The sequence below is a fragment of the Primulina tabacum genome, chromosome 18 (assembly GCF_025594145.1).
Source record: "Primulina tabacum isolate GXHZ01 chromosome 18, ASM2559414v2, whole genome shotgun sequence".
Taxonomy (NCBI): Eukaryota; Viridiplantae; Streptophyta; class Magnoliopsida; order Lamiales; family Gesneriaceae; genus Primulina; species Primulina tabacum.
This window is the reverse complement of record NC_134567.1, coordinates 19,158,747-19,230,835: the sequence shown is the minus strand read 5'-3', so window position 1 is coordinate 19,230,835 and position 72,089 is coordinate 19,158,747. Positions and strand designations below refer to the sequence as shown.

General features: G+C 39.3%; 1 protein-coding gene and 1 long non-coding RNA gene across 2 annotated transcripts; both read left to right on the top strand.

The window, feature by feature from the left end:
- Positions 1-4,056: 4,056 nt before the first annotated feature.
- On the top strand, positions 4,057-5,730 carry LOC142533069 (peroxidase 5-like). Its single transcript, XM_075639683.1, has 4 exons — positions 4,057-4,375; positions 4,592-4,786; positions 4,909-5,074; positions 5,151-5,730. Exons 1-4 carry the CDS (start codon positions 4,097-4,099, stop codon positions 5,564-5,566), a joined length of 1,056 nt encoding a protein of 351 aa, XP_075495798.1. The 5' UTR covers positions 4,057-4,096; the 3' UTR covers positions 5,567-5,730.
- Positions 5,731-45,464: 39,734 nt separating this feature from the next.
- On the top strand, positions 45,465-47,979 carry LOC142533279 (uncharacterized). The gene is made up of 2 exons (XR_012816710.1): positions 45,465-45,634; positions 47,725-47,979. It is a non-coding gene; the product is annotated as an uncharacterized LOC142533279 (long non-coding RNA).
- The last annotated feature ends 24,110 nt before the right edge of the window (positions 47,980-72,089 follow it).

The following is a 72,089-nucleotide window of genomic DNA, read 5'->3' as shown; positions in this document are numbered from 1 at the left end:
CGGATTCATGCAACTATATTATTTAATAATTACATACATGCATACTATTATATATCGCATATATCATAATATAACATTCAACAATAAATAAGGATGATCGATCGCCAACACTGTTAGATCCATGTGAGCCATACATGGATCCATGTCCAAAACCTAGGTGAAAGCAGGGATGCAAATGCAACTATTACAAGGGCTTCCAATATTTTACATGTCTTCATCTCGTTCATCGGGCCCACCATCTTCCAGTTTTGATCTCCCACTATTATTAATGATTATATTTAAATAGCTGCGGGCCTGCGTGCACGGGCTGTCCGGAACAGCTCCGGGCAGAAACAAATTTTTTTTCTGGAAAAATAAAATTTTTATAGTGCATCAATTTTATGAAAAATTTTCTTGTGTGGTTATAAACAAATTATTCAATATATCATACGATTTAGAAAAACCTTGGCTCTGATACCACTGTTGGATCTCGGTTTTCTACGTGCCCAAACGCAGCGGAAGTTTTAAAATTTTTTGAAAATCAAAATATATTTGTTTTGGACACTCGTATGGTTTATTGAATCAAACATTCATAGAGCGTTTGAGTTTTATACCTTTGGTAAATTTAATCATTTGGCTCCAACTAATCCGGTGTAGGCGGATATATAGCTCTTGATGAATCCCTACGAACTTTCTTCAAGGACTCCTTTCTTCTAATCAGGTCCACGACTAGATGATTTGTTCCTCTTCTAATTCGCACTAGAAAATTAGAAGAAGTTTTTACGTTGGAGATTGAAAACGAGAGACGACTCAAAGTTTTCCTTCAAAAGGAAGTGGCCGAATTTTTCAAGCTTTGGAAGAGAAGTTTTTCGAAATTTGTGAAGATGGTGACTAGAGTTTTCAAAAATTGTGAATGAATTAAATTAAACTCTAAGCCTAATACATATATATATAAGCTTATGGCCCATTAATTAAATTAAATAATCAATGGGCTTAATCAATTAATTATTCTAGTCCAACTAGTTTAATTAATTAATTATAAGTCCAATTAAGAACCTTAATAATATGTATGTTGGTCTTGTACTTCTACAAGCCCATTATACATATACCCATTATATTTAATTTAATCTCTTTATAAATTCAACATTTGAATTTAATATTTAAATTATAAATTCAACTCCTTGAATTTATCATCTCTAAAATTTAATATTTAATAAACTCAACTTTTGAGCATAATAAATTAAATCCTCAAATTTTATAAATTCAACTCGTTGAATTTATTCTCTCCAAATTTCATAAATTCAACTTCTTGAATTTACTATCTTATAAATTCAACTCCTTGAATTTATTTTCTCAAAATTTAATTATCATAAATTCAACTTCTTGAATTTATTATATCATAATACAAATTCAACTCTTTGAATTTATTCTCTCCACGGGAACAAACGATCCAGTGCTTGTGTGACCCTCAATTTTTCTGGGATACATCTAGCCGTGGGTTCACAACTCTTTGTGATTCAGGACATAATCCTTTATTCGGACTTACCCTAGTTAGCCACATTCTTTTCATCAACACCTTGATCAAAAATGTCAGAACTCATTTCTGATTGCACCCATCGGATCATGGTAAGAGCATCTAGTAGCATCGCCCGATGATCCCCTAGGTATCACTTATAGTGCCTGCAAGAATCAGTCGATTATGATTAACGTACAGTACAGTCCCTTCATCTCATATATGCCGATCGAATCTGCAACCATTGGTTAATCGAGGGTTGCATATTAAATCGATCACTATGTGATAACTATAAATAGTGGTATCGCATGTACTGTTGGAGAACTCCTTCTCTAACGTACATCTTATACTCTGGCCAGAAATTCCACGCACTATAATTTCATCAGATCACATAGGATATCCACACCTGCAGGTGAGCAGTGAATCCCCAACTACAATGCACTGGCTCCTATATGTGTCGCAACTGTACCCAACCTCGCCACCTGATGACTCTCCTGGAGCCGGTAAATGAGTCAAAGCACAGCCCTAGCATATAGAGCCTCAGTGTTGTCCCGGGTTGTAAGGACTAATGTTGTACAATCATAACCACGGAATTATCCTCTCGATGAATGATAACCACTTGGAAAGTCCGACGGAGGGTTGTTCGGTATAATCATCATATGACTACCCATCTGCATGTTTGGACATCTCTATGCCCTTACCAAGAAACGCAGTACACAACATCACAGATGCTAGTCTCGAGCTCAAGCGACCTTTATCCATGTTTTAGGCGGCTGAATCAACTAGGAACGAATTTAGATCATACAGTGTTTACAAACGAGTTTCAACATCGAATTACGATTCATTTGTATTAAGTATAATCAATGTCTTTATCTATGTTGTTCACATGTGTATACAGATAAAGAAATAACAAACTATTAAATAATGAATTATATTAAATAAAAATTGTTCTTTACAACTGAGTCAATAAAATCCATATTCAACAGTTGATTTGCACGGCATTTACTCTAACACCTTTATCGAATCATCGAATTATTTTATATTTTTCTCTCTCCTTCTCTTCTATTATTGTACTCGAATCATATTATTGTTCTTATTTAGTTGTGATGTCATTTCCCTAATTTGGTCTCCTTAATTTGGCTCCCTCCATTTTGTTTGAAATTTTGAGTTTCATGAATATGTAAATTAAGAAAGTAGAATAGAAAACTCGAAAAAAAAAATCTGAGGAAAAAACTGGCGCTCCAAAAGCTGTTTGGGAAGTGCCCAGACAGCAGGGGATGCGCTAGAGCACCCAGTCTTCTGCTCGGATTTTCCGGGTAGCACTGAGGACTTGTTTTATGAACATGTGTATGATTTTTCGATTTTTGCTGGTAACATTTCATCCAAATGATTTCTTTTTATGGTTCTCATCAGTTTAATGGATCAAGAGACACCCATATGATGGAAACATGACGTCGTTTCAGTTTAACATCATTAAATAAAGAAGATGAAATGTCTTCTTCACATGTCACATTTCTGAAGATATTTGCATTCATCTTATGTTTGCATTTCTTATTTATTTTAAAGGAGACTTTTATACATTTTCTGGTTATCAAATTTGTGATTTGTAGTGTTGCTGTCACAAGTTGAAATTCATTGTATTTTGAGAAACGATTACCAATATACCGTGAGCATCTTCTACGAGACAAATCTCCTTAAGGACAAAAAGTTCTCTCTTGCATCTACTTCAAATTTGTTAACATAATTTTATGAGTTTTGTTATCTTCAGGTTGCAGATCTGATAAAAGTGTTCTAAAAAAAATCATACCCACACATTTGGCAAAAATATAATCTCAATTCGATACTAAACAAAAAACATATATATTTATGTAATCTTATTGAAATATTTTCCACAAATCACTCTACATTCGGTTGACAATGTCAAGTCTTGCACTAATTTAGCTATAAGAAAAATTAAGGAGCAAACTTGAAAATGTCTAATTGTTATAACCTCAGTGTATAGCAACTTAGGGAGGGGAGCAATTTTATATTTTGTATAATCTCATAATTCAAAAATTTGGAACGTTTTCTTTATTGTGACAGAAAAGTTCTAAATTAATCGATTTATACTATATAAACTTTTGACCATCTGAGTGTTGACATTGAATATCATGTCTAAAGTCATCACTCCTTTGGAAAATCGGATTTGGCAAATTTCCAGAACCATTTTTTTTAAAAAAAATTGCCATTTACATCACCTCCTACTGTATCTGCACGCTCACAGAATCCGCTTTGCTACCGACCCTGGAAAAAAATGGCAACATCAGGCCCACTTGACTCATTATAACTAAGCACATATATTATCTACTCCAACTAATTTTGTATTATAATGCACCCAAGTCAATAGAAATGGATTTACTTTGTCCTGTTCTTGCATGAAAACTACGTTTTAGGACTAATATACATGTATATAATAATTTAATAGCCATGATTAACGCGTAACAATTCACGTTCAAACTCAATCCAGTTGACATATTCCTTCTTTTCTTATATCCTAACAAGTTAAAACGACATTATTTACAGTATATTTCCGTGTCATTGTGCACCAAATATGGTACTCGATGCATGAATACTTGTCCATATTGCTGCCTAAACAATCAAAAGAAAAAGAAACTGATTTTAAGCAAAATGATTGGTACAAAACAAGTAATATTTTCTGGGTTTTTGGTTATATTTTGTCTTTACAATGTCGGAACAGAAGCTCAGCTTCAAGTGGGGTTTTATCAGTTTTCGTGTCCCTCGGCTGAGCGCATTGTAAAGGAGGAAGTTTTGAATGCTTTCATTCAGAATAATGGAGTGGCTGCTGGCCTTGTTAGAATGCATTTCCATGATTGTTTCGTGAGGGTAAATTTTTATTCCTACTTATTCCAAATGCTGCGTAACGTTATATTAATGAAAGTAAATCATGTTTTTTTTTAGTCAAAGCATTGCAATGCAGTTTGCTTTATATATATTTTCATTAACTTCGCGTTGAATAGCGAAAACCATTCAAGAAGTTACTAATGGAAGTCAAGAAACCATATAAGGTATTCATGCATGTTTGGGTTATACTTTGTGTAGGGATGTGATGGATCAGTTCTGATAGACACCGTCAACCCATCCAGCCCTGCAGAGAAGGACTCGCCACCGAATAATCCGAGCCTTCGAGGTTTTGAAGTGATCGACAATGCGAAGGCCAGACTAGAAGCCGTTTGTGCACGCAAAGTCTCATGTGCAGATATACTCGCTTTTGCAGCTAGAGACAGTGTAGAGATAGTAAGAAATGGACACCATTTCTCCAGTTTCTTCCGAATCGAGTTTTTAGTATTATTATTTGAATCAACAAAATCAATGATTTCTTCCTAAAACTGCATGCTATTTTCTCGTTTTCGCTGCAGACCAGAGGACTCGGATACGAGGTCCCTGCAGGTAGAAAGGATGGTAGAGTGTCTTTATCTTCTGAGGCACTGGCAAACTTGCCACCTCCTACATTCAATGTGGATCAACTCACACAAGCATTTGCAAACAAGGGTTTAACACAAGAAGAAATGGTCACCCTTTCTGGTAAATTTTTTTAACTACTCCTCTACTCTTTTTGTCTGGTACCAGTAATCAACTCACAGTGTATGTATATATATAGGTTCACACACGATAGGCAGGTCTCATTGCGCATCGTTTAGCAACAGGCTCTACAACTTCAACTCGACTACTAGCCAAGATCCAACCTTGGATCCCAATTATGCAAACCAGTTGAAGGCAGCATGCCCACAAGGCAGCACAAATCCGAATCTGGTGGTGCCTATTGACCCGCCCAGCCCGGCTACGAGTGATGTGAGCTACTATAGAGGAGTTCTGGGTAATCGAGGCCTGTTCACCTCGGATCAAACCTTGTTGACGAACCAACAAACATTATCCCAAGTGATCCAGAATTCTCAAAATTTGTTCGGTTGGCATATAAAATTTGCTAATGCAATGGTGAAGATGGGGAAGATTGGTGTGTTGACCGGTAATAAGACGGGTGAGATTCGTGTAAACTGTAGGGTGATCAACAGCTGAAAAGAAGCAAATGGACTTGAACTCTGAAGAATCTTTGAAGTTGAACTATTTTTGTCTTTTTGTTTTCTCCAATTAATTTCGAGATAAATTGTGGAGTACTAAATTCAGGTTCTTGCCGAAGAATATTTTGTAATAAATACACCAAGGGTATGTTTGTGTTATTATTTTGAAAGCCACTTTATAATTATTATCCGAAATTATTTTAAATTTGGTTAGTGTTAAAAAATAATTTACTGTAAAACATAATATCCCAAACTCACAAAATATGTTAAACTACACACTTTATAAAATTTTCTCCACTCAATTGAGTATCTTCTTCACAAATTGAGAGACCTATTTGTAGATTCTCTATGAAAATAATCTAAAAATAATTACATAATTACATACATCATCACACACTTATTTTCAACATTTCGAACTCTTATTTTCAACACTCCCTCTTTTGATGATGATCATGATACAATGATTGTCTCCATTAAGCATTTCTATACTGGCTCGTTAAAAATCTTACTAGGAAAAACCTATTGGGATAAAAATCATAGTAAAGAAAAAGAGTGCAGTCACGTAAATTCCCTATCATGTTAATACGAATGATTCTTCACAAATTTCGTAGATTGCGTATCTCAATGTTATATATATATATATATATATATATATATATGTATGTGTGTATATATATATATGTATGTATGCTTTCTAAATATTGTAGTAAGAAGTGTCTTTATGAAGAGATCTGATAAGTTTTCACTTGATTGAATGTAATGAATATCAATATATTTATTCTTCTCAAGCTCTTGTGTGAATGCGAAGAACTTTGGGAGAATATGTTTAGTTCTATCGCTTTTCATGTATCCTTCTTTCATTTGAGTAACACATGCGGCATTATTTTCATATAATGTCACATGCTTCTTGTCAAATGATAATCCACATGAGATTTGGATATGTTGGGTAATTGATTTTAGCTACACACATTAACGGCTTGATTCATGTAGTGCAATAATTTTGGCGTGATTTAATGAAGTTGTTACAAGTGTTTGTTTCTGTGAACGCCAATAAATTGAAGTGCTTCCACGAACATATCCAGTTAGGGAACGTGCCTTGTGTGGATCAGATAAGTGCCCAGCATAACCAATTATATTTTGATTGATATCTTTTGAATACAAAAGTCCCAAGTCTGTCGTTCCTCTTATATAACAGAATATTTATTTAATTCCGTTCCAGTGTCTCTTTGTTGGATATGAGCTAAATCTTGCCAATAAATTTACAGCAAAAGATATATCAGGTCTTCTGTAATTTACAAGGTACATGAGGGCACCAATAGCACTTACATATGGTACTTCTGGACCAAGAATAACTTCGTCATCTTCACATGGATGTAATATATCTTTTTCTATGTTTAATTATCTAACAACCATTGGAGTACCTAAAGGATTTGATTTATCCATATTAAAACATTTAAGGACCTTTTCTATATAATTTGATTGGTGAACAATTATTCTACATTCTTTTGTTCAACTTGCACACCCAGACAATACTTTGTTTTTTCCAAGGTCCTTCATTTCAAATTTTTCCTTTGAGTACAACACAACTTCTTGAATTTCCTTATTTGTTCCAATGATGTTTAAATCATCAACATAGACAACAATAATTATGCATCCGGATGTTTTTTTTTTAATGAAAACGCAAGGACATGTTGAATTGTTTACATATCCCTTTTTTATTAAGTTTTCATTTAGCCGATTATAACACATTTCACCAGATTGTTTTCACCCATATAATGATCTTTGCAATTTCACAGAATAACGTTCTTTGGGTTTTGAACTTTGTGCTTCATGCATCTTAAATCCTTCAGGGATTTTCACACACAGATATATATATATATATACTGTGACAACATCCATAAGACGCATTTCTAAATTTTCAGATACCGCCAAACTAATCAAATACCAAAACGTAATTGCATCCATAACAGGAGAATACGTGTCTTCATAATCAATTCCAAGCATTTGAGAAAACCCTTGTGCAACAAGTCGAGCTTTGTATCTTATTATTTCATTTCTCATTTTGCTTTCGAATAAAAATCTATTTGTACCCAACATGTTGTATACCTTTAGGTGTAAGGACTATAGGTCCAAAAACTTTACATTTATTCAGTGAATCCAATTCAGCCTGGATGACGTCTTTCCATTTTATCCAATCCTGTCGATTTTTACATTCATCAAAAGATTTTGGTTCAGGATCTTTATTGTTATTTATGATGTCAAATGCCACATTGTAAGAAAATATGTTATCAATTTTTTTATATTTTTTCGGTTCCATATTGTTAGAATTAATTTTGTTGTGGAGATGCTAGTACAAAAACCAGTAGATGCTGGCATAAGTACAAAACCAGTAGATGTAAATAAGCAGAAAACCAGAAGCACTTGTACCGCGCTAAAACCAATAGCAGCACTTATCAAGTACTGCTTAATCTACTTAACAAATGACTTCTTAGCTAAAACCAGAACTAGAAGAAATACAAACTCGAAATAAACACTAGCAGAATTTTTCGTATCTCAAGTCTTTAAATATTACCGTTAATCTATTAACGTGATACTAGCATTTATTGCTTCATTAAATGCCATTAAATGTTGTACGGGAACATTTAAGACGGCTTGCCATTTTTGGTATGAACTGAGACTGATTGCTTTAATGTATTCTGCAGGGTTCATTTTCAGCAAAAAAGCTAAACCACTGAAAAGTCAAAAGAGCCGTTCAGATTTTAGAACGTTGGATGAAGCCTATATATGGAGACGAAGCACTTTTCAAGAAAAAGAGAAGAGAATGAATCTCAATCAAAAATTTCATTCGAGCATCGCTAGAACTTTCAGTTATCTCAAAAGCTCAACACTGAAAAAGCAGCACACGCTTCATTGCATACATTTGATCATTTGAGATCATTTTGTGCTAGCTATTTTCTTTATCTCTTCTTAATCTATTCACTTTCACTATCTCATTAATAGAAGAATTTGTAACTGGAAAAGAGTCCTTTCCAGAACTTAAGATTATTCAAGTAGTTGAGTTGTAAAACTAAGAGTTTCAGTAGGCGAAGGGTAAGTCCTGTTGAAGTGGGTGTGTACAACTGTTGTACTGTATTCACCAAAGTCTTTAATTGATACCTTCTGGAAACAGAAGAAGGGGAGACGTAGAAGATTCATCTTCGAACTTCCAGAAACAAACCCTGTGCCATCTACTGCTTTTCTGTTTACTATTTTTCACCCACTAACCAACATATCATTTTTGCACATTATCTTGTGATATGCTGGTCTTTAAAACTGAACAAAAAAACCGCTAGCATCTCTAACAGGATTCTAGCACATCATTCTGAAAAATCGATTAAGTTTGCCGTTGAGTTTATTCACCCCCCCTCTAAACTCAACCCGATCCTTAACAAGTGGTATCAGAGCAGGTTATTCTTGTTGTGAAAAATATTTAACAGACATGGCTCACTTCAGCAAAATTCCAATGTTCTCAAAGTAAGACTTTGATGACTGAAAAATCAGAATGCAAGCTCATCTTGCATCTCAAGATGATGACATGTGGTATGTCATCAAAGATGGTCCATTAAAGATCTTAAAGCCAAATCCAGCTGTTGCTATCACCGAAGGTGCACCTCAGATGCTGGAAAAACCAAGATATGAATGGACAAGTGAGGACAAGAAGAAAGCTAATCTTGACAACGTTGCAAAGGACATTCTGTACAAGATACTCGACAAAAATACCTTCAGCAAAATCAAGATGTGCCCTACTACCAAGGAAATCTGGGAAAAATTGATTCAGATCTGTGAAGGAAACGAAGAAACTAAGGAAAACAAACTTTCTGTAGCCATGCAGAAGTTTGAGAATATGAAGATGAAGGCTGGAGAAACTATGAATGAGTTTGATGAACGCTTCAGTAGCCTTGTCAATTAACTCTCAGCTCTTGGGAAAGATTTTGGCAATAGGGAAGTTGCATTAAAGGTAATGAGAGCCCTACCCAGAGAATGGGACGTCAAAACGATGGCAATGAGAGCTTCCAGGGATCTAAACAAGTTAGAACTACATGAATTGTTCTCAGATCTGAAGGCATATGAGTTTGAACTTGAAGTTCGAAGTGGAGAAGAGCCCTTAGCAATTCCACCAACCAAAGCTCTTGCAGCTACTGTTAACTCTACTGCTACAGTTGCCCCAAGTTCATCTTCTGCTACTGCTATAGAAAGTACTTCTGAGAGAAGCGCTGAACAGATAAGCAATGACGCAATGTCATTATTTGTTAAGAAGTTTTCCAGATTCATGAGAAAGAATCACAGAACATTTCAAAGTCCCAACCGCAATTTCAAAAAGGAATCACCATCTGGTGATATGGCATGCTTTAACTGCGGAAATGTTGGACACTTCATTGCTGATTGTCCAAAACCAAAGAAGGATGACCAGAAGAAGAAGGGTGTCAAACGCAATGATAAAAAGACCAGAAGACCAAGAAAGGCAATGATTGCAGAAGAAAGTAAGTCCAAATAGGCAGACTCAAGTTCCGAATCTTCTGGTTCTGAAAGCCATTCAAGTGACAGTGATGAAGATGAGATCAAATGTCTGATGGCAAATACGGAATCAACCTCGACATCCGGAGAGGTATTTGACTTTGACTCTGATGAATTTACACGCACTGATTTAGTCAAAGCATTACACGACATGGTAGAAGAGTATTCAAGACTTTCTCAATCATTCGAGGAAGTTAAGATTGAAAATCAGAACTTAAGAGATCAGAACAGTAAGTTAACTTGCTTGCAAGTAAACAACTGTAATGATTTACAAGTTGAGATGAGTAAATTAAAAACTGAGAATGAAAGAGTAAAAGCAGATTACCAGACGATGCTTTCTGAAAACCAGAAGTTATCGATACTGGTGAATGCTTGGAACAAGTCCTCTATTTCACTAGAAAAGATGCAAGAGTTACAAAAACAATCTGGAGACAGGAGTGGTCTCGGATTTTGTAATGATGAAGGCACTTCTGAAACGAATACTAAGCCAAAACTGTATATGTGCAAAGGAAAGTACATTCATTTTGTGAAATTCAGTGTGGTACAGAAACCAGAAGTACCTACTGCTTCAATTGAAAGGAATGTAAATCAGATGAACAAAAGGATGCATTATGGTCTGGGTTATGTTGAACCTAAGGAAAGAGTTGACCAGAGTTCTGGATCCAGTAGAGGATTCAACTCAGGAAGACAACCTCCTATGAAGGTTAAAAACTACCAGTACTACAATTCTAGACCTGTTCAGAAGAGATACAAGCCAGAAAATAGAAACAGAAGGGAAGAACAACATGCGAAGATGCACAATGTTAGAAATAACAGACTCTCTGTTGCACACACCTCCATGGATACCCGAAGTACAAAAATTGTACAAATGTGGGTTCCAAAGGGACTAATAAGGCTTGGACCCAAGTAGATTGGGTACCAGATACTAAAATTTGTGTTTGCAGGTACAGGTGAAGAAAGCCAAGATCAGTAGCTCAACATGGTATTTGGACAGTGGATGTTCTAGACATATGATTGGACAGAAGAGTCTACTATCAGAAATAGTGAGTTGTGCTGGACCAGAGATAACCTTTGGGGACAACTCAAAAGGTAAAACCGTGGGCAAGGGTAAGATTATCCATGGTAACATCACTATTAAGGATGTGCTCTTAGTTGAAAATCTTTGTTATAACTTGATCAGTATTAGTCAATTATGTGATAATGGATTTTCAGTAGCTTTCTAGAAGCACACTTGCACAGTTAAAAATGCTGATGACTCTACTGTTTTAACCGGAATTAGAAAAGGCAACACCTATAAAATTTCATGGAACATAGATCATATCATTGCTCCTACATGTTTAGTTGCATCTCTAAGTGATAAACACTGGCTGTGGCACAAGAGATTGAATCACCTGAATTTCAAGTCTATCAGCAATCTCAAAAAGCAGAACTTAGTCGATGGATTGCTAGACATAAATTTTGTTAAGAATCATGTATGTTCTGCATGTCAACTTGGTAAGCAAGTAAGATCTAGTTTCAAAAAAAGGCAGCAAATCATTCTCAAGATGTTTAGAATTATTGCATATGGACTTATTTGGTCCAATCCCTATCATGAGCTTAAGGGGAATGAGATACACCCTTGTTGTTGTTGATAATTTTTCTAGATTTACTTGGGTAATCTTTCTTGCTGGAAAAGATCAAACCAGCAGCCTCCTGATCAAACTTCTGAAAAAGATTCAAAATGAAAAATCAGTTTCTGTCATTAGAATCAGAAGTGATCGAGGTACTGAATTTACTAACAAGACTCTTGAGAAATATCTAGATGAACAGGGCATTCATCATGAATATTCAGCTGCCAGGACGCCCCAATAAAATGGAGTAGCTGAGAGGAGAAACAGAACACTTAAAGAAGCTGCTAGAACAATGCTAGCAGATGCAGACATCTCTCAGCGCTTTTGGGCAGAAGCTATTAATACTGCTTGCTACACACAAAGCAGAAATCAACAAGAGGAATAATCAGACTCCTTACGAAATATGGAAAGGGAGTAAACCGAATATATCTTACTTTCATGTTTTTGGTTGTAAATGCTTTGTGCATAATAATGGTAAAAATCATTTAGCTTCATTTGATTCAAAATCTGACGCTGGAATATTTCTTGGATATTCAGTAGTTAGTAAGGCATTTAGAATTTTCAATAATAAAACACTCAATGTTGAAGAATCTATTCATGTTGTCTTTGATGAAAACAACAGTGCTCCCGAGATTACTAACATATCTAATCTAAGTAACAGGTTAGACAGGGTTCATCTGGACTATACATTGAAGATGATGCAGAAGCAAGTGTCAAGGATATTCAAAATCCAGAACCAGACATTCATATGGCAGAACCAGCAGCTGACATTCCAGAACCAGCAGCTGATATTCCAAAACAATCTACTGCTTTACATAAAGATAATCTAAATCCTTTTATTTGGAGAAAATCTCATCCTCCATCTTTGGTGATTGGAAATCCAACAGCTCCGCTAAGGACCAGAAGAAAGATGATGAATGAATACATGCATGCTGCTTTTATTTCTCAAGATGAACCAAAGAAGATTGAAGAAGCTCTTCTGGATCCCAATTGGATAGAAGCTATGCAAGAAGAGCTGAATCAATTTGAGAGGAATAAAGTTTGGTTTCTAGTACCTAGACCATCTCATCAAGCTGTCATTGGAACCCGGTGGGTATTCAGAAACAAACTAAATGAAGAAGGAACAGTAGTCAGAAACAAAGCAAGATTGGTTGCACAAGGATTCAGAAAAGAAGAAGGAATAGACTATGATGAAACCTTTGCACCAGTAGCTAGGCTCGAAGCTATCAGAATATTTTTAGCCTTTGCTGCTTTCAAAAATTTCAAAGTGTATCAGATGGATGTGAAAAGTGCGTTCCTCAATGGTCTACTACAAGAGGAAGTCTATGTTGAACAGCTTCCAGGTTTTTCTGATCATCTATTACCAAATCATGTTTTTAAATTACACAAAGCATTGTATGATCTGAAACAAGCACCTAGGGCTTGGTACGACACACTTTCACAATTTCTTATTAATCATGATTTCACCGTTGGTACCGTGGACAAGACTTTATTTACCCTAGTAAAAAACAAACACATACTATTAGTTCAAATTTATGTTGATGATATTATATTTGGGTCAACTAACCTCAAATTATGTGCAAAGTTTGCTAAGTTAATGCAGGAATAGTTCGAGATGAGCATGATGGGAGAATTAACATTTTTCTTAGGACTTCAAATCAAGCAACTTGATACTGGAATCTTCATCAATCAAGCTAAGTATACAAAGGAACTACTGAAAAAGCTTGGGATGGAAGCATGCTCTGCTGCTTCCACTCCTATGAGCTCGTCTACCAAACTTGATAAAGATGAAGGGGGAACTCCAGTAGAGGTAACTCAGCATCGTGGTCTTATTGTCTCATTGTTATATCTTATTGCCAGTAGACCCGATATTATGTTTGCTGTTTGCATATGTGCTAGATTTCAATCAAATCCTAAATAATCACATTTCATTGTTGGTAAAAGAATTTTAAAATATCTGAAGGGTACTCAAAATGTAGGCCTCTGGTATCCCAAGGACTCATCGTTTAATCTTATTGGATACTCAGATGCTGATTATGCAGGATGTAAACTGGATAGGAAAAGCACAAGTGGTTTTTGTCAATTTCTTGGTGACAGGTTGATCTCCTGGTTTAGCAAAAAGCAGACTTCTATAGCCACGTTTACTGCAGAAGCAGAGTATCTTGCTGCTGGAAGCTGTTGTTCTCAAATGCTTTGGATACAACAACAACTTAAAGACTATGGAGTTCAAGCCTCTGAATCACCTATATTTTGTGACAATAACTGTGCAATTGCTATATCGCATAATCCAGTACTCCATTCCAGAACGAAGCACATTGATATCAGACATCATTTCATTAGAGATCATGTGCAAAAGAAGAATATTCGTCTAGAATACATTCCTACTGATCAGCAAGCAGCAGACATATTTACCAAACCACTTCCTGAGAATAAGTTTTCGTATTTTCGTAATGTTCTTGGATTAATTGATTTATCATAACTACTGTTTATTATCTTCTGTTTTCACGTGTCTTCTGTTTCTTTATTCTAATCCAGTAGAAATATTCAGGAATAAGAACAGCACAAGAGGTATGGAAAAACGAAATCTTTTATTCATATAATCAGATGCATTACATTACAAGGGGTACAATTGAAGATATCAGCAGAATGATTACACAGATTATCCTACTAAGCTTTTCAGTATCATCGATCCACTAGCACTCTCTTATTGCTTTAGAATGCTTATGGAAGGGAATGGTGCTGCATCCCAATCCTAATAAGAGCAAACAATCTTTTTGATTGTTCACATTACAACTCCAGGAGTTTGATCCAAGGATCATCATATAAAGAACGATATCTTCAAACATCTTCTTAGAAAACGCAGCAAGTTGTCTTCTGAACATTCATGCTTCGGCTTCTGGATCAGATTCTGCTTCTTCATTCACATTAGTTTTCATTTGATCTTATGTACGCTTAACTTAGTTTAACTTGTGCAGGTATTATAGTGGTATTCAAGGGAGATAAACATCCTTGCGACTGTTCATTATCAATGGTTCAGATTGTAAGTTTGCCAAGAGTCGTTTGGAGTTTAATATCCTTTATTACTGCATTAATTGAGGGGGAACATTGTTATGGCATTTATATTAGAAACTGATTTGTCTTTTCGATAAAATAGTGTATCTACCAGAAGTTGTCGAAGTGCTGCATTTGTTTCAGCACTTTACCTTCTTCCAGTAGATATTATCATAAAACGACAAATCAGCTTCTGTTCTTCTAGCAACCGCCTCGGACAGCCCGCCATTTTTTTTACTGAATTTTTTTTAAAAAATTGAAATGAGTAGAGTAACTGACACTCATGTTTTCTCTCTCTACCACCATAGGCATATCGAGACGTGTCCCTATGTTTACTGACGGCTGTACATTTCATTCCTTTTAACCGCTAATTTTCTCTTTCATTGCACTTTACGAATTCAGATCATTATTTTGCATCTACTGCTTTCTCGCATTTACTGCTAATCTACCTCTAATCTCTTTCAACTCAGAAATGGCCGCAACTTATACTTGGAAATGCTGAATGCGGGAATCCAAACCCTCACAGGCCGAGTTGATGATCTAATCACTCAATTTAAAGAAATTGATGCCAAAAAGGGGGAAGACGATAGAGCTGGAGATAGAACTGCTGGAGATAGAACTAGAGCGAGTAGCAGCAGACCTCATTCTTCTGGAAGGGATCAAAATCCAGATGAAGCTATTTTCAGAGATATTGGAACAAATTAGTTTTATTTTCTGGATACTAATTGCTTTTATCTGCTTCTTAATCTGTTTTCTCAATTCTACTAACGTTTTAAGGGACATCTAGGTTTTGGCATCACCACAAAGGGGGAAATTGTTAGAATTAATTTTGTTGTGGAGATGCTAGTACAAAAACCAGTAGATGCTGACATAAGTACAAAACCAGTAGATGTAAATAAGTAGAAAACCAGAAGCACTTGTACCGCGCTAAAACCAGTAGCAGCACTTATCAAGTACTGCTTAATCTACTTAACAAATGACTTCTTAGCTAAAACCAGAACTGGAAGAAATACAAACTCGAAATAAACACTAGCAGAATTTTGCGTATCTCAAGTCTTTAAATATTACCGTTAATCTATTAACGTGATACTAGCATTTATTGCTTCATTAAATGCCATTAAATGTTGTACGGGAACATTTAAGATGGCTTACCATTTTTGGTATGAACTGAGACTGATTGCTTTATTGTATTCTGCAGGGTTCATTTTCAGCAAAAAAGCTGAACCACTGAAAAGTCAAAAGAGCCGTTCAGATTTTAGAACGTTGGATGAAGCCTATATATGGAGACGAAGCACTTTTCAAGAAAAAGAGAAGAGAACGAATCTCAATCAAAAATTTCATTCGAGCATCGCTAGAACTTTCAGTTATCTCAAAAGCTCAACACTGAAAAAGCAGCACACGCTTAATTGCATACATTTGATCATTTGAGATCATTTTGTGCTAGTTATTTTCTTTATCTCTTCTTAATCTATTCACTTCACTATCTCATTAATAGAAGAATTTGTAACTAGAAAAGAGTCCTTTCCAGAACTTAAGATTATTCAAGTAGTTGAGTTGTAAAACTAAGAGTTTCAGTAGGCGAAGGGTAAGTCCTGTTGAAGTGGGTGTGTACAACTGTTGTACTGTATTCACCAAAGTCTTTTAGTGATACCTTCTGGAAACAGAAGAAGGGGAGACGTAGAAGATTCATCTTCGAACTTCCAGAAACAAACCCTGTGCCATCTACTGCTTTTCTGTTTTACTATTTTTCACCCACTAACCAACATATCGTTTCCGCACATTATCTTGTGATCTGCTGGTCTTTAAACCTGAACAAAAAAACCGCTAGCATCTCTAACAGGATTCTAGCACATCATTCTGAAAAATCGATTAAGTTTGCCGTTGAGTTTATTCACCCCCCCTCTAAACTCAACCCGATCCTCAATACATATTTTTCTAGTATTAGTATAATTGATAGAGGTTTCATGATTCTCGTCAGTTTGTGGTTCTAACATAACATTTTCATCATCGTGTGTTTCTGCCGGAATATCATTCTCTATTTTGTGATCATCGTGTTTCTATATGCTTTTTTTTCCAAAGATTTTTATCCTTGGAACTGATTGGCCTTCCACGCTTCAAGCCTTTAATGACATCATGAGTGTCTTCAATTTGTTTATTTGAAATTTCAATTCAAGCAGGGCCATTTACAACATGTATATATGATTTATTTATCCTTTTTGTGTCTGCAAATGCATATGATATTTGATTTGTTATTCGTTGCAAGTGCACAATTTGTTGTACATCATTTTCACATTGTTTAGTTATTGGATCCAGACATAACAATGATGATGTATACCGTGTAATTTTTTTTTGATATGTTTCTTTTCACCCCCTAACATTGGGAATATTTTTTCATTAAAATGACAATCAGTAAAACGTGTTGTAAATACGTCGCTTGTCCGAGGTACAAGATATCGAATTATTGATGTGCTATCATAACAAACGTAAATTCTGATCTTTCTTTGAAGTCCCATTTTTGTTCGTTGAGGCAGTGCAATTGGCACGTATACCATACATTCAAAAACTCTTATATGAGAAATGTCTGGTTCTTTTCTAAAGGCAGCTGCAATGGGGAATATTTATGATATGCACTTGGTCTGATGCGAATTAATGCAACATGTAAAATTGCATGTCACCATATAGAAACATGGAGTTTTTTTTTTCATAATTATTGGTCTAGCAATCAGTTGTAGACATTTAATCAATGATTCAGCTAATCCATTTTGTGTATGTACATAAGCAACATGATGCTCAACAGTGATTCCAACTGACATACAATAATTATTGAAAGTCTGGGAAGTAAATTCACCAGCATTATCAAGTCTAAATTTCTTGATTATATGATCGCGAAATTGATTCCACAATTTTATTATTTGAGCAAGTAATCTTGCAAATGCCACATTTCGAGTTGATAATAAACATACATGTGAGCATCTGTTGGAGGCATCGATCAATACCATAAAATATCTTAATGGTCCACATGGTTGATAAATTGACATACAAATATCACCTTGAATACGTTCAAGAAACATGTGTGTTTCAGTTAGGATTTTAGCTAGTGAACCGTCTTATAATAAGTTTTTCAAGAGAACATGCTTTACATCAAAACTTATTACTTTGAAAGATCTTCCGGTCTTTCAGCGGATGACTATGTGTATTTTCTAGAATTCTTCGCATCATTATTGAACCAAGATGTCTTAGTCATTCATGCCAATTAATTAATATTGAAGAGTTATCAACAACCATGTTTGATTCAATTGAACTTATATGTGTATAATGCAATCCAGTAGGGAGCATTGGTAGTTTTTCAACTACATATTTATTTCTTGATTTATATGTGGTAAGACACATATATTTATCATTTCTTTCATTTATTGTCTGAATATCATACCCATGAGCATATATGTCATTAAAACTCACAAATTTCTTTTCGATTATGGTGAATACAAATTATCATTTATCAGAAATTTTGTACCATTAGGTAACAAAAAATGTGCTTTACCACAAACTTTAATCAAGTCTACAGGACCTGATATTGTATTCACCATTGTTTTTGTTGGTTTTAGTTCCCATAAATATTTTTTATCTCGTAGAATAGTGTGCGTTATACTACTATCAGGTATGCAAACTTCAATGAGATTAGTACCTTGTTTAGCTTTGTTCATAGCATTTTCTATATTTAAACTAAAAAAAAATATGCAATGAAAAAATTACCGACAATACATATGTAATTTAGTGAAAAATATAACACATATCATAATTATACAATCAAACATTATCATATGAGTACATGAAAAATAAAATATTTTACATTTCTATTCCACCAGTATATCGATAGTTTTTAGAGAAATCATTCAGAAAATCTAAAGTATCAAAATGAGTTGAATTACTCAAATGATCATTGTGTTCAAAGAAGTTGGTCTATTTTTTTTTCCCTATATTGATTTTTTATAGAGCTGACAAAGGTGCTCGGAGGCTCAAAAAACATGAGACCAATGTCCTGGAGTGCCGCATCTAAAACAAGAACTTTCAAATCGTTTTGAGTGATTTTCATTAACACTCATATTCTCATAATGCCTTTTTAGTTAGTGGTTTGTGACGCCCATTTGAGATGATTTATAAAAGTAACTATTTCAATTGTTTTCAAAACCACAGCCACGTCCACGACCATGATCACGACTTCGATTTTGACATCTACCAAAACCTTGTCAACGAATTTGATTTTGGTTTCTAGGTTTAAATTCATTTTTACTTACAACATTTATTTCTGGAAATGCTGTTGATCCAGTGGGTGGGGACTGATGATTTCTCATTAGTAACTCGTTGTTTTTTCTGCCACAAGAAGACATGCAATAAGTTCAGAATATCTCACAAATCCACGCACTCTATATTGTTGTTGTAGAGTTATATTTGATGCGTGAAAAGTGGAAAATGTTTTTTCAAGCATTTCTGATTCTGTAGCCTCATGTTCACAAGATTTTAATTGCGAGATTATTCGATACATTGCCGAGTTGTAACTACTGACTTTCTTAGAATCTTGGAATCCTAACGTATTCTATTTATCACTGGCGGTTGGAAGTATTACTTCTTTTATATGTTCAAATCTTTCCTTTAATCATTTCCATAAAGACATGGAATTTTTCAATGAGATATTTGTCGACGCAAAAATATCATAGCCTTTTCTTTTTCTTGTGATAATGAGATACCATTTTCTGTAATGATATCATTTAGACCCAATGACTTAAGATGCATTTCTATATCGAGAGTCCATGACATATAATTTTTTCTCGTAATGTCAAGAGCAACAAATTCAAGCTTTGCCAAATTTGACATGGTAGTACTAGAAAAAAAATAACAATACATTTTATTTGTTAAGTTCTAAATCTATTAATATGACAATACAAAGTAACAGATAAATTATAAGTACAAGCATACTTAAAAATAAAGAAAAAACGTGAGGCGGATATTTTTTGATAAATACAAGACTGGTGAGTATAATAACCAAAATAATTATACAAAATAACTTTGAAAGAACTATCTTTTTCTTCGAAAAATTGAAGAAAATTTTTTTTATAGAGGAAAAGTAAGTTTGAAGTGATTGAATGTGTTTGTAAAATCATATTTATAGGGCAAAAACTAGCCATTTATGACCATTTATAAAAATACAAAATATGACAAAATAAATATATGTATATGCATAATTTTATGGTAATAATATGATGTATATAATGTTATTCATGTTTAAATAATTATGTATGTAGAACCCGTAAATCAGTAGACGTATAAGCCATGCATAATTCTAGATTTTTTTAAATTTAATTGACTTCATTGCATGATTATTTTAAATGCATTTATTTGAAGTTAATTATTTATTATTTCAGTTCAGTAATATGATTTTTAGCATTTCAGCATTTTCAGTGAGGCCGGATCGGAGTTGGAGTTTTGAGATAGAATTTAAGATTCGAGAAATATTTCCAGAAGTTAATTTAGCTAGCAAGTAAGTTCATTTAAGTTAAAAAGAAGTTTAAGGAATTATTTAAGTTAGTTGAGGATTTTAATTTAAATTATTGGAGGTGATTAAGAAATGAGCTCATTTAAGTTACTTAATTAAGGGGTTAGTTCACTAAATTAATTAAAGGATTAGTAAGGCTTTCAAGGATTATTAGTTGACTAGATAATCAATTTTCCCCTACCATTTATCATGCATTTTCGGCCACACCCCTAGAAGAACAAACTAGGACTTGCCAACTCACCTTTGACCCATTCTTGGTTGATTAGCATGCTAATTCTTTTAGCTATTTTTTCACCTTAATTAATTAATACTAGACCACTATCCTAACCCTTGTTTGGCATGATAAAATCGGCCACTATAGTCTAGAACCACCCAAGAGATCATTTTATAGCAATTCAAAATTCAAAATTCAAATGCATGAAGACTTGGTCTTGATATGATCCTATTTTTGTGCACCCTTCTCCTCACCTTCATAACCATCACTCCCCCTCCACCTCCACCGAAAATAAGACCCCTTTTCAGTAGAAAAAACGTGAATAACAGCTAGGGAGAAAGGGATAAAAATCGAGAGCCAAGAAAGGTAGAGAAGCAAGCCACTCCGTCTCCTCCGCGCCGTCTCGTCTCTTCTTTTCGTTTTCTTTCGAAACGAAACCAGACATGTCTAGATTTCTTTCAAACCTCAATCAAGTCATATTATCATTTATTTTTCAGTACATGATCATGTTTTAGCAAGCAAAAACCGAGATACATGTCAAAATATTTTGGGAACACACATGCAGAATTTCGGCTCTTCATGGCAAGCTTCACGATTTCTTTTGGTTTGTGAGTTTCAGGTATTGGATCGACTCCAGGCTCCCAAGGCGGCTTGTATACATGTAGTAGGATGCATTAGGACCATGTTGGTCCATTCAAACCAGCCCCATACTTGCAGGAAAACCGAAATGACAGCAAGTTCCCCATAAGTGCAGAAATGTGATTCGAAATTTCAGTTTTGTGTCAAGGGTTGTGGATCTGATCCTGGCTGCCCCAAGGGCCTTTAGCCATGGTTGGATCACTTCCCTAGCATGTCTAAGACGTGACTAAGTCGCCCTTTTGGTGGCTTGGTCCATGGCTCATCGGTTTTTAAATAATCAACAAGAACAGCCCCTTTCCCCATTCGGCCCTTCCATTTTTCAGCATTTGGTTTCGTTTCTTTTGTGGCTTGGTGTGGATCTTGGTTGGCCTATGGCCCTTAGCCACGGTTCATATCATGCTCCTAGATGTCTAGATCGTGCCATGGTCAATCAAATGGCCACTACGATGCAAGACATCGATCAAGCATAAACACTACACACGCACGCATGAGGGCCCTCGGTGAGAACTTTCGGGTGGTTTCTGGAATGAGGTGAATTGTGGCTGGCCTAGGGCCCTTAGCCATGGTTCAAATCATTCCTTGGGACGTTGTGGAGAGGCTTTGGTCGGTGGTTCAAGCCCCAATGGCCAAAAGTCTCGCAAACGACGCGATGCAAGCTAGGTCGCAGCTGCTGGAAATTACAGCAAGTTGCTGTGTCGGTTCAGAGGCTCGTTCGAGTTCTTGGTTGGCTTTTAGCCCATGGCCTTGGACTGGACAGTGCCTCATTGAGTTAGGAAGGTCATGTTTTCGACCGTTCGTCATTTGGATCATTTTTGAGGTCGTATGAGAATTTACGGTGCAATGTGCCAAATTGACTCTCGAAAGAGCGTTTCGTGTTTTGGCCTCCATTCCACCTAGATTTCGACCCTATCATTTTAGGAACATTATTTTATGATTTTTCAGCGTATTTTAATCATGACTATACGTCGGTTCAGTGTCGGTTCAGGTTGGCTCGGAGTCATGATTAAATGCGAAGTCATTAGGCGTCATAGTCGCATCTTTTGAACGTAAATTGCATAGTTGGTTAAGTTTAAGCTATTGCATATTTTTCATGGCACAGTTAGGTTGCAGCGAGCCTGGGAACGATCCAATCCAATCCAGTTGGTAAAATTACAGGAATTTTCATTACGCCAGTTAATTATTTTACGTGCATTAAATAGAAAATGATTATTTTTGAGATTTATGCGATATGGCTTGTGGTTCATTCACTATGTGGGAGTGTTATTTTATACGGTCGCCAGTGACCGATCAGTTCAGTATGGTACCACCCGGTCGCCAGTGACCGGCCAGCTCAGTTCAGTTTCAGCCTCCCCGGTAGCCAGTTACCGATCAGTTCAGCTTAGTGCAGTGGCCACAGGCGTAAAACATAATCTCAACAGAAAATTTTACCAGATATTTCAGTACAGGCTCCAAGGAGCAAATATTTTTACAGTGACTTCCAGTTCAGTTATGCACGTATTATAATTGCTCAGTACAGATTATTTTCAGTATGCCTCAGGACATGATATTTTATCTCATGCATATTTTAAATTCAGATTTTTACTCGTTACCTGCGATTTATGCATGCTGAGTCTTTAGGCTCACTAGACTTGATTGTTGTAGGTACTGATGAGGCCAGGGCCGAGGGCGGGGACCAGTGAGCCAGCTTGGGTCGGCAGTAGTGGCACCCGAGGACCTCAGAGCAGCAGTTGTTATTTTCTTCGCAAATAATTTTTATCAGTTGTTGGATATTTTTAAATCGTTGTTGTTGGCAAAACTTTGATTTTCTTCCGCTGCAATATTTTGAAATATTGAACTTGATTCACCAGTGATTTTATGAATGAGGCCTTTTAAGTTCTTTTAAAAAGAAAATTTTTAATTTTCCGCAAATTTCCAAGAAAGGAGTTTTAGGGCCTTCACAGTTGGTATCAGAGCGGTGGTTCTGTATAGGGTTTCACTACTACTGACCGTGAGAAGCTCACGAAGCCACGCCTTTGGTCTGTAAGTTTTTCAGTTCAGCATTTTGTTCAGCATTTCAGTTATAGCATGAATTATTTTGTCAGCATGCTTCCAGATTTTCAGTATTTCAGAGTTCATTTAAAATAAAGTATGGAATTATGCATGTTAGTTACGTATGGGTTATGTTGGAACAGTATGCCCCCTAGACGCATTTTAGAGCGCAACAGAGAGGTGGAGCCTCGCCGAGAGGACAGAGAGGAGCATAGACCGGAGGGAGACCTACCACCTCCTCCACCGCCCCCACCGGACATGAGCGCCCAGATGTTAGCTGGGATGGCACAGTTCTTCGCACAGTTTGCGGGGGGCAATGCCGCAGCCGTAGCCGCAGCCGCAGCCAGGCCGACAGGGCCCGAGGCAGTGTATGAGCGATTCATGAAGATGCGCCCGAAGGAATTCTCTGGGGCATCTGACCCCATGGTTGCCGAGGGATGGATCAAATCCCTCGAGGTTATCTTCGATTTTATGGAGCTGGGGGACGCAGACCGAGTCCGATGTGCCACCTACTTGTTCACTGGAGACGCCCGCTTATGGTGGGAAGGAGCTTCGGTAGCCCTGACATTGGCTACACTTTCTTGGACCCGCTTTACGGAGGTTTTCTACTCCAAGTATTTTGCTGAGGAGGTCCGCACCAGGCTGACCACCGAGTTCATGAGCCTGAGACAGGGGGATATGTCGGTTACGGAGTTTATCCGTAAGTTCGAGAGGGGCTGTCACTTTGTGCCCCTGATAGCGAATGATGCCAGAGCCAAGCTGATGCACTTCCTGGTGGGTTTACGGCCGATCTTGCGCTGGGATGTTAGGGTATCTGACCCTGCTACTTATGAGGTTGCCGTCTCCAAGGCCTTAGCCGCAGAGCAGGATCTGCGGGATATCGAGAGGGATCGCCAGGGCAAGCGCCCAGTCCAGGCACCGCACTGCCCTCCTCCTCTTCAGCATCAGCAGCAGAATAAGAGGCCTTTTCATGGACCGCCCAGGAACAGAGGCCAGCAGCAGCAGCAGCAGCAGCGGGGATGCCCAGCCCCGAGGACTCAGGAGCACCCAGTCTGTCCCAGGTGCTCACGTCGCCATCCTGGAGCATGTATGGCTGGCTCAGGAAAGTGTTTTAAGTGTGGCAGTCCAGACCACATGTTGCTGCAGTGCCCTCAGAGGAATCTGCCTACCCAAGGCAGAGTTTTTGCTCTCCATGCCGCGAAAGCCAACCCGGAGACTATGTTGTTGACAGGTACCTTTAAACTTTAAGTTATTATTTGAATTTCCGCGTTTTGGGAATCGGGATTTAGATTTTGAACTTAGAACTGTTATAGGATTGCATGCTCTACTTAGATTTATTTCGGGGAAATTAAGCTAGAGGAACCTAGACCTTTGCGTGTCTATAAGTTTAGATCTTGTAGTGGGATTCAACTTAGAGCTCCGCTCTTTCAGGGAGAATTTTTATATCTGGTTCCGCTACCAAGGCCTTGATAGATTCAGGGGCCACTCACTCATTTATTTCGGAGGTCTTTGCAAACTTTCTCAAGATCCAGACCATTGGGCTAGATACAGCCTTTTCAGTAGTGTTGCCGTCAGGCGAGGAGATGGCAGCCACCAATGTTATCCGAGATATAGACCTTGAGCTGCACGGTAATCTTGTTTATGCGGATCTGATTGTGCTACCGATGCCGGAATTTGACATCATCCTAGGGATGGACTGGCTATTGAGGAACAGAGTGTTGATAGACTTCCAGCGGAGATCCGTTCTTGTCCGACCGCCTGGAATGGAGCAGTTCTTATTTGAGCCGGACAGGTACTTTTCCTTACCGCGCATTATTCCTTATGTTCAGGCTAGGAAGCTCATGCATAGAGGGTGTCGGGCATTTCTAGCAACCCTTTTATCTGTCCCCGAGGATCCCAGCCTGTCAGCCTCAGATGTTCCGATTGTTAGAGATTTCTTAGACGTTTTTCCCGAAGACGTCTCTGGTATGCCACCAGAGAGAGAGGTGGAGTTTTCCATTGAGCTTATGCCAGGTACGACTCCGATATCCAAAGCGCCATACCGACTAGCACCGACAGAGATGGCAGAGCTTAAGAAGCAGATCCAGGAACTTCTCGACAAGGAGTTCATTCGCCCGAGCTTTTCTCCATGGGGCGCGCCAGTCTTATTCGTGAAAAAGAAGGATGGCTCGATGAGGCTTTGCATTGACTACCGGGAGTTGAACAGGGTTACAGTGAAGAATAAATACCCACTGCCGAGGATTGAGGATCTGTTTGACCAGTTGCAGGGAGCTTCGATTTTCTCCAAGATAGATCTGCGTTCCGGTTATCACCAGTTGAGGGTGAGAGATGCTGATGTCTCGAAGACAGCTTTCAGGACTCGTTATGGCCACTACGAGTTCCTTGTGATGCCGTTCGGTCTGACGAATGCGCCAGCGATCTTCATGGATCTAATGAATCGCGTATTTCAGCCGTACCTCGACCAGTTTGTGATAGTGTTCATAGATGACATTCTCGTCTACTCCAAGAATCGGGAGGAGCACAGCAGGCATCTGACCACAGTGTTGCAGACATTGCAGAAACATAAACTATTCGCAAAGTTCAGTAAGTGCGAATTCTGGTTAGAGAAGGTGGCGTTCTTGGGCCACATTGTTTCTAGCAGTGGCATTGAGGTAGACCCGGCGAAAGTTGTAGCAGTCAGAGATTGGGTTGTGCCTCAGAATGCATCAGAGATCCGCAGTTTCCTTGGGCTAGCAGGATATTACAGAAAATTCATCCAAGGATTTTCCTCTATTGCCGTTCCACTCACAGCACTGACAAAGAAAAATGTGAAGTTTGTGTGGAGCGAGGAGTGTCAGAAGAGCTTCGATACTTTGAAGCAAGCTCTTATCTCAGCACCCGTTTTGGCTGTACCGTCAGGATCTGGTGAGTTTGTCCTTTATACCGATGCTTCAAAGCTTGGTTTAGGTGCAGTTTTGATGCAGCATGGGAGAGTGATAGCGTATGCTTCTCGACAGCTGAAAATCCACGAGAAGAACTACCCCACCCATGATCTGGAGTTAGCGGCCGTAGTTTTTGCTTTGAAGATTTGGAGGCACTATCTGTATGGAGAGAAGTGTCAGATCTTTACCGACCAGAAGAGCCTCAAGTATTTCTTTACGCAGAAGGAGCTGAACATGCGTCAGAGACGTTGGTTGGAGCTTGTGAAAGACTACGATTGTGACATTAGCTACCACCCGGGTAAAGCTAATGTAGTTGCGGATGCTTTGAGCAGGAAAGTCGCAGTGATGGCTCATTTGACGATGCAGAAACCTCTTCAGATCGAGATGCAGAGGTTTGATCTTGAGACTTACCCTCGAGGTAGAGTTCCTCGTTTATCTACCTTGACTATCCAGTCCTCTCTTATTGACCGTATTCGCAGCGGTCAGGCAGCAGATGAGCAGTTGGCACAGTGGAAGAAGAGAGATGAAGCCAAGGGCAGTGTTTTGTACACAGTCAGCGACGGTATTGTGAGATACCGAGATAGGATATGGGTTCCTAGCAGTGATTCTATCCGAGCAGACATCTTATCAGAGGCCCATAAGTCACCGTACTCTATTCACCCTGGGAGTACGAAGATGTACAAAGATCTGCAGCTATTGTATTGGTGGCCAGGAATGAAGAAGGACATCAGGCGTTTTGTATCCGAGTGCCTGACTTGCCAGTTAGTGAAGGCCGAGCATCAGAGACCAGCAGGTTTGCTCAAGCCTCTCCCTATTCCCGAGTGGAAGTGGGAGAACATTACCATGGACTTTGTGACCGAATTGCCGAGGTCAGCCAGAGGATCGAATGCTATTTGGGTGATTGTAGATCGTCTTACCAAATCAGCGCACTTCTTGCCTATTAAGACGACTTTCACCATGGCTCAGTATGCAGAGCTGTATATCCGAGAGATAGTCCGACTCCATGGTATTCCAGTTTCTATCGTATCCGACAGAGATCCCAGATTCACTTCCTCGTTTTGGAAGAGTTTGCATTCGACTTTGGGTACGAAGTTGCTGTTTAGCACAGCTTTCCATCCGCAGACAGATGGACAGTCGGAGCGAGTTATTCAGATCTTAGAGGATCTTCTCCGTGCTTGCGTCATTGATTTCTCTGGGAGTTGGGAGTCGAACTTACCATTGGTAGAGTTCACCTATAACAACAGTTTCCAGTCGTCTATAGGTATGGCTCCGTATGAAGCGCTGTATGGTTGCAAGTGTAGATCTCCTGTTCATTGGGATGAAGTAGGAGAGAGAGCAGAGTTGGGTCCAGAGATTGTTCAGCAGGCAGCAGATGTAGTAGTCAAGATCCGTGATAGGATGAGGACTGCTCAGAGCCGACAGAAGAGTTATGCCGATCAGCGGAGGAGAGAGTTAGAGTTTGCAGTGGGCGATCATGTCTTCGTGAAAGTGGCACCTATGAAGGGTGTCATGAGATTTGGCAAGAAAGGGAAGCTCAGTCCGAGATTCATTGGACCGTTTGAGATCCTCGACAGAGTTGGGACGCTAGCGTATCGTGTGGCTCTTCCGCCAAATCTGGCCGGAGTACACAATGTCTTTCACGTCTCCATGCTGAGGAAGTATATGGCAAATCCTTCGCATGTGCTGAATTTCGAGCCGTTGCAGCTTACTCCGAACTTATCTTATGAGGAGAGACCCGTGCAGATCTTAGACAGACAGGAGAAGAAACTTCGGAACAAGTTGGTTAAGCGAGTCAAAGTCAAATGGCTCAACCATTCAGAGGAGGAAGCTACGTGAGAGTCTGAGCCGGAGATGAGAAGTCGATACCCTGAGTTATTCGGTGAGTTCTAATTTCGAGGACGAAATTTATTTTAAGGGGGGAAGGATTGTAGAACCCGTAAATCAGTAGACGTATAAGCCATGCATAATTCTAGATTTTTTTAAATTTAATTGACTTCATTGCATGATTATTTTAAATGCATTTATTTGAAGTTAATTATTTATTATTTCAGTTCAGTAATATGATTTTTAGCATTTCAGCATTTTCAGTGAGGCCGGACCGGAGTTGGAGTTTTGAGATAGAATTTAAGATTCGAGAAATATTTCCAGAAGTTAATTTAGCTAGCAAGTAAGTTCATTTAAGTTAAAAAGAAGTTTAAGGAATTATTTAAGTTAGTTGAGGATTTTAATTTAAATTATTGGAGGTGATTAAGAAATGAGCTCATTTAAGTTACTTAATTAAGGGGTTAGTTCACTAAATTAATTAAAGGATTAGTAAGGCTTTCAAGGATTATTAGTTGACTAGATAATCAATTTTCCCCTACCATTTATCATGCATTTTCGGCCACACCCCTAGAAGAACAAACTAGGACTTGCCAACTCACCTTTGACCCATTCTTGGTTGATTAGCATGCTAATTCTTTTAGCTATTTTTTTCACCTTAATTAATTAATACTAGACCACTATCCTAACCCTTGTTTGGCATGATAAAATCGGCCACTATAGTCTAGAACCACCCAAGAGATCATTTTATAGCAATTCAAAATTCAAAATTCAAATGCATGAAGACTTGGTCTTGATATGATCCTATTTTTGTGCACCCTTCTCCTCACCTTCATAACCATCACTCCCCCTCCACCTCCACCAAAAATAAGACCCCTTTTCAGTAGAAAAAACGTGAATAACAGCTAGGGAGAAAGGGAGAAAAATCGAGAGCCAAGAAAGGTAGAGAAGCAAGCCACTCCGTCTCCTCCGCGCCGTCTCGTCTCTTCTTTTCGTTTTCTTTCGAAACAAAACCAGGCATGTCTAGATTTCTTTCAAACCTCAATCAAGTCATATTATCATTTATTTTTCAGTACATGATCATGTTTTAGCAAGCAAAAACCGAGATACATGTCAAAATATTTTGGGAACACACATGCAGAATTTCGGCTCTTCATGGCAAGCTTCACGATTTCTTTTGGTTTGTGAGTTTCAGGTATTGGATCGACTCCAGGCTCCCAAGGCGGCTTGTATACATGTAGTAGGATGCATTAGGACCATGTTGGTCCATTCAAACCAGCCCCATACTTGCAGGAAAACCGAAATGACAGCAAGTTCCCCATAAGTGCAGAAATGTGATTCGAAATTTCAGTTTTGTGTCAAGGGTTGTGGATCTGATCCTGGCTGCCCCAAGGGCCTTTAGCCATGGTTGGATCACTTCCCTAGCATGTCTAAGACGTGACTAAGTCGCCCTTTTGGTGGCTTGGTCCATGGCTCATCGGTTTTTAAATAATCAACAAGAACAGCCCCTTTCCCCATTCGGCCCTTCCATTTTTCAGCATTTGGTTTCGTTTCTTTTGTGGCTTGGTGTGGATCTTGGTTGGCCTATGGCCCTTAGCCATGGTTCATATCATGCTCCTAGATGTCTAGATCGTGCCATGGTCAATCAAATGGCCACTGGAACGATGCAAGACATCGATCAAGCATAAACACTACACACGCACGCATGAGGGCCCTCGGTGAGAACTTTCGGGTGGTTTCTGGAATGAGGTGAATTGTGGCTGGCCTAGGGCCCTTAGCCATGGTTCAAATCATTCCTTGGGACGTTGTGGAGAGGCTTTGGTCGCTGGTTCAAGCCCCAATGGCCAAAAGTCTCGCAAACGACGCGATGCAAGCTAGGTCGCAGCTGCTGGAAATTACAGCAAGTTGCTGTGTCGGTTCAGAGGCTCGTTCGAGTTCTTGGTTGGCTTTTAGCCCATGGCCTTGGACTGGACAGTGCCTCATTGAGTTAGGAAGGTCATGTTTTCGACCGTTCGTCATTTGGATCATTTTTGGGGTCGTACGAGAATTTACGGTGCAATGTGCCAAATTGACTCTCGAAAGAGCGTTTCGTGTTTTGGCCTCCATTCCACCTAGATTTCGACCCTATCATTTTAGGAACATTATTTTATGATTTTTCAGCGTATTTTAATCATGACTATACGTCGGTTCAGTGTCGGTTCAGGTTGGCTCGGAGTCATGATTAAATGCGAAGTCATTAGGCGTCATAGTCGCATCTTTTGAACGTAAATTGCATAGTTGGTTAAGTTTAAGCTATTGCATATTTTTCATGGCACAGTTAGGTTGCAGCGAGCCTGGGAACGATCCAATCCAATCCAGTTGGTAAAATTACAGGAATTTTCATTACGCCAGTTAATTATTTTACGTGCATTAAATAGAAAATGATTATTTTTGAGATTTATGCGATATGGCTTGTGGTTCATTCACTATGTGGGAGTGTTATTTTATACGGTCGCCAGTGACCGATCAGTTCAGTATGGTACCACCCGGTCGCCAGTGACCGGCCAGCTCAGTTCAGTTTCAGCCTCCCCGGTAGCCAGTTACCGATCAGTTCAGCTTAGTGCAGTGGCCACAGGCGTAAAACATAATCTCAACAGAAAATTTTACCAGATATTTCAGTACAGGCTCCAAGGAGCAAATATTTTTACAGTGACTTCCAGTTCAGTTATGCACGTATTATAATTGCTCAGTACAGATTATTTTCAGTATGCCTCAGGACAGGATATTTTATCTCATGCATATTTTAAATTCAGATTTTTACTCGTTACCTGCGATTTATGCATGCTGAGTCTTTAGGCTCACTAGACTTGATTGTTGTAGGTACTGATGAGGCCAGGGCCGAGGGCGGGGACCAGTGAGCCAGCTTGGGTCGGCAGTAGTGGCACCCGAGGACCTCAGAGCAGCAGTTGTTATTTTCTTCGCAAATAATTTTTATCAGTTGTTGGATATTTTTAAATCGTTGTTGTTGGCAAAACTTTGATTTTCTTCCGCTGCAATATTTTGAAATATTGAACTTGATTCACCAGTGATTTTATGAATGAGGCCTTTTAAGTTCTTTTAAAAAGAAAATTTTTAATTTTCCGCAAATTTCCAAGAAAGGAGTTTTAGGGCCTTCACAATGTATATCTGAAAGGATCTGTTAAAGGATGGTAAGTGTTTAGAAGGGGGGTAGGTTGAATAAACACTTCCGTATTTTGTATTCTTTTCGAATATTGAGTTCAGTTTAGTGACAAACTGATTCTCGGTATCTCATCAGTCGATAACAATCAGTTTAACTGAGAAAAACAGTTGCGGAAGTAAACTGACTGATAGATAGAATAGCTAACTGAAAGTAACAACTGAAATGAAAGTGAACACGGTTTGTTTCTGGATGTTCGGAGAATGGAATAACTCCTACGTCACCCCTTCTATCACAAAGATAGGATTTTCACTAAAAGACTTTGATTGAATACAAGAGTTGTATTGACCCACTTCAGTTTGGACTTAACACTACCAAACTGAAACTCTTAGTACACAAAAATTTTTTACACTGCGTGACTGAAATTTAAACACGACTGAATGAATCTAACAAAGATTTCAAAGTGCTAACAAGCTCGTAAATATAGCCTTGATTGCTACTGATATATCTGATAAGAGTGAGCTTTCGATATCTGAATACGAGTTGAGATTTTAGCAGAGTAACAGCAATGTTGAATAGAATAGTAGTTCGTATCTTATGTTCTCAACTGCCCTCTTCAGCTATTTATAGGCTTCCCTCTCAATGGTAATATTAAATAGCGTTTGAATCCATATATCCATTGATTGCCACGTCATTGTTCTCTGACATTCGTACACTGCACTCTGAAATGCGACGTTCCACTACTAGTTGCAGTCTGTTGTACTATTTGTCGGTTATCGTTCTCAACTGGTGACATATACAAGTGAGAGATCAGCTGAAGGATAATAGCTTGAATGTTCTCGGCTGAATATGTTCAGTTGCGTAAATCAGTTGCGATAAATCAGTTGCGATGGTATCAGTTGCCTTTAATATTAAGCACATTAATCATCAGTTAGGCAAATGATAGTTGATTTGCGAAGCCTGGTAACTTGATCAGTTAGTCCAATAAATTCGATGCTTAGTTTGTCAAATCACTGAAATTTAGTTTCCAACAATTTCCCCCTTTTTGCTGATTGACAAAACTTAGAATTTAATAAACTGATCAGCTGAATTAAAATCCTTGTAGATAAAATAATTTTTCTAGTGTACAGATTTGTACAAAGAAAACAAATAAGCTTCAACTAATAATAGTTGTCTCTTCAGTTGAATCCTCCCTTATTCTTTCATCAATCTAGCTGCTTCTCCCTTTTTGTCAAGCACGTCGACTTTGAGAGATAAAATTCTAACATCAGCTGCAATGTCTTTGACGGCAGTCAACACAGTGGTTTGCAGCAAGTCGATTTTCTTTGAGACAGATGTCTCCATAGATTCTACCCTCTTGCTGATTAAGTCTTGAGTAAGTGAGAAACTTTAAGCTAAGCCTCTGTTCTTTTTAAGCTCGTCGATCACAAAAGAGATGGAGGTCACAGTTGTTTGAATAGATTTCAGTTTTTCTAGGTAAATTCACTGGAGGAGTTCAGCTTTAGAGAGTGAGCAAGCTGAGTACTTTGAATCTCCTTTATTTCTTGCATTATTTTCGACATATTGAGCTGAATGTCCTGAATCTCTTCAAGGACTAAATCCATGTCAGAAGATGGACGAGGAGATTCAGACGGCCCTGGTTCTTGTTCCTTGGTAGATTGACCAAAGATTACCAAAGTCCGGTCAGAAATCTCTGTTTCAGCATGCAACAATTCTTGCAAATTCTGTGGAGGAGAAGAGATAGCAGGAGGATCCACCAAAGAAGATGGTTCTTCAGTTTGCATATGTTCAGTTGAAGTTGAAATCAGTTGAGCCTCTTTTGGAGGACTAGGAACTGCTTGTTCAGTTGCAATCTCCAACTGAACTGGTTTAGAAATTACTTCAAAATTAGCCATCTCGGCTTGTTCTTCAGTGGACAGCAGTGTGAACATCTGCTGGTTTTTCAGTTATAGCTACATCTTCATCTGTTCTGACTGACGCAAGCAGAATGTCATTCGAAACTGACTCGATGAATTCATCTAAATTTGCCAATGTCAGTTCAGCTTCAGAGTAAAGCTGAGGATTATCAGTAGGAGGTGCAGACACTTGTGATTGAGGAGCATCAGAAGTTGAAGGAACAGTTGCTTGTTGAGAGGAAGGAACATCGTCCTTAGGAGACTCTTGAACTGAATCTTCAGTTGAGAAATCTTGAGTGGCTGCTGGGATGATCAACTCTTGATCCATCTCCCAGTATTTGATATCAGTTTGTAGGTTGATAAGATCAGTTTCCATTTGAGCATACACTGCTTTATCATTGAATGCGAGAGGACTGGTTGGATCAAAGTTTGTCCGTAGCTTAGCAACCAACTGCTGTAGTCTCTGTACTCTCATAAGATCGAAGAAATACTTCTTCCTTTCAAGAACTTGAGTAACTGTAGATGCCTTCACTGTCTTCATCACCACTTTTTCCAGTTGAATAAACCTCCTCAGTTTAGATTGCTTCTGAAGTTCTTTGGCAAAAACATGAGTCCTGAATTTGACCCATTCATCATAGATTTTAAGCTTGTCTGCTGCAAATTCATTAATCTCCTGCCAAATGAGATCAATGTGTGTCTGAATAGCATTCGTGGGTCTGGGCTCTTCCTGTATCTTGCCTTTGCCCTTTGGATCAGTCAGGATATGTGGAATGCTTAATCCTGAGGTGGTTGCATCGATACCTTCTCTGATCACGACGCCTTTCGGTCGGGCAAAAAGTGAAGGATTATATGCAGAGATTTTGATAAGTGGAGCCGTAACTCCAACAAGCTTTTTCTTGTCACTAGATTCAGTGACTTTCTGCTGAGGTAGAATCTTGGAAAGGGGTAACTGGTCCTCAGTTGAGGATTCAGTTGGGATAGCTTTCAATGGAATAGCCTCGATGGGCTGTTGAGCGTCGGTTTGCTTCAATCTATCAGTTGGGACAGATGCCAATATTGCTACTGGCTTTGTTTTCTGAGTCCTTTGTTTCTTGGTAACCATTTGAAAGGGTGTTTCCTCAGAATCTGATTTACTGACAATCAATTTTCGCTTGATTGTTTTCACTTGAGCCATAGTTTTTCCCTTCTTGACTGACTTGGGAGCATCCTGCTGCGTCCCAATCTCCTTTTTGATCTTCACAAACTGAACATGAGAGATTTCCAGTTTAGTTTTGGATTGTTGAACATTCTTGGCGTGAAAGACTTTGAATTTCGATGATCTCTCTGAATCAGCAGCCACTAATCCTTAGACTTTTATCAAATAGCTCAGTTGCACGGCAAATCCTTTAGATTGCTTGGAGGATTGAAACATGTTCTTCAAGATAGTGAAAATAAGGTGATTCCAGTTCATCCTTTGATCAGCCATAATAACAGTGATGGCTTGAAATTTTTCCAAAGTTAGTGCAGCAAATGATCCTGCTTTAGCTAATAGCCCCTTGGCTACAATATCAGCTAGCAACTGAACTTCGTGCTTCAGTTCCTTCTTGGGATCGGAAACTTTGATTTTCCATCCATCAGCAGAGAGAAGAGTTTGCATCTCTTCAATATCAGGTGCTTTAACGTCAGCAAGGTTGGCCAGCCCATCAAAAGGCAATAAGAACATTTCTCCAAATGATTCTTTAGAAATGATCAATGAATGACCATTGACAGTAGTGAAAATGCTTCCATCATAATTGACATTTCCATTAGAATAGAAACCCAGAAGTTCCTTCGGGTATATCTCTTGTGAAGATTGCCCCAAAAATGTTCTCAGCCCAGCTGATTCTAGCTTCAGAAAGACGTTCTTGAAATCGGCTTCTCCGACTGATAGAACTGATTCAAAATTGATAGCCATAGCATTCAACACGTGAGCGGGAATTTGATTTGCCATTAGAACTGAATAATTTCCTGCGAAAAAGAAAGCTTGAATTTGCTTTTGCTCTGAAAATTTTAGGTAAGCGTAAGGAAGAAGAACTGAAATGGAGCGGGCAAAGTACTTATGTACATGACTGTTCAAATTATTGGACACGTGTTAGTCCAGGAAATTTGAATAAAAAACTTGTGTACGTGTGGTAAAAACGAGTGTTGAAAAAACATGGATTAAAAGGGTCCACGTTACAATCTGTCACTTGATGAGAGATAGCATTTAATGCTTGGATAATCAGTCACGTCACTTAATGTGGAATAGAAAATGGTTAATTTGTTAACTTATGTGAGAAGATTAGTGAAATAATCAGTTGAACGATCAGTTGTAAAACTGTGTCTTTTCAGTTGAAGATTTACTAACTGCTGGCTTTTCAGTTAACCTCTTAAACCAATATTCCCCCTAAATAAATGCAAAGAAAGATTACGAGAATTTAAGCAAGATGAATCAAATTAAATCTTATGCTAAGAAGGTTAATCGTCTGCCGTAATGCCGTTGTCCTTTCAGTTTCCTTGACCCTGGGCTATAAATAAGAGTAACTTGGTTAGTTTTACTCATATTAGCAAATAACATTTAAAAGCTAAAATGGCAGATGCAGGTAGCTCGAAGACTCCAGATATGGCCAAGGCGTTTATGAACTCAGCTCTGGAGGGAAGGAAAACTGCTATGGAAAATGAAGTCTTCCACCAAATCCTTCGATACTGGGAGGAGCTTCAAGGGCTCCAGTTCCTCTACGAGTGTGGAGAGGCCACCACCCACGAACTGTTGGCAAAAATAAGGAAATATCGAGAATATTTGCACGTTGCTGATACGATGGACCTCTTTGGGGATGCATATGTCTACCAGCTAATGTTCCGGAAGGAACGGAGGGTCCTAGAGCGTATAGCTGACTCAGATAGCTTCCTGAAGACTTCCACAGGAGAGTTAACCCATTGGTTGACCAAGTGGAGGTCTTTTGTTGAAGAAGAATACTTTGATGTAATCCGTAATAATTTCTTTCGATGAATAAAATATTTAGCAGTTTATCTTTGTCTTTTATTTTCCTGCACGAGTTAGTCTCAACAGTTGATAAATAAATAACGAACTGAACATAATAAATGACAAATAACAAACTGTCATCAGTTAGAAAGTAAGAACTGATATATAACATAACTTAATCGACAACTGGACATAATAGCAATAAAACTGATTATGATAAATCAATTAATCCAAGTATATTGCGAAAGTGAGAAAACTTAGTCTCAGGCAACGGTTTAGTGAAGATGTCAGCTGCTTGTTGTTCGGTTGAGACATATTCCAGTCTTATGTCCTTCTTCAAGGCATGATCTTTGATGAAGTGATGCCTGACATCTATGTGCTTGGTTCTAGAGTGAAGAATTGGATTGTAGGTAATAGCAATCGTACTTGTGTTGTCACAAAATATGGGCGATTCTTTTGCGATGACTCCATAGTCTCTCAGTTGTTGCTGAATCCAGAGCAGTTGAGCACAACAACTTCCAGCAGCAAGATATTTTGCTTCAGTTGTGGAAGTAGCAACGGATGTCTGCTTCTTGCTGAACCAAGAGATCAGTCTGTCTCCTAGAAACTGACATGATCCACTTGTGATTTTTCGATCAAGCTTACACCCTGCATAATCTGCATCTGAATAGCCAACTAGATTGACAGAGGAGTCTTTAGAATACAATAACCCAACATTATGAGTGCCTTTCAAATATTTTAAGATACGTTTGGCAGCTGAAAAATGTGATTGCTTAGGGTTTGCTTGAAATCTGGCACACATACAGACAGCAAATACAATATCAGAGCGACTACCAGTTAGGTATAATAATGAACCTATTAAACCTCTTTCAAGTGTCGTCTCGACTGATATTCTCCCTTGATCAATGTCTAGTTTAACTGATGAGCTCATGGAATTAATTGCAGCTGAACACGATTCCATGCCAAATTTCTTCAGCAACTCCTTTGTGTATTTAGTTTGACTGATAAACGTTCCTGTCTCTAGTTGCTACACTTGCAGTCTAAGAAAAAATGTCAGTTCACCCATCATGCTCATTTCAAATTTATCCTGCATCAACTTAGCAAACTTCTCGCATAATTTGGGGTTAGTTGACCCAAATATAATGTCATCAACATAAATTTGAACGAGTAAAATATGATTATTCTTAGAGAATTTGAACAATGTCTTATCAACTGATCCAACAGAAAAATCGTGATCAATTAGAAATTTTGAAAGAGTTTCATACCAAGCTCTTGGAGCTTGTTTAAGACCATATAAGGCTTTGTTCAAATGGTAGACATGATCAGGAAAAAGGTGATTGATGAAACCTGGAGGTTGTTCAACGTAGACTTCCTCTTGCAACTGACCATTTAGGAAAGCACTCTTTATATCCATCTGGTAGACTTTGAAATCATTGAATGAGGCGTAGGCAAGGAATATTCTTATAGCTTCCAGTCATTCAACTGGTGCATATGTTTCATCGTAGTCAATTCCTTCTTCTTGCCTATATCCTTTTGCTACTAGTCTCGCCTTGTTGCGCACAACTGAACCATCTTCGTTCAGTTTATTCCTGTACACCCATTTTGTACCTATAACAGCTTTTGAAATTGGTCTTGGAACTAGGTTCCAGACATTGTTATGTGTAAACTGATTCAGCTCCTCCTGCATTGCGTTTGTCCAGTTTGGATCAGCAAGAGCTTCATCAGTTTTCTTCGCTTCTAATTGCGATACGAAAGCTGAATGAATAAATAAGTTGAGCATCTGATTTCTAGTTCTCACCAGATCAGATGGATTACGTATTACCAATTCTGGAGGATGCGATTTCTTCCATCTGTATTCAGCATTTGTTGTATCCATGTCAGCAACTGCTTTAGTTTGTAACTGGGTGTTTTCTTCAGTTTCAGTTGCTGCTGCATCAGTTGGTAGCTGATTATCTTCAATAGGCTCTGCCAACTGATTATCAAGAACATCTTCCTGTTCAACTGATTGATCCACAATTTCGGGTTCTGATGTTTGAAGGATATTTCGATTGATGTGATTTTCTTCTTAATGATCATCCTCCAAACTGATATCTTTAAATCTATCCACTAGCTCAACTGGATCAGTTGGCTTGTTAGTTAGTACAGTTTCATCAAAAACAACATGTATAGACTCTTCAACATTTAGTGTGATCTTTTTAAACACTCTATATGCTTTACTGACTGATGGATATCCCAAAAATATTCCCTCTGCAGATTTAGCATCAAAGGCTTTTAAATGATTTTTGCCATTGTCAAGAATAAAACATCTGCAGCCGAATATTTTGAAGTAGGAAACTACACTTTTTCGTCCATGCCAGATCTCATAAGATGTTTTAAAATGATTTTTATTAATCATTGATATGTTCTAAGTGTAACATGCAATGTTTACTGCCTCTGCCCAAAACCTTTGAGAAATGTCAGAATCAGCAAGGATTGTTCTAGCAGCTTCTTTGAGGGTCCGATTTCTCCTTTCAGCTACACCATTTTGCTGAGGAGTTCTAGCTGCTGAGAGCTCATGCTTAATTCCAACATTTTCTAAAAAAATTGAAAGAATTTGATTGATGAATTTAGTTCCTCGATCGGATCTGATTCTATCAATTCCAATTGATTTCTCATTTAATAGTCTTTTGAAAAGCTTAATCAGTTGTGCAGCAGTTTGGTCTTTGGATTTTAGAAAAATGACCCAAGTAAATCTTGAAAAATCATCCACAACCACCAAGGTGTATTTCATTCCCCCTAAGCTTATGACTAGTATTGGACCAAATAAATCTATATGTAACAGCTCTAAGCATCGGGAAGAAGATTTACTGCCCTTGTTTTTAAAAGAAGATTTAACTTGTTTACCAAACTGACATGCTGAACAAATTTTATCTTTGGTAAAATCCATTTGGGCAAACCAGTGACAAGATCGTGATTACTTAGATATGCAATGGATTTAAAGCTCAGGTGGTTTAATCTCTTATGCCACAACCAGTTTTTAGAAGAGTTTGAAGCAATAAAACATACTGGTGCATAAGGTTGATAATTCCAACTGACTTTGCAAGTGTTTCCACACCGTTTGCCAGTTAGGATGACCTCATCAGTTGAGTCTTTGACTGAACACGAATGTTTGTAAAACTGAACTGAGAATCCATTATCGCATAACTAACTAATGCTAATCAGATTATACTTGAGATTCTCAACTAATAAAACATCATTAATGATAAATTTATCATGGATAAGCTTACCCTTACCCACAGTTTTACGTTTGGAATTATCTCCGAAACTGATGTTTGGTCCAGTGTACTAGATCAGTTGAGATAACAAGTTTGCATCTCCTGTCATGTGTCGTGAGCATCCACTATCCAAGTACCATATTGATTCCTTGCTTTTACATGTTACCTGCAATCATACACAAGATATAATTTTGGTACCCTTAGTTATTTGGGTCCTACATTGATTAGTCCTTTATGAATCCAGACCTGGATCAGTCTAATTGACTGTCCAGTTGCTGTATTCCAGATGGTCTTTCTCGATTTGTGTGTGGTAGGTGTGTAATGTGCAGATGAGACAACATATGATTTAGCTTTGTTCAACTGATTGTTCAGCCGATATCTTTTCTGAACTGTATTGTTGTTATAGTAATTGGAGTAGCCATTTGAATAATTCCTGCTGAATCTTTTTGATGACTGACTGCGTGAGTAAGTTAAAACCTTTGGGCTATAACCAATACCATATCTTCTAGCCTTGTTCGTACTTTCAGTAGGCTTTTCAACTAGTTTATTTGGCTCAGGTTGTTTTTGTACCATAACTGATTTGACAAAGTGAATGTATTTCCCTTTGACCATATTCAGATTTGGTTGAGTATCATTGGAAGACATTTCATCTTGGTTACTGAACCCTAAACCAGTTTTATCAGTAACTGATTTCTGAGAGTTCTGTATATCAGTTAATGCAGCAGAGGATTTGTTCCAAGCCTGAATAAGCTCAGTTTGCTTTGAATTTTCAAGCATCAAATTCTGAATCATTGATTGATTCCTGCTTCTTTCAGCATTGAGCTCAGAAATCTCCCTTTTTAGACTCAACTCATCAACTGATTCATGAGTTTTAGTTTTATTGTCTATGAGATCAGTTTGCTTTGCTCTGACCTTTTCAAAAGATAAGGCAAGCTTTTGGTACTTATTAACCATGTCATGAAGAGTTGAAATAAGTTCTTCTCTAGTAAAATCAGTTGAGCTGAAGTCAAATACCTGTTGGCTGCTTGACTCCACTTCTGTATCATCAGCCATTAGACACTTCACTTCCTCTTCACCATCACTGGAACTGCATGAGGTTTCTGGCTCTGACTCTTCGCTGTCAGTTTCTGCCCATTTAGATTTACTCTCTTCAGCTAAGAGTACCTCATGCTTCTTCCTGTAAGACTTCTTATCATCCTTGGGTCTCCTCTTGTGCTCATATGACTTCTTCTTTCTTTCAGTCGAGCCTTGACTGTCCTTCTTGGGTTTGGTACAGTCAGCAATGAAGTGACCGAGTTTGCCACAGTTGTAGCAAGCATTTGATTCCTCTTTAGAATTGTTTCTCTGATAATGCTTCTGGTAGTTCCCTTGATTCTTCCTCATGAACCTTCCAAATTTCTTGATGAACAATGACATAGCATCATTGCTTAGTTGATCAGCAACCTTCTCGACTGAACCAGTTGATTCTGTTCTTACAGCAGCTAAGGCAGTTGTGGCTGCTGGCTGCTGGAGTGGATGTTTCTCCTTCTCGAGTTTACAGCTCAAACTCATAGGCCTTCAGATCAGCAAATAGATCATGAAACTCAACCTTGTTTAGATCCTTGGATTCTCTCATTGCCATGGTCTTTACGTCCCACTCCTTGGGAAGACCTCTGATCACTTTTAAAGAAACTTCTTTGTTGGTATACACTTTTCCAAGTGCATTAAGTTCATTGATGATACAGCTGACTCTTTCATCATACTCATGCATCGATTCTCCAGCTCTCATCTTTATGTTGTCAAACTTCTGAACAGCAACAGAAAGTTTATTTTCTTTGGTTTGTTCGTTTCCTTCACAAAGCTGGATCAGCTTTTCCCAAATCTCTTTAGCTGTCTTGCACATTTTGATCTTGCTGAAAGTTATTTTATCCAGCGTTTTGTACAGTATGTCCTTTGCCACATTATCCAAATTTTGCTTTTCTTTTGTCCTCGGCAGTCCATTCATCTCTGGGCTTTTCAATTCTGTGAGGTGCCACATCGGTGATTGCAACTGCTGTGTTGGCTTTCAAAATCTTCATATCATCGTCTTGTGCAGCTAAGTGAGCCTGCATCCTGATTTTCCAATCATCGTAGTCTTTTCTGGAAAACATTGAGATCTTGTTGAATGATGCCATGATAATTAGTTTGAGTAGAAATATTCTGAGACGAGATACAACGGCTCTGATACCACTTGAAAGGATCGGTTATAGGATGGTAAGTGTTTAGAAGGGGGGTTGTATAAACACTTGCGTATTTTGTATTAAATTTCGAATATTGAGTTCAGCTTAGTGACAAACTGATTCTCGGTATCTCATCAGTCGATAACAATCAGTTTAACTGAGAAAAACAGTTGCGGAAGTAAATTGACTGATAGATAGAATAGCTAACTGAAAGTAACAACTGAAATGAAAGTGAACACGGTTTGTTTCTGGATGTTCGGAGAATGGAATAACTCCTACGTCACCCCTTCTATCACAAAGATAGGATTTCCACTAAAAGACTTTGATTGAATACAAGAGTTGTATTGACCCACTTCAGTTTGGACTTAACACTACCAAACTGAAACTCTTAGTACACAAAAATTTTTTACACTGCGTGACTGAAATTTAAACACGACTGAATGAATCTAACAAAGATTTCAAAGTGCTAACAAGCTCGTAAATATAGCCTTGATTGCTACTGATATATCTGATAAGAGTGAGCTTTCGATATCTGAATACGAGTTGAGATTTTAGCAGAGTAACAGCAATGTTGAATAGAATAGTAGTTCGTATCTTATGTTCTCAACTGCCCTCTTCAGCTATTTATAGGCTTCCCTCTCAACGGTAATATTAAATAGCGTTTGAATCCATATATCCATTGATTGCCACGTCATTGTTCTCTGACATTCGTACACTGCACTCTGAAATGCGACGTTCCACTACTAGTTGCAGTCTGTTGTACTATTTGTCGGTTATCAGTTCTCAACTGGTGACATATACAAGTGAGAGATCAGCTGAAGGATAATAGCTTGAATGTTCTCGGCTGAATATATATAGGTTAACGACTGAGCAGTCAGTTGACTGCTCATTCAGTTGCGTAAATCAGTTGCGATAAATCAGTTGCGATGGTATCAGTTGCCTTTAATATTAAGCACATTAATCATCAGTTAGGCAAATGATAGTTGATTTGCGAAGCCTGGTAACTTGATCAGTTAGTCCAATAAATTCGATGCTTAGTTTGTCAAATCACTGAAATTTAGTTTCCAACAATATCACATCACATTATTATAATGAGGCGTCAGAGACTCTTTTTAAATAATATCGTGACATTATTCAAATATATATATATATATATAATTATTATGTAACATAATAAAATTATATAAACAGTGAAATATTCACATCATGTTATTATAATGAGGTGTTAGAGGCTCTTTTTATTTAATAACATGATATTGTATATTAAATATATATACACAATAAAAATATATAAACAGTGTAATAATATAATCACATCACATTATTATAATGAGATGTCATACATTCCTTTTATATAATAACATGATATTGTATATTAAATATATATACACAATAACAATATATAAAAAGTGTAGTAATATAATCACATCACGTGATTATATTGAGGCGTCATAGACTCCTTTTATATAATAACATGATATTATGTATTAAATATATATATATAAATAAATAAACAGTAAAATAAATATTCTTACTTTTGAATATTGTTAATTTTTTCTTGTGTTTTGGAGTTTGAAAAATATGGAGAATCTTAGAGTTTCGTGCTGATAACGTGTTAAAAATAAAAATTTACCGTAAAAAATAAAATCTCAAAATCACAAAATATATTAAACTACACACTTTATAAAATTTTATCCACTCGATTGTGTATCTTCTTTACAAATTGAGAGACATATTTATAGAATATCTTTGAAAATAATCCAAAAATAATTACATCATTACATAAATCATTACATACTAATTTTCAATATTTTCAATAGTTAGATGAATTTATAGATTTAGAACAATTTCATATTTTCTACTTATCAACTTAAATCATTTTTTATTGTTACATATTTCAAATGCACTAAACATTTTTTTTCTGCTTGTAATGTGGTTAAGACAACTTCATACTCTACCTTATTAGATACTCGGAAGCAATAGCGGAATAAAGATTTTAAATCTACCCAGCTAGAATATTTTAACAAAAAATAAAATAATACATATATAGCAATTAAAATCAAGAGTAAGATACATGTTCATTGTGTTCTCAAAAAACTTCTTATTAACAAGATTTGCAATATTTTTGCTATGAGACTTGTAAGATTCTAAAAACATTTAATAAAAACTTTGACAATGTAATCTTTTGTATCTCCATCATCCTGAAAAAAAACGAATGAAGTTTAAACAAAATGAATATCTCTAAAACCAATAATTCAATGTAAATGATTAAATTAAATATTTCTTAACTAAAAGATTTAAAGATGATTCTTATAAACATACCCATACTATTGAAGCTGCGATCTAAGTTTCTTCGAAGTATAATATTCATCAATTATAGAATTCGAGTCTATACTTGAAGCAAACTCTCTTTCAATATAGATGATCATAAAATCAGTCAGAAAGTCATCTTCTATTATATTGAGAACTTTTTTAACATTGTTTCATAGACGAAAATAAACGTTCTGTTGTTACCGTGGAAACATGAAAAATTAAAACTAGACAGATCAACTTGTAAATAAAATTATAGTGTTGAAATTTTTTTTGTTTCAATAACCCTCGACATAATTCTATATAGTGGACATTTACTAAAATATTTCATGACAACGTCGAGCTCATAATGTTGTAGTTGACACCTCAAATGATGCATTTTATGTTAAGTGAAGTTCTCAGTATAATACTTTTCGACGAGAATAAAAATCTTGTCAATGTCGTCGAAATATCTAAAATTATCTTTTGGGTCCAAACCAGTCCTAAGCATTAGAAGTTATATTGTTTCATCATTCAATCAGGAGTTCAACTCTTCCAACTGAAAATTTACTGCATGCAGCATTAAATTTATCATAATGAAAGTGATGTTCAAATACAATGGTATTCTTTTGCCGGCAAGAACAACTAGAATGCATATAATGAGTACTCAACTTCGGTATATCAACATCTAATCTTACGAAAAATGATTTGACATATGAAAGAAAAATATCGAAACCATCATTTATTAATGTTCGGAGAAGTTCTTTAGTCTCAGAGACCAAATCCATGGCACTTATGATGTCAAGAGATTTTTGTTGCAAGGCACGACAAAGTGAAATTGGGATCCTCATAATTTCATGCATCAAATGCAAAATAAAAATAAAATAAAAAAACTTCAACAATATTAAGGAACCACCGGCTTTCCCACACATCGAAGTAAATTAACCATCAATGATAATGTTTTCAAGCATATTAATATTGCATCATACATATTTATTAAACTGCAAACACACTAGTATAAATTCGGATTTATACTTCAAACATTAAAAGGAGTAGTAGACATGTAATTATTGAATTAGATGCAGTAAAAATGTATGTTTTTAGTTTCGCCTAAAAACCGAAGTCGTAGACAAAAAAACGAATCTTTGACCGATCCAACGAGTTAATTGGACCGATTTTGAAGTGGTAACATTTTTTACTTCATTGTTTTCGTTAATTAACAAAGTATATGATCATATATGACTTCAGGGGTCAAAATAAATGTCGAAGTAAAAAACATATTTTACTACAGCTATGTCGTCAAATGACGAAGTAAATGATAATATACGACTTCATAAATTACATAAATTGTTGAAGTAATCCACGTTTTTATGCAACATAATTTTAATTTAACTGTAACGTCCCGAAAAGCGGAAAATCCACGTGAACCACATGCATGCAAATTATTAAATTTCTTTGGTATTTTATTAAATTGTTTTAAACCATTAAATGTATTTTTATTTCATAAATTATGTGTTTAATTATTTTTATGCATTTTATACATAATTCATGCATGATAGAATTTATTTTACGAAATATTTTTCGAGAATATGTTTGGATTTAATGGGCTTATTTTTAAGCTTATTGTGCTTAAATATTTTTTAAGTTTCTAATTAAACAATTAGGGTCCATTATCTACTAATTAATCATTTAATTATTGTACTAGAGCTACCCTACATGTATTATATACAACAACCGACACTTTCCTCTCCCACCACCTTTCATTCTCGGCTTCATCATTTCCAGCTGCATTCTCTCTTCGGTTTGATAGCAAGAAATTCAAGAAGGCTTCGGCCAATTCTTTTCATGCAAGGGAAAATTATTCCGGGTCTTCATCGCATCGTTCTTGCTCTTTAATCATCAAGGCACGCATGTACCATTATTTCTGCATCATACATGCTAGTTATTTTCGGATTTGGGTGTTTGTTTGCATAGAAGTATCGATCCAGCTATGCACAGGAAAGCTTTTCAATTTTACTTACATTCTTGCATCTTTTAATCATTACTCACGTTTTCCTTGTGTGATGTGCCGAGGGCTGCTACATTCAAGTGTTAAAAGGGGATGTGCTAAAGGGGTTTAAGTGCTGTCATGGTTGCTGAGGCCGCGATCTATCCTTGTTGATGAGAAGGGTCGGCGGCTTTGAGGTTTAGGTGGTGTCCTTGGTGGCCGAGAGTGAGGGGTGGGGTTGGTTCGAAGGCTGTCGAGCAAGGGCTGCGGCAGTGCATGGGCTCGAACCTAGCCATGTCTCAGCCTTTGTTATGTCTGGTAGGATGCTAAGAGTGTACCTTAGGCGCTTGGACGAGGGACAAGATCGGATCTTGGAGATGTAGCTCGATAGAGGAGAGGTGCGATAGCTTGCTCGGTTCTCTTCTTCCTTGTGCATGATTCGCACAACAGCTTCGTTTCGCCTAGTTTAAGTGATTCCTTACGGCTTTAAGAATGGGAATTAAAGATAGGACAAGTGGTTATGGAGGAGTGGACCGAGATGTTGGAGAGGAGTTGTAGTGGTGCAGGACATGTGTTTGGTTTTGAAATTAATGGGGGAGGCCGGGAGTTGATGTAGTGGGGTAGGTGTTGGCCGATAATTTGAGGGCTTAAATTAGGTACCAAATGGCCTAGGATGAGTGGTTTAAATTATGGTGCAAGTTGGAGCAAAATCGAGTGTGTTTCGGGTCGATTCGGGTTAAAACCGGGAACCCCGGTCTAAATTTTAAAACGAATAGATCACGTCTTGTTTTGGGCTCGAGTTTATGTCTAGGGATGTTTTTAAATATGTTTTGGGATATTTTTAGGAGTTTGGTAATCTTCGGATCAAAATAATGAGTTTTGGAATTATCCGAGATTTAGTCACCGCACGAAACGTTAATTAAAGGATTAATTGAAATTTCTAGATTTAAGCTTAATAAAATTATGAGAAACTATATTTAAGCTCAAATAATTAATAGAAGTCTAAGTTTTTAAATTGGGAATTTTATGCTAAGGTTTGGTTTAATTCGGGATTAAAACGCATTAATAGGTTATATTTAAAGATTAATTTAAAAGTCATAGATTTAAGCCAAATAAAAATATGAGAAAGTTCATATAGGCTTAAATAATTATTTGGGACATGTTAGAGTCAATGGAATTAAGAAAATGTCAAAAACGTGAAATTTTACGTCTAAGGGCAAAACGGTCATTTTGGGTTTTTCAGGGGCAAAATGGTCATTTTGCACCCCGGGTGAGATTTTAGTCCTGTCAGCGTCCTGAGCACAAATTCATGATATTTTAAATGTTCATGCATCATGTTTACGATTTTTACGCAATTATGATAAATACTGTGCATGCTTGGTTTAAATGAAAAATTATGTATATGCATGCTTTTATTAAGTGATGATGAATATGATGACACGTTTTGAAGGAAGTGATTTAGTTGTGACTAACACGATGATATGATTGGAGATATCGTGAGGGAAAAGGCCCCAGAGGGAGGTCCGTTTATGGGAGAAGGCCCCAAAGGGAGCCCGACGATCGTATTTCCATTGACATGATATGATAGGCCCGTGCTCAGTGGGCGGGTAATGCCGTCGCTGATGTCCCTCGCCGTCGGGTACCGCGGTTACACGTAGATGAATCCATCGACTGACATGATGACATGATGATACGAAAGTCACAGCTAATGAACGGAATTCAAATTAAGATTTTAACACGTATATGCTGATACGATGATATATGCTATTACCATGTTTTGACAGGTCACAGTTACGCATACGATATGATAACATGATGAGACATGTTTTGACACGTTGCGATTTGACACGACATGATTTTACACGAGATGTTTACGTTATGCTTTTAAAGTTCATGAAAGATATGTTGAGTATGATATTTTTCACTGCTGTGTGCTAGGTATATGTACTTGTTATTAATGGTGCAGGTGTGTTGAGTCTTTAGACTCACTAGACGTGTGTGATGCAGGTGAGCTTAATGGTGAGGAGACTGGATGTGCCGAACTCTGAGTAGGCAGACCTGGTGCGGTGACACAACCCGATGACCACATGTTTTTCGCATTACGATTTATGAGATTGAGAGGAGATGAATATTTTAATACGTTGATGATTTTAAGATTATTATACGTTTATGTTTACGTATGAAAAAAAAAAAATATTTCCACGATTTTTCGCAAACGTTTCATTAACGAAGTAACTGTCGATTACGATTGTACTAGTTTAATTAATTTGTGAAATAGTAGAATTGCCTTTAACTTCATATATTTTAATAAATTAGTGAAATAAAATTTATTTTTCACTTTACCAAAATAGAACAGAATGTACAATAATGTCACAATATTTATGACTGAAAATGCATTAGATTCATAAAATAATTCATCAAAAATATCATCTACGATTCAAAAATTTGACCCAAAATATGGTCTGCAAGTCATAAAATCATGCATCCAAAATTATTCGTAAATATGTGTCAATTAAAAATTCAAACGATAACTAAAAAGTGTATCCTAAAGTATCCACAAGTACAAACTAAAAAATTATCACAACATACACTTCTTATTTCATCATAATGAGATTGATTGTAATGCCGTTCTTGATTGATACCGCAAACTAAAGAGAAAGATTATTAGGAAAGTAAGAAACATATATCTCGGCAATATTTTTATCAAATACACATAAAAATCACACGTCTATGAATAAAAACAAATCAAGATGAGTAAGTTTTTCAAAGAATAAACTTTTATCAAAATGCACACGATTCTTTGGATTCCCTTTTATCATATATTTTTATTCCAAATGCTAAAAAAAAAACTTTATGAGCTAATTCATAGTTAAATTCTCCCACAAACGACCAGCAAAAATTCTCGAACTACCAACAAGTGTATATACTGCGGGCTGGACAGTTATGCGAATCAATTTCACTTTCTAAATTTTCAGATCTGTAACAGAAGATTAGAAGTAATCTCATTTTCTTGAGCTATATATTTAAGTTCATGGGAAGTATCAAAGTCCAAATTCATGATAAGAGCAAGTATAGAACTGCAAGTTTTTCAAAAGCATGTATGAGTTTAGTCATCCGAGCCGGTCTTGAATTCGAGTTCATCTTGGCTAACACCTTATTACCTGAGCTCAAGTCGATTTCTACTGAGTCGTCCATTGTTATATGAGAACTGATGTGATCCAGGTGAAATGAGTGAGCAGTGTCGGGTGCTCCACCGGATCTGCTATCAAAATGATGAAGGAAATAAGAGCAATGTAGATATCTGAACCAGAAGCTTCTTTCCCGGGCGGAGCGGATTTCCTGCACTCAAGAAGGTAACCACGTGAATGGGCGTCGGAGGAGTGTCCGGCGTGGCCACTCCGATGCTTAAGTCAGTGAGGAACTCAAGCAAGAAAACCAATGTAACCAAGTGATGGCTATGAGATTGGTGTGGAGGGTGGGAGTAAATGAACAATAAATGAGAGCATTCAATGTGCGTATTAATATCTGAATAGAGAATAAATGCAAGTAAAGAAACTGGTATTTATAGTAGAGGATGCAATGATGACCTCGTTCTTTGTGTTGAGCATTAATTATAGTAGGACATCTAATTATACCCTATTGTTCTGACATGTCAAATCGCGTACTAGTCACATCTAGCCTACTTGATTTTATCAACCACTTGCACTGGTGTTAGAGATAGGTCGGCTGCACACACCCTACTTTACCGGCGGTATTAAATGCGGCGTTGATATCGAAGTGGCCCGGGTAAAATGCTTCTCGGAAAATCATAAGAGAGCCCGAGTTTCCAATATGCCGGGCAGGTGACTTCCCTGGTGTTCCACGGCCCGGCTCCATGGCCCGAGTCATCCCGAGAAGATTGTCTCGGGAAAAATCCATTCTCCTGACCCGGGCTTAATCCATTCATGACCCGGGACATCCCGGGTACTATCCATGACCCGGGACATCCCGGGGTATCATCACTCCCTCCTTAAATAGTCAGGCTAGAGCCATGCTCGCTGTCCCGATTAGTCTTATGTGCCCGGTCAGGAGAAATATTTTGTCGTTTAGTCTCCCCGAGATGATAAGGATAACATCACCATATCAATGCTGACGTAAGCCCTAGCTTTAAAGTTGTCAGAAACTTTTCGTATTCCGAGAAGATAAAACATCATGCCGCCTCGAACCTCGCGCCTGTCTTTTAGAATATCCCGCGCAATTTCCCATGCCAATCTGATCCGTCTGATTCATTTAGATCAACGGCGTAGATTAACTTCCCCCTCTATATATAGTAGCTTACTGTTTTTTGAAAAATCATTTGCAAATTCAACCGTGTAGCGAAGCTCTGTCAAATTTCTCTCTCAAGCTTTCCGTTGTGCGAATCTTACTCCGGTGATTTCTCTGTTCACCAGCCACCAGTCACCTTCGCTTTACTTCCCCGTAAGTTCCTTCTCCCTTATCATCTTTACTCCTTAATCATGTCAAATTCTACATCTTCTACCTCTTGTCATAACGCTAAGGGTCTGTCGGAGGATAACTCCCCGACCCCTTCCGCAACTTCCGAGCACATTCCCATAGCCATACCTATCCTTTCTTCCCAACCCCCTTCTAAATAACAGGCCAAAGCTTCTTCCTCCCGACCTACTGGGGTCTCTGGCAAGGGGAAAGACAAGGTAGCAGGGCCCTTGTGGTTCTCTACCGTGACTTATACCCTTCGTCCGAGTAATATAGAAGAAATTAGATCTTTAGGGTCTATTCCCTTCACTTACAAAATCAAAATCCCTGGGCCAAACGATCACCCGGACACCCCTCCTCCCGGCTTCCAAAATTTCTTTATAGAACAGCTCAAAAGTAGGCTTCGATTCTATATCCCTTACTTCTTTGAGGCGGTTGCCCGGTTCTTTGGGCTTCCCATCAATCACCTCCACCCTAATGCTCTTCGCATTATGGCTGCCACTTTCATTTTTTTTTCGCATGAAATCCCTTCTGATCAACTCTTCTATTTTTCATTACTTTTATTCCTGCCGATTCAATGATGGGGTCTTCTCTTTCATGGCCCGTATGTATTATCGGTTTCTAACTGACATCCCTTCCTCTCTGAAGGGATGGAAAACAAAATTTTCCTTTTTACAACTCCCGAACCCCGTCACTTGCGCGACCGGCTTCTTGCTTTCGATGCCTAAACAACCCGAGCTTCCCCGAGACTTTAAACTTCTTCCCCCCTTCACCCACGCCTGGGATGCTTTAGAAAAGCAGTCCTTCCTATCCTCGGTGTTAATTGGGGAAAACAATCTGGTACATTATGGGATCGGGCCCCGACCTGAAGAGCCTGTGGACAAGATAATAGATGAATTCGACCAGGCCGAGTCGCAGGCTGGTAAATTATTCTTCTTAGTTTCCCTTTTTCATGCACCCTGTATTAATCATCTAACTGCTTTATCTTTGGTGGCAGCCGAAGAAGATATGATTAGGGCGAGTCTTCTTGAAGCAGCTGCCAAAAGAAAGGCCTAGCAGAAGAAAGCCCGGGCTGAAAAGAGGGCTCGAAAGGCTCAAGAGCAAGAAGAGCGCCAAGCCCAGGCTGAGGCCGAGGCCCGAGAGCTGGAGGAGAACAGGATCCAGGGGGAGGCCGGGATCCAAGAGAAAACGATCCCCGCCCGGGATGAGACTACTTCCCTTGTCGCTGAAGAGGACCCGGCGCCTCTTAATCACCGAAAGAGGAAAGCTGCTATGGAGTCGGTCGTTGAGACGGTGGTCATAGAGGATGTACCCAAGGAGATCGTCCGGTCTTCTCCTTTCACCGGGTCATCTGCTGGTCCCTCTGGTGGAAGGCCTTGGATCCTCCCCAGTATCTTTGGGGATGAAATCAGCTCGGATCTTGTGAAGATGATCCGTGGTCTTCTTCATCCTGACGAGGTGACGCATCTGCAGGGACTCCATCCCGACGAGATGCTATGCGAAGGAGTGGCCCGTTTTTTCTCCGTAAATCTTCTTATTCTTGTTATTTAATCCATGTATCAAATCTGACCTTTCCTATATATTTACAGGGCTTGCAAATGCTTATGGCCTCCTTTGAGCGAGTGGCTCAGGCTGCCAAAAGAGCCAACACACAGGCCACCTCTGCCCGGGAGATGCATGCCAAACTCCAAGAGGAGGTAGGCCGGTTGAATGAGCTCCATGAGCATTTCCTGGCCCGGGAGAAAGCCAGCTGGCAACAGCAATGGACCTGGCTCAAGCGGAGCTTGCTGAGGCCTGGGCAGAGGTGAAGGCAGCAAGGGTAGAGGCAGAGTCCTCCCGCGTCTGAGCCGAGGATTTTCAGGCTGCTGTAAGCCTCATAAAGACTGCCCAGGAGGAACAAATGGCCCAATTCCTGAAATCCTAAGAGTTCAAGTAGATGGTGGCTGACAAAGCCTTCCCTTACTTTGAACAGGGATTCAATAAGTGCCTGGAGCAGTTTGAAGAGGCGGGCCTTGTCCCAGCTGACCGGGAGGACTTCCCGGATTTGGAGAAGGCTGCTGCATCTCTCCCGGATGAAGAGGAGGAGGAGGATAAACAAGATCCCTAGTAGACTAGGATTTTTCTGTTTTTTTTATTATTCCCAGGCTTCTGGGCACCCTGTAAATATTTTTTCGATATTAATGAAATATGTTCTGCCAACTTTTCTTGCATTCGATAACTATTAAAATATTTCCAAGTATCATAAAACTCTGCTTCAAATACCCTTGTAGATTTTAATCAAACTTCACCAAGCACTTTTAAGTTGGGGGCATAATACCTTAAACAACTGATCTTGATAAATAGTTAGGATGCGAGTCCCTTAACGTAGGAGATAACTGGGGTAAATTTCCCGGGCCAGGGTACGGGTCTCTGGACTTAGTAGAGAACCGGGGTGCGGGTCTCCGGGCCAGGGTACGGGTCCCTGGACTTAGTGTATAACCGGGGTGCGGGTCCCCGGGCCAGGGTACGGGTCCATGGACCTAGGCGATAACCGGGGTGCGGGTCCCCAGACCAGGGTACGGGTCCCTGAACTTTGTAGATAACCAGGGTGCGGGTCCCTGGGCTAGAGTACGGGTCCCTGGACTTAGGCGATAACCGGGGTGCGGGTCTCCGGGCCAGGGTACGGGTCCCTGGACTTAGTAGATACTTGAAAAATTTCTTTATTTGATATAGGAATAGTAGATACAAAAGCCTTAGACATAATATTTGTAAGGCTTGAGATTTATTAGTCTTCATTGATGTAATATTCGGAAGATATTAGTATGCATGATATGTAATGAGAGGCGCTAAATGAAAAGATGAAGTGTTGCTTGAAGAAAGAGACCGCACCCGCGCCCCTTTTGATACCGCACCCGCGGTGCATGGACAAAAAGTTGGCCAATTTTACAGTAGGGTCACCGCACCCGGGGTCTAGAAGGAGTGCACCCGCGGTTAATGTCCAGTAGGGTAGGAAATTTGGTACGAAGCAACACCGCACCCGCGGTACTCGAGACACCGCACCCACGGTCGTTAAATTTTGAAAAATGAAAAGTGGTGCCGTGAGCACAGCGCACCCGCGGTCATGAAGAAGCGCACCCGCGGTGCTTGGTGCGAGAAATCCACCTTTGAATTTTATGTTGACACATGGCCTGAAGTATATATAAGTTGAGCATGACTCACTTCTTCTCCATTCCAGCAGACCAGCAACGATAGAGAGAGTTTCTTCAAGCCTTTCCCTCCATCTTTATCATTTGGTTGTGTAAGAATTACTCATCCAAAAGTTAATACAAGCTTAGATTCTTGTTCCTCACTTCAAAGGCTACAAGAGGATGTAAGTTGGGTTATGTTTCAGCATGATTTAGATTCCATGTTTTGAAAAATTATGATATGATGGTTATTATGTATTCTTGACATGTTGGACATAGTATATTTGCAACCGGATCGAAGAACGGACACTGTATGCTATTGTTATGAAATTCCATCTTGTATGAGTCGAGATAAAGCAGATTCTGGTGGATTATGATTGTTGTTATTGATGTTATGGCTTGTGGATAATATGTTAATTGTTATTGGATGACCGGTATCGAGAAACTATGCCGTTATACCGTCGAATTGTATCAAGATTTGATATTGAACCGTACTAGTATTAGTTTGAGTTGTGATTTGATATTGTACATCTCAACATTGTAATTTCAGATTTGGATTGACAGGTTCGATATCCCTACTTCGAGACTTCGAATTATTCCAACGACAAGAAAGGTATAATTCATGTGAATTCGGGAGATACGACTCGAATCAGACTTGGTTGGAGTTTCCCTAAATCACATACTAGATTTGTTATTTATCTTTGATTATTATTATGTCTTGTTTATAGATTTATATTCAAGCATTGAGATAGGAGAGTCATTAGCGGACTTGCTAAACTAGACGTTTGGTGGTATCGACGCTTCGGATCAGATTCAATCCGATTGTAGACATTCGATACAGACATGACCGAAGTCTAGGAATAAGACGTACAGTTACCCCGATTGGGAGGGTGGGTGACAGACAGTGACGTCTTATTCACACCGGGATCCCTAGAGTAGAGTCGAGTTGAATCAAGACATGATTTGATTTGAATTGCATGTTTATATAGATTGGTTTCATAGACTATGGAGCCCATTATTATTGCTTTGATTCATGATTTATGATTATGTATCAGCATGTATACATGTTTTATACTGGGATTTATCCTCACCGGAGTTTTCGGCTGTTGTTATGTTTGTATGTGTGCATAACAACAGGTGGGGCAGGATCAGGGTCACGACAGAGATGAGAGATGGACATAGCGTGGTGATCACGGGCGTAGCAGAGGAACTAGTAGTTGTACTTTTGACATGTACTGTACTTAAATACTGGTTTGTAGAATATGAATAAAACGAGGCATGTATATTATGCTTGAGTTGTAAACATTTGATTTAATGTTCAGAGCAAAATTTTGACCCGTATTTTTGAACAAGGATCCGATTAATCCCGAAAAGAATTGAGTTAGAGCCCGGGTCCCCACAACAGGTGGTATCAGAGCAGTAGGTTCTGTAGACTGAGATAGAATAGAATGAGCGGGGTAGATCGAGTCTTCTTCCTTGCTTTTGATGTGCTAGCATGATTTATTGCTTTCCCTATTATATGTTGTATTGTATCTGAGTTGATTTACAGCATATAATTGTCAAGATTGAATCAGAACCGATTCTGGATCAGAGGTCTATGATCAGAGGAGGGCTGAGACAGATTGTATAGACTGTGTACTAATCTGTTTGATAATCAGATATGCCGCCTAGAAGAATACCACAACCAGCTGCAGGTCAAGTGCCGGAACAGGGTAGTACGTCAGGTACTCAGATGTACGTTACTGCGACACCGATGGAGACTTTGTTGAAGAGGTTTCAATCATTCCATCCACCTACCTTGAAGGGCACAGAAAATGCAGTGGATTGTGAGAGCTGGCTAGACGATATAGAGATGTTGTTTGAATCTCTTGCCTATACAGATGAACGGAGAGTGAAGTTGATTGGGCATCAATTACACGAAGTGGCAAAAAGTTGGTTGCTTACAACGAAACGAGCCCTAGATCATCAAGGTATTGATATTACTTGGAAAGTATTTAAAGATGAATTTTATCAACGTTTCTTTCCAGTGTCGTATCGAAAAGACAAAGAGGCCGAATTTGCCAACTTGAGACAGGGGCAGTGGAACATAGAAGAGTATGTTGCCAAGTTTTCTTCTTTGCTCCGATTTGCGCCACACGTGGCAGGAAATGATGAAGCGGTCGCAGACCAGTTCATCAATGGTTTGAACCCGGATATTTTTACCTTGGTGAACACGGGATGACCTAACACTTTTTCTGATGCACTGAACCGAGCGAAAGGAGCAGAGGCTGGCTTGATCAGGCAGCGAGGAGCTTCTTATAGTGCTCAGAGTCAGAGACCGCCGCAGCCTACCACCCAGTTTCCACCACCTCCTCCTCGATTTGATAGTGGAAGCAGTAGTAGTGGCAAGAAGGATTTTCTGAAAGCAAAGGGCAGACAGTTTAAGAAGTCAGGGAGCAGTTCGTCGAGCTCCAGTGGGTCAAGACAGAGAGGTCCTGGCCAGAGTAAAGATGTGACAGGTGTGTATTGCACTACTTGTGGAGACCGACATGCCACATAGCAGTGTCAGGGAGTGATGGGCAGATGCAACATATGTAGGCAACAGGGACACTTTTCCAGAGTCTGTCCTCAGAGAAGTGCACAGAGATTTCAGGGTGCAGGGTCATCAGCATCAGTGACTCAGCCTGAGAGGCAAGCTTCGTCTGTCCATTCCTTCCAGCCCACGCCTACACAGTCCCAACCTAGAGCCAGAGGTGGCCAGACAGTGAGCCAACCTCCCAGACAACAGGTTCAGGTGTTTGCATTGACGGAGGAGCAGGCCCAAGATGCACCAGACGATGTGATTGCAGGTAACTGTTTTCTTTAGCGGGTATCCTGCATATGTATTGATAGATACAGGTGCATCACATACATTCATATCAGAATGTTTTGCATTGACACATGTATTGCCTGTCAAGTCATTGTCCACTGTAGTGTCTATTTCTTCTCCGTTGAGAAGTGGTCTGATATCTGTGACTTCAGTTAGACATTGCATACTACAGTTTGAAGGGCATGAGATTGATTTAGACTGTATTGTACTTGGCTTATCTGATTTCGATTGTATTGTCGGGATTGACATGTTGACTAAGTACAGAGCCACCGTAGACTGTTTTCACAAGATTGTCAGATTCAGACCCGAAATGACAGAAGAGCGTAAATTCTACGGTAAGGGTTCCAGATCTTGGATTCCCTTAGTGTCTGCTTTGACTATGAGTAGATTGCTGCAGAAAGGAGCAGAGGGGTTCCTTATTTATTCTGTAGATCTACAGAAATCAAGCCCGGCATTGGCAGATTTGCCAGTAGTACGGGAGTTTGCAGATGTATTTCCTGACGAGATCCCAGGGTTACCTCCAGTCCGAGAGGTAGATTTTAGTATTGATCTTATTCTAGGTACCGTTCCTATTTCGAGAACTCCGTATAGGATGGCGCCGATAGAATTGAAAAAACTGAAAGCACAACTAGAAGATCTTCTAGCCAAGGGATATATCAGACCTAGTGTGTCTCCTTGGGGCGCACCAGTGCTATTTGTGCGAAAGAAAGACGGTTCTATGAGATTGTGTATAGATTACAGGCAACTGAACAAGGCGACGATAAAGAACAAATATCCTTTGCCTCGTATCGACAATTTATTTGATCAGTTGCAGGGATCCTCTGTTTATTCCAAGATCGATCTGAGATCTGGATATCACCAGCTAAGAGTTAGAGATGTTGACATACCGAAGACAGCATTCTGAACCAGGTATGGACATTATGAGTTTGTTGTCATGCCTTTTGGTTTAACGAATGCTCCAGCGGTGTTTATGGGACTGATGAACCGCGTCTTTCAGAGATATTTGGATGAGTTTGTGATTGTTTTTATTGATGATATCTTGGTTTATTCTAAGAATTTGAATGAACATGCCAATCATTTGAGAATTGTGTTGCAAACATTGAGAAATAAAAGATTATTTGCTAAACTGTCAAAGTGTGAGTTTTGGCTGAGACAGGTTGTCTTCTTGGGTCATATCATATCTGGAGACGGTATTTCTGTGGATCCGAGTAAAGTTGAAGCTGTAATCGGTTGGCCAAGACCGACTTCTGTGCCAGAGATACGCAGTTTCATAGGTCTGGCAGGGTACTATAGACGATTCATTAAAGATTTCTCCAGTATTGCGAAGCCGATTACCCAGTTGACACAGAAGAATGCGCCATTTGTGTGGTGTACAGACTGTGAGTCTAGCTTTCTAGAGTTGAAGAAGAGGCTGACCAGTGCACCTATCTTGATGATTCCTTCAGGTACTGGTGATTTCGTTGTATATTGTGATGCATCCCACAGAGGGCTAGGATGTGTTCTTATGCAGCGAGGTCATGTGATTGCTTATGCCTCTAGACAGCTGAAGCCACACGAGATTCGATACTCAATTCATGATCTTGAATTAGCGGCTATTGTTTTTGCATTGAAAATTTGGCGTCATTATCTTTATGGCGAAAAATTTGAGATCTACTCTGATAACAAAAGCCTAAAATATTTGTTTTCTCAGTCAGAATTGAACATGAGACAGCGTAGATGGCTTGATTTGTTGAAAGACTTTGATTGCGAAATTAAATACTATCCAGGGAAGTCAAATGCAGCAGCAGATGCCTTGAGTCGAAAGGTATTTGCCCTATCCTTATCGACGATAGGTGTTTCAAATTTAGTTGAGGATTGCTGTTTGTCTGGTTTAGCATTTGACACAGATAGTAGACTGCTGAGACTTGCTTCGATTCAAGTTGAGCCAGATTTGATTAGGAGGATTAAAGAGGCACAAAGAACTGATCAGAATGTGCAGAAGTCAATTCAGGTGGTTAGATCAGGACATCAGTCTGAATATCAGGTACATGATTTTGTTCTGTATGTGAATAACCGTCTTGTAGTGCCAGATGTTTCAGACTTGAAACAACAGATTATGTCAGAAGCGCACTGTAGTCGGTTTAGTATTCATCCTGGAGGCCGTAAAATGTACAACGACTTGAAGACACAATTCTGGTGGAAACAGATGAAGTCAGATATTGCAGAATTTGTGTCTAAGTGTTTAAATTGCCAACAGGTAAAGGCCGAGAGAAAGAAACCCGGAGGTTTACTTCAGAGTTTATCTATTCCTGAGTGGAAATGGGATCACATTTCCATGGATTTCGTGACGAAAGTTACCTCGATCATCCCGGAGCTGTGATGCAATTTGGGTCATTATTGACAGATTAACCAAATCAGCATGTTTTATTCCATACAGAATGACATATCGACACGATCAGATGGCAGAGTTATATGTCAGAGAGGTAGTCAGATTACATGGTGTGCCGAAGTCTATCGTATCAGATCGTGATCCACGATTCACTTCACACTTTTGGCACAGTTTGCAGCAGGCCTTAGGTACGACATTGCACCTGAGTACTGCTTATCATCCTCAGACAGACGGACAGTCAGAACGGACTATCCAGACTTTAGAGGACATGTTGAGAGCTGTAGTGCTAGATTTCGGCACTAGTTGGCAAGATTCACTACCGTTATGTGAATTCTCGTACAACAACAGCTATCAAGCGAGCATAGAGATGGCATCGTTTGAAGCATTGTATGGCAAGAAGTGCAGGTCTCCGTTGTACTGGGATGATATATCTGAAGTACCAGAACTTGGACTCGATATGATTCGTGAAATGACTGAGAAAGTAAAGATAATTCAGAAAAGGATGAAGACAGCACAGGATAGGCAAGCCAAATATGCCAATATCAGACGTAGACCGCTTGTATTTGAAAAAGGGGACAGAGTATTCTTGAAGATTTCTCCCTTCAGAGGCATTGTCAGATTTGGCAAGCGTGGGAAATTTTCTCCTAGATACATCGGTCCATACGAGATTCTTGAAAAGATTGGCGATCGAGCATATCGACTGGCTCTTCCTCCTTCTCTATCTGGAATACATGACGTATTTCATGTATCAATGCTGCGTAGATATATGCCTGATGATTCTCATGTCATTCAGCCTGACGAAGCTGAGCTTGATCAGACTTTGAGTTATACTGAGCAACCGATACAGATTCTCGATCGGAAAGAAAAACAGCTCAGAACGAAGATTATTCCGCTAGTGAAAGTCCAGTGGAGTCGTCATGGCACTGAAGAAGCGACTTGGGAGACAGAAACAGATATGAGACAGAAATATCCCGAGTTGTTTACATGATGTGAGTATTTATTCAGCTTTTAATTATATTGTTTTCATTTATGATATGATTGATGACCTGCGATTTCGAGGACGAAATCATTTTTTAGAAGGGGAGAAATGTAAGGCTTGAGATTTATTAGTCTTCATTGATGTGATATTCGGAAGATATGAGTATGCATGATATGTAATGAGAGGCACTAAATGAAAAGATGAAGTGTTGCTTGAAGAAAGAGACCGCACCCGCGCCCCTTTTGATACCGCACCCGCGGTGCATGGACAGAAAGTTAGCCAATTTTACAGTAGGGTCACCGCACCCGCGGTCTAGAAGGAGTGCACCCGCGGTTAATGTCCAATAGGGTAGGAAATTTGGTACGAAGCAACACCGCACCCGCGGTCGTTAAATTTTGAAAAATGAAATGTGGTGCCGTGAGCACAGCGCACCCGCGGTCATGAAGAAGCGCACCCGCGGTGCTTGGTGCGAGAAATCCACCTTTGAATTTTATGTTGACACATGGCCTGAAGTATATATAAGTTGAGCATGACTCACTTCTTCTCCATTCCAGCAGACCAGCAACGATAGAGAGAGTTTCTTCAAGCTTTTCCCTCCATCTTTATCATTTGGTTGTGTAAGAATTACTCATCCAAAAGTTAATCCAAGCTTAGATTCTTGTTCCTCACTTCAAAGGCTACAAGAGGATGTAAGTTGGGTTATGTTTCAGCATGATTTAGATTCCATGTGTTGAAAACTTATGATATGATGGTTATTATGTATTCTTGACATGTTGGACATAGTATATTTGCAACCGGATCGCAGAACGGACACTGTATGCTATTGTTATGAAATTCCATCTTGTATGAGTCGAGATAAAGCAGATTTTGGGGGATTATGATTGTTGTTATTGATGTTATAGCTTGTGGATAATATGTTGATTGTTATTGGATGATTGGTATCGAGAAACTATGCCGTTATACCGTCGAATTGTATCAAGATTTGATATTGAACCGTACTAGTATTAGTTTGAGTTGTAATTTAATATTGTGCATCTCAACATTGTAATTTCAGATTTGGATTGACAGGTTCGATATCCCTACTTCGAGACTTCGAATTATTCCAACGACAAGGAAGGTATAATTCATATGAATTCGGGAGATATGACTCGAATCAGACTTGGTTGGAGTTTCCCTAAATCACATACTAGATTTGTTATTTATCTTTAATTATAATTATGTCTTGTTTATAGATTTATATTCAAGCATTGAGATAGGAGAGTCATTAGCAGACTTGCTAAACTAGACGTTTGGTGGTATCGACGCTTCGGATCAGATTCAATCCGATTGTAGACATTCGATACAGACATGACCGAAGTCTAGGAATAAGACGTACAGTTACCCCGATTGGGAAGGTAGGTGACAGACAGTGACGTCTTATTCACACCGGGATCCCTAGAGTAGAGTCGAGTTGAATCAAGACATGATTTGATTTGAATTGCATGTTTATATAGATTGGTTTCATAGACTATGGAGCCCATTATTATTGCTTTGATTCATGATTTATGATTATGTATCAGCATGTATACATGTTTTATACTGGGATTTATTCTCACCGGAGTTTCCGGCTGTTGTTATGTCTGTATGTGTGCATAACAACAGGTGGGGCAGGATCAGGGTCGCGACAGAGATGAGAGATCGACATAGCGTGGTGATCACGGACGTAGTAGTGGAACTAGTAGTTGTACTTTTGACATGTACTGTACTTAAATACTGGTTTGTAGAATATGAATAAAACGAGGCATGTATATTATGCTTGAGTTGTAAACATTTGATTTAATGTTCAGAGCAAAATTTTGACCCGTATTTTTGAACAAGGATCCGATTAATCTCGAAAAGAATTGAGTTAGAGCCCGGGTCCCCACAATATTTCTTTAAGTGAAATGTATTCCATGGTCTCTTAAGAGTGTGTCCCTGAGAGTCTTCGAGATAATAAGCTGCCCCGAGCTGACTCTTCGAACTATTTTGAAGGGTCCTTTCCACCGTGCTTCTAACTTCCCCACATCACCCACTGGTTTGACCTTTTTCATGACTAGGTCCCCAACTTGAAAGTCTCATGATCGGACATGCTTGTTATAGAATTTCATCACCCGACTGCGATAAGCTTCCATTCAAATGGCTGCCCGATCTCTCTTTCTTCAACTAGATCAAGTTCAATGGCCCGGGACTGATCATTGTTGCTCGGATAAGATTCTATCCGAGTAGAAGTTTGCCCAATTTCCACAGGTAGGACTGCTTCTGAACCATAGACTAGGCTGTAGGGAGTTTCCCGAGTAGATGTTCGTGGCGTAGTTCGATATGCCCATAATACACTCGGTAATTTCTCCACCCAATCTTTTCCTTTCCCATGGAGTCGGGCCTTTAATGCTTGAACAATGATTCTGTTGGTTACTTCCGTTTGGCCATTGGCTTGGGGGTAAGCCACTGAGGTGAAAGATTGAATGATCTTCATTTCCTGACACCACGAGATGATCTTCTTTCCCTGGAATTGCCTCCCATTATCTGAAATCAATTTTCTTGGGATGCCATATCTACAAAAAATATTTTTCCAGAGAAATTTCATGACCTATTCCTCAGTAATCTTGGCTAATGGCTTAGCCTCTACCCACTTAGAGAAATAATCCACAGCCACAAGAATGAACTTTTTCTATGTTCGGGCTATGGGGAAGGGACCCACAATATCCAATCCCCATTGATCAAAGGGGCATGATGCTGAGATTGGTTGCATGCTAGCAGCTGGGCAATGATGAAAATAAGAATGGTGTTGACAACCCTGGCATTTCTGAACAAACCGGGTAGCATCTTGATTTATTTGGGGCCACCAAAATCCGGCCAATATAGCTTTCCGAGATAGGAAAGTCCCACCGAGGTGTTCACCACAGCACCCCTCGTGTATTTCTCGGAGGACATATTCTACCTCATTCTCTGATAAGCATTTGAGCAATGGTCCTTGATATGATCGCATGTATAAAACATAATTCAAAAAGACGAACCTGGGTGCTTGTTTTTTGATTTTTGCAGCTCGAGCCCGATCTTCTGGGAGCTTGCCATGGACTAAATATTCAATGAGTGGGGTCATCCACAAAATCTCCCGAGCAGATGGTACTTCTTCATCAACGGAGAGCACTAGCCGGGTAAAACAGAGAACTTCCCGGGTGCTTATATCTGACATGGAAGCAGCCAATTTGGCTAAGGTATTAGCTTCTGCATTTTCCTCCCTGCGAATCTGCTCAATGCTCTAGTCGGTTAGAGACGCTGCCCGGGATGTGATGAGCCTCAGATACTTGAGCATTTTTCATTCTTGGCCTCATATGCTCCCTTGATTTGCTGGGTGACCAACTGAGAGTCAGAATAAATAATGACCCGGGAAGCACCGACTTTCCGGGTAGCTTGCAACTCTGCCAGAACAGCTTCATATTCTGCTTCATTATTAGTGACCTTGGAGTCAATTCTTAAGGCAGCTTGATTTTCTCTCTTGATGGAGCAATTAGCACTACCCCAACTCCACACCCCGACAAGTTGGACGCACCATCAACAAAAATTCTCCATACCTCTTCTTCTTCCGGTTGAATCATCTCAATCAAGAAGTCTATCAATGCTTGGGCTTTTATAGCAACTCGAGGTTTATATTCAATGTCATATTCCCGAGCTCTATAGTCCACTTAACCATTCTTCCCGAGACTTCGGCGTGTTTCATGATTCTCCCGAGTGGAGAATTGGTGAGAACCACGATTGGATGTGAGAGGAAATAAGGCCTCAGCTTCCGGGCAGTCATTACCAGGGCCAGTGCTATTTTTTCTACTTCACTGTATCTCAATTCTGCTCCTGAAAGGGCATGACTGACATAATATACTGGCTTTTGATCGGTCTCTTCCTCCTCGACAAGTACAGAGCTAACGGCGTGCTCAGTAACAGACAAATAAATCCACAATTTTTCCCCGGGCTCGGGCTTTACAAGAACATGTAATTCGGCCAAATGCTCCTTCAAGTTTTGGAAAGCTTGTTCACAATTTTCATCCCAGCCAAATTTTTGTGCTTTCCTCAAAACTTGAAAGAATGGATAACTTTGGTGAGCAGACCGAGAAATGAAGCGTGACAGGGCCGCGATCCTCCCGGTTAATTTTTGCACATCTCGGACAGATTGAGGGGAAGGCATGTCCATTATTGCTTTGATTTTTTCGGGGTTGACTTTGATTCCCCGATCAGTTACTAAAAAACCCAAGAATTTTCCACTCCTGATCCCGAATACACATTTGGCCGGGTTTAGCTTTATCTCATACTGTTTCAAAGTAGCGAAGGTCTCGGCCAGATCATTAATGAAGTAGGAGACTTCCCGGATCTTGATCAGAATATCGTCCACATACACTTCAATATTCCGACCGATCTGCTTTTGGAAGACATGATTCATCAAGCGTTGGTACGTGGCCCCAACATTCTTCAATCCGAAGGGCATAACAACGTAGCAGAAGGTGCCCCCGGAAGTGATAAAACTGGCTTTATCTTGATCTTCAAGAGCCAAGGGGATTTGGTGGTACCCCTGATAGGCATCCAGAAAGCTTAATAACTCGCATCCAGAGGTGGAATCCACCAGCTGATCAATCCGGGGGAGTGGATAACAGTCCTTGGGGTAGGCTTTATTCAGGTCCCTGAAATCGACACACATTCTCCACTTCCCGGTGGATTTTGGAACGAGGAACACATTTGAGAGCCAAGTAGGGAATTGGACTTCTCTGATATGGCCGGCCCGCAACAGCTCTTCCACTTGCTCTTCAATGACTTTATCTTTTTCAGGGCCAAAGTGTCTCTTCTTTTGTTTCACAGGCCGGGATCCCAAGAGAATATTCAATTTGTGCTCAGCCACTTGGGGTGAGATCCCAGCTAGTTCCTGTTGAGACCAGGCAAAAACACTAATGTTAGCCTTTAAAAAATTTAGAAGATTTACTCGGGTGGACACGTTGAGGTCTCGGGCCACCCGGACGTGCTTTCCCGGCTCAATTTCCACCACTTCTTGCTCCTCCTCTGCAACAAAATGCACCTCTCTCTCTAGTCACTTCCTCTTGATTCTCATTCCCCTTCCCCTCCCTTCTCGCCTTCTTCTGGTCTACCCGGATGGTCTCCCCATAACACTTTTAAGAAGAGGGTTGATCTCCCTTGACTTCCCCGACCCGTCCTCGTACTGGAAATTTAATTTTTTGGTGATAAGTGGAGGCCACAGCTCTCATCTCATTCATAACTGGCCTCCCCAAGATGATGATGTAGGAGGACGGGGCGTCCACCACTGTAAAGACTGTCATCACAGTTTTCCTCAAGTCCCCGGTTCCCAGGGTCAGTGGCAGGGTGATTTCCCCCTTAGGGTACACGGCATGTCCAGCAAAACCAAACAAGGTAGTCTCAACCGTCTCTAATTGATATTCATGCAAATCCATTTGGACCAGTGCCTCTTTAAAGATGACATTGACAGAGCTGCAATTGTCAACAAATACTCTCAAGACATCATAATTAACCACTCGGGCTTGGATAACAAGAGCATCATTGTGGGGTAGACTGACTCCCCTGAGGTCTTCTGGGCCAAAACTGATAACTGGCTTGTTTCTCCCACTTCCATCAACCTCCAAGCACTCCCTTATGCTTCTTGCTTTCTGAGCCCGGTTGGAATTGCCATCTGTGGACCCCCGCAAAATCATTTTTATTACTCCCCGGCTTGGGGAAGGGTCCTTCCTCTCTGTTTGTCTGCTCCTTTCATCTCGGGAGCTTTCTTCATCCCTTCTACTTCCACTTGGAATGTCTGCTGACTTTTGGGGCATACTGGGTCCGGGGCGTCGAGACAACCAAGGTGGCTGCATATACTTATCTCGAGGAGGATGAGATGCAAGCGTAGGACGCCTACTAGACTCCTTCCCTCAGTGTTTGGCATTCATTGGTACTGTGAGAACATTCTTTGTGAAGGGTGCAGAACCCTCTCTTCTCTGGTCTTGGTACCCCGGCCATTGGACTGGGAAGCGGGGCTATGTCTGAGCTGCATTCCTGAATTCCTCGATCCCGGGCAATTCTCAGAGGGACGTGGGAGAAATGTCCCGGACCACTTTTCTTGAGAGCTCTCTCCTCGGGCTTCGCGACCCGGTCTCCTCTGGCTCTCTTCAAAGCTTTTCTTTTTTTGATTCTGCACCTCCTCCATGTTAATGTATTTTTCTGCCCTAGATAAGAGATCCTCAAAGTTCTCGATCAATTTCTTGGTCAAGGATCGAAAGAAATCCTCTTCCCATAGTCCTTGCATGAACGCGGTAGTTTTTGTCTCGGGTGCACAGGCTGGGACATCCAGGGCTACTTGATTAAATCGCTTGATTTAAGCTCTCAGAGTTTCGTCCTGGCCCTGCCTTATTTCAAAAAGGCTAAAGGCAGTTTTTTGTATTTATTGCTGCTGCTGAATTGATACAAGAATACCTTTTGAAAAGTCTTCAAAACAATGATTGCTTTGCGGTGCCAACCCTTCGAATCATCTTTGTGCAGAGTCGACCAGGGTTGTTAAAAACACTTTACACTTGATCTGGTCCCCATAACAATGCAACATGGCCATATTTTCAAAGCGAGCAAGATGCTCCTCGGGGTCAGAACTCCCATCATAATATTTGATTTTGGCTGATTTGAAATTCCCGGGCAGTGGTTCCCGGACAATGACATCCGAGAATGGACAAACCTTTACAACTTGAGCACTGCTCTTAGAAACAACTTGCCCTTCCAACGCCCTCACCTTCTTCCTCAATTCCTCCAACTCCTCTGCCACAGTGGGAGATTTAGAACATGCACTTGACTCCCCCTCTCCTCCTCCCTTCTCTCTTTCTCCTGCGGCTACTCACGTTGCTGCTCGGGATGACTGGAATGATGAGTAGTGGTCTTCTTTGCCATGGCTGTCTTAATGGCATCAGCGATAATCTTATTCAACTCCTCGGGTGTCAAATGGATGGTCGGCTGGGGACCATTGGGTGGCGAACCACCTACATTAGAGAGACGCGTGTTGTTCTCTTCCTGGATCCGGGAAGTGTCTTGATTTTCTCTTCTGGTAGGAGCCATATCAACGCCTTAAAACTCAAATTTTCCACAGACGGCGCCAATGATGTGATCCGGGTGAAATGAGTAAGCAGTGTCGGGTGCTCCACCGGATCTGCTATCAAAATGATGAAAGAAATAAGAGAAATGTAGATATCTGAACCAGAAGCTTCTTTCCCGGGCGGAGAGGATTTCCAGCACTCAAGAAGGTAACCACGTGAATGGGCGCCGGAGGAGTGTCCGGCGTGGCCACTCCGATGCTTAAGTCAGTGAGCAACTCAAGCAAGAAAACCAATGTAACCAAGTGATGGCTATGAGATTGGTGTGGAGAGTGAGAGTAAATGAATAATAAATGAGAGCATTCAATGTGCGAATTAATATCTGAATAGAGAATAAATGCAAGTAAAGAACCTGATATTTATAGTAGAGGATGCAATGATGATCTCGTTCTTTGTGTTGAGCATTAATTATAGTAGTGCGGCTGATTATATCCTATTGTTCTGACATGTCAAATCGCGTACTAGTCACATCCAGCCTACTTGATTTTATCAACCACTTGCACTGGTGTCAGAGATAGGTCGGCTGCACACACTCTACTTTATCGGCGGTATTAAATGCGGCGTTGATATCAAAGTGGCCCGGGTAGAATGTTTCTCGGAAAATCATAAGAGAGCCCGGGTATCCAATATGCCGGGCAGGTGACTTCCCTGGTGTTCCACGGCCCGGCTCCATGGACCGAGTCATCCAGGGAAGATTGACTCGGAAAAAATCCATTCTCCTGACCCGGGCTTAATCCATTCATGGCCCGGGACATCCCGGGTACTATCCATGACCCGGGACATCCCGGGGTATCATCAAGAACCAACTTACCTGATCAAGTGATTGGTTTTAAAATTATTCATGTTGGAGATTGACCTGAGGAAATACTCATGCTCAAATTCAATAGTCAACAAAGTTTGAAATGTAGGATCTCATTTTTCTCGTGCCCAAAACACAGCGGAAGTTTTAAAAATTTTATTTTATTTTGACAATCAAAATATTTTGTAGAGCCCAAAATCAGTACACGTAAAACTCATGCATTTATTTAAATTGTTAATTTTTTTAATTTAAGTTTAAATTGATTTTTAGAAATGCATGATTTATGAATTTGCATTATTTTAAATTAATTATGTTTATGTGATGCACGTTAAAATGTTTTTTTGAGTTTCATGTTTCAGGCGATTATTCGATGCGAGATGGATAAAAAGAGACCGGCGACGATTTTGGCAATTTTAAAATGTGATATTTTATTTTCAGTTAGTATTGAGACAATTTAAATTATTTATTTAGTTTTAACATTTTAAACTCTAATTTAATTATTAGGTGATTTTAAGATTTTAAGCCTTTCAAAATATTAAGTTGATTTGTTAGAGTTTATTTTTTTTAACTTTGAATTTGAGACATGTGTATTTTATTAATTTGGAATATTAGCATTCTAATTATCATCTATTGGTTATTATTTATTTAATTAACTAAATTAGTCCTAATTACCCTTAATTAACACTCACACACATGTTAACACTAATAAACACACACACCCACGGCTACACCTCAACACACACCCACACATTTCATTTGTGTTTTATTGTTTCATTATTTTGAGAAGAAAGACCAAGGGTTCTTAGTGCAACATCAGCAGCCACCTTTCCCTTCAAAAAAAAAAAATTCAGCCATCACTCGTGTTTTTAGCAGCAGAAAACTGTGCTTCTAGTCGTCGGATCGATTCTTGCATCTCACTGCTTCGGTATTCGCCATATCGTGAGTTTTAAATATCAAAAAACATGTATATTCTTTCGTTTATGCATCGATCTCGTCATAATATATGTTTTTATGTTTATTATGTGTAAAAATTCATGTATGTTGTACAAAGTTTGAGCAAAAATTGGTTGGATCGATTTTAAAATTATTTTGGATCTAAAAACCCAAACTTTGATGTCATTTCGTGTGCTGTGCATTTTCGGTCGCTTATCTTAAAAAACTTTCAACATATAAAACGTATTACTTTTTGATTGCATCCATTTGATAGCAAATTCGTAATTTTTGGATAAGAAACGAGTGAGTTATGATCGTTTTCGTGGGACTGCTCAAACTATGATTTTATGAAAATGCGTTCTTAATGTGTTCTTGAAGTTATTTGTTGCAGACTTCGTTGGGAACCGTCGGGTGATCGCTAATGCGTTTAGGTATATGGAGTATGATGTTGGGATGAGTTTTGATGCCTCGTTTGGTGTCGATAATCCTTGGTTGCATTAGATGTCGTAGGAAACATTTGGTGTCAAAGTTTGGGTTATGGGTTTTATTGCGTTGCGTGTGATGCGTTGTTTCTTTGGGGATGTTTGGGGCAATTTTATGGAGTCGAGTCAGTGTCATAGCGTCCTAGGATGAGTCTCGATGGGTTGGTTCACGATTCATATGATTTAGTTAGGAGTATTAAGCTCCAATCGTGGAGTCCAGTGCACTCGGCGCCCGAGCGGTAACTTTTTACCACCCGAGCGCCACTCTTTCTGTTCGAAGCCAGAAGACCTGGCGCCGAACGATAATATATTACTGCACGAGCGCGGGGCTAGGTGGAGGAAGGTTTGATTTTAATTTAGTTTTAGGTTTCAATAGAGAGTCAATGTCTTTTATTTGTTTGGGAAATGTTCACGCATCATTTTAGAGTTTGTTTCGGGGTTTGATGTCATGGTTTAGTACATTTAAATGAGGTCAAGTCCCGAGTGCTCTAGAATGTCATAAGCCAATTATTTACTTTGGGGTTGAGTACGAGTAGTATGTCTAAGTTTTGAAAGCTAAGCATTTGATAATGTGTTAGTATGTGCAGCAGTGGCCCCAAACGAGATCCAACGAATCCCTCAACGCCATGCAAGTATGTTCGACGTGCAAAATGAGAAAATATTTTATTTTTGAGGTATGCTAAATGTCTTGTGACCAATTATGAACAGGTTTGGAAGTCGGTGAATGTGGCCGGTGACCTCGTCACCCCGGTAAAGCATGACCGGTTTTAGATCAGGATTGGAAAGCAGTAAAGCATGACCAAGGGACCAATCGACCCGATAAAGCATGACCGGGGATCTCATATATGTGGTAGTGGATCTTCCCTGCCAGCCCAGTACTGTGGTTTAATCTGATCAGGCCATTTATGTATGAGTCACTTGCTTTGAAACATATCTCTACTCAAAATGAAGTTATGCGTGTTCAAGTATGTATGATGCAAGTATGTTTATGAAAAGTTTTATGATGATAGCACGTTTATGTTTATGTTATTACGTTCAAGTTTCATGTATATACGCTCTATTTTAAAGATGCATGTGATTATATTACGTATTATTCGTGTTGAGTCTTTAGACTCACTAGACTTGATCGATGCAGGTGAAGACGTGTATGAGGAGACGAGGAGTGGGGACTAATGAGCCGGCTTGGAATGCGCAGGAGGCTAAACCCAAGGACCGCCCACAATTTTTTTATATTTTATGCATGTTGAATCAAATACTCTGATTTCACGTTATGGTTTACGATGTTTAAACAAGTATTTTTAGCAAACTTTATTTGTGATATTTTTATTGCAAATATTTTGGACGAGAAGTTTATCTATTGCGAAATTTGAAAGTTTATTATTCATTTAAGAAAATTTTTTATTTTTCAGCAAATTTCAAAATAGTTTAAAAGTACGGTACGTTACAGTTGGTATCAGAGCGGTGTTTCTATAAAGGGTTATGCCTACTGCCAGTTGCGAGAAGCTCACGAAGCCATACCTCAAGTCTGTAAGTTTTAATGTTTTAAATTCTTTCATGTAATATGCATCCAGTCATGATTTCAGTATGTGCATATTTAAATTCAAATTACGTGCATCTTATGATATTGATATTATGTTCATACATGTGCGGTTTACGTGTTGGGAAAATTTTGGAACAGTATGCCTCCCAGACGTAGGATTGTGCGTGAAGTAGGCAATGAGAATAGAGAAGCTCAGGATGGGGAGAGGGCCACTCCTCCTCCAACCCCATATATGCAAGCTCAGATGCTTGCAGGATGACCCAGTTCTTCGCACAGTTTGCGGGGAACAACGGTGCAGTGGATACAGGGGCGAGGCCCAGACTAGAGGCAGTTTATGAGAGGTTTAGGAGAATGGATCTGAAGGAGTTCTCGGGGACTACTGACCCGATGATAGCTGAAGGATGGATTAAGTCCATCGAGGTAATCTTTGTGTTTATGGAGCTGCAGGATGCAGACAGTGTTAAGTGTGCCACATTTCTACTGATAGGAGACGCCATGCTTTGGTGGGAGAGCGCATCAGTGTCAGTGAACCTGCAAACACTGACTTGGGATGGTTTTAAGGAGCTCTTCTACTCCAAGTATTTCACTGAGGAAGTAGGCTCCCGCTTGACCAGGGAGTTCATGACTTTGAGACAGGGAGACAACAGTGTTGCAGAGTTTGTCAGGAAGATTGAGAGGGGATGTCACTTTGTGTCCCTTATTGCGAATGATGTCCGAGAGAAGCTGATGCATTTTATTGATGGTTTACAGCCGATCTTGCGCCGTGATGTAAGTGTTGCTGGTCCGACTACCTATGTCGTTGCCGTATCAAGAGCCTTGACGGCGGAGCAGGACCAAAGGGACATCGAGAGTGATAGACAGGGCAAGAGGCCGTATCAGGCACCGCAGCAGCAGCAGCAGCAGCAGCAGCGACCTCAGTTTAAGAGGCCCTTCCAGGGACAGCAGGGGAAGAGGCCATTCCAGGGACCTCTGAAGGGCAAGGGTCCTATCCCTCAGCAGAGGCTCCACAAAAGCCTAGTGAGTACCCAGTGTGCCCGATGTTCCACCGCCAGCATCCGGGACAGTGCCTATGGGGATCAGGCAAGTGCTTTAAATGAGGAGCCAACGATCATATGTTGAAGGACTGCCCACAGTGGAGGCAGCCGACCTAGGGTAGAGTGTTCGCCATGCAGGCAGAGGAGGCGAACCCAGACACGACCTTGTTGACTTGTAACTAATTTAATTCAGCACCATATTATTTTTGATGCGCATGTTTAGAATTTAATGGGGGATTATTAGTGTACTAGTTATTAATTTTGGTGACTTTGTGTAGAGATTTTCTACTATATATGAGGTTATGATTATAATTTTTGGGATATAAGTTTTGTGTTGTGCTAACGTCTCTCAGGAAATATCTTTATAAAGAGAGTTGCCACGAAGGCCTTTATAGATTCCGAGACCACTCACTCTTTTATTTCGGAGATGTTCGCTAATCAAGTCTATTGGACTCGACGTGAGCTATCAGTAACAGTTCCATCCGGGGAAGAATTATCAGCTACTAGCGTGGTCAGAGACATTGATCTTGAACTGCAGGGCCACCTAGTGTATATCGATTTGATTGTGTTGCTGATGCCAGAATTTGATATCATCTTGGAAATGGACTGG

Coding starts and splice junctions, on each gene's coding strand:
- LOC142533069 (XM_075639683.1), top strand. CDS start 4,097: ATGAATACTTGTCCATATTGCTGCCTAAACAATCAAAAGAAAAAGAAA. Junction 4,787..4,908: donor CTAGAGACAGTGTAGAGATA/GTAAGAAATGGA, acceptor TTTTCGCTGCAG/ACCAGAGGACTCGGATACGA. Junction 5,075..5,150: donor AGAAATGGTCACCCTTTCTG/GTAAATTTTTTT, acceptor GTATATATATAG/GTTCACACACGATAGGCAGG.